Here is a 56,074-nt window from a genome sequence, read left to right on the forward strand (position 1 = left end):
GAGAGAATCATTGATCAGCTGCCTCCTGCAAACCAGGCATGTGCCCTGACCAGAAATCAAACTATGACCTCCTGGTTCATAGGTTGGCACATAACCACTGAGCTACACCGGCTGGGCCCATTTGGATATAACATCATTCGAGGGCCATACGAAATTATCAATGTCTGCTATATTTGATCAAATATTTAATTAACTCACCCCTAATGCCTTGGGAGGGCCAAAACAAATGATTTCACGGGCCTTATATGGCCCATAGGCCAGATGTTCCCATCCCTGCTATAGAGAACCTTCGCTCTTGCCCTCCTTTCTTAAAATACCTCTCCCAATTTAGAACCCCTCAGAACTTGCTTTTTTTGGCCATCACATGTATGCAAAACCTCACTCCAGCCCTAACCAGTTTGACTCAGTGGCAAGAGCGTCGGCCTGTGGACTGAAGGGTCCCAGGTTCGATTTGGTCAAGGGCATGTACCTTGGTTGCGGGCACATACCCAGTAGGGAGTGTGCAGGAGGCAGCTGATCAATGTTTCTCTCCCATCGATGTTTCTAACTCTCTATCCCTCTCTCTCCATCTCTGTAAAAAAATCAATAAAATATCTTAAAAAAAGAAAACCTCACTCCAGCAAGTAAAGGCCATTTTCTCCTTTTACTTGCAGTTGAACATCCAATATAATAAAGAGCTATTATGCAAATAGTCGTCACGCCCTCCTGTCCCAGGGCCGGGGGACCTGAGGCTGTGCCCCCCGCCCAGTGGGGCTTGAAAGGGGACCTGAGGCTGCACCCCCACACCTCTGCGCTGGGCTGGGGGACCTGAGGCCGCTCGCCCCCCTCCCCCGCCACCGCCAGGTGGGACTTGAAAGGAGACCTGATGCTGCACCCCCTGACAGGTGGGGTTTAACAGGGGACCTGAGGCTGCGCCCCACCCTGCAGGGCTTGACAGGGTTGGGGCCAGCCGGGTCTGGGTCTTGCGCAATTTCAAGGCGCACGGGTAGGTGGGGACTTGACTCTGGGTCCTAAGGCGTGCCCCAGACTCTGACAGGAGGGAGATTTTCATATACATTCTACTAATTTTCTTTCATCTCTTGACACTTCTATTATAGAGAAAAGGCAAATAGCAATATTAAAATATTTCCTCTAATTCCCTTTTAATGTGCACTGTGCACAGGGCCACTAGTCTATAATAATAAAAGTGTAATATGCTAATTAGACCAGACGGCCGAACAGCAGAACGACTGTCTGGATGACCTTCCAGACAAAGCCGGGGCTGCAAGGGCTGAGCCCCTTGCAATAATTTCGTGCATCGGGCCTCTAGCTTTTCATAAAGCTTCTTTCCAAGAGCAACCTAAAGTGCTTTGCACGTTCTCTGGCTGACCCTCCACTTCCAGTACCCAGAAAAATGGGTAATTTGCCAGTGAATTTATACAAAGTAATGGTTCCCAATATCTGAGTATAAATAATTTAACATCAAAAATGTCTTATTTCTCATTGAAGTTTTACTTTCAGAGAACATAATACAGCAGAACTTTTCAACGAATTTAAATTTAATAGTTTCAATAGTATATACTTGTTAAATGGTAGTATTTTTTCCCATTAAAAAATTAATAATGTATTTAGTTTAATATATTCAAAACAGCATTTTAATGTGTAGTCAATATTAAAATGATAAATGAGATATATTATTTGTCCATATAAAATCTTTGAAATCCCATATGCATTTGATAGCTACAGCACTTCTCCATTTAGACTAGCCCTAATTCATGTGTTCAATAGCTGCATGTAGCTAGTGGCTGTCATATCAGACCATGGAGGTATAGATTTTGCTTGGTACTTTGGTAGATTCTTCAATCTTTTTTTTTCTTTAATCTTTATAGTAACCCTGTGGCCCCTGGGTATCTGCATTCATAAGTGAGAACTTTTGCTATATAGCATCTTACCTATTCACTTGTTAAAATATAACATAGAAATACCTGTTTTTGACCAAAGGCACTTTAAAATCTTTAGAATATTGACTTTCTGAACTTGTGAATATTCAAAGGTCAGATAATTCAGTTTTATTTATACCCATTTTGAAGAAGAAATGAGCTTGAGTATTTCTGTTCTGTATCCTCTTAAGATGGAATGGGACATTTGTCTGTTAAGCTTATATCAATGCATTATAAGTAGAACAATGCACAATATCAGGCTAACCAAATTATAGAAAGTATCATTGCAGAGATGCCAGAAAAATGAAGCTTTAAGCTTTGGCTGAACCCTATTCAGTTTCTCTAAAGTGAAAGTCAACACTTCTGGTTTCAAGTGATTGTTTTTTCCATTCTTTTTACTCAAGAAGACATTTATTGAATATCCTTTTTAATGTGTTGAACTAAACTCTGGAGTAGACGCAGTAAATAAGCAATACCCATCCTCAAAGTGCCTTCTAATTAATAGGAGGAGATAAATGGAATGATCTCTATCCAGAATTATTTTCCTACTTTGTTTAGCCATTACTGACTTTACATTTTGAACAGCCCTCCAGAAAGCCTTCACTAACCCATTAAGTTTGTCTTGGAAAAATACCCCTCCTAAATGCCTTTCTAGAAATCTTATAACACTATAACTTATATACAATTATCCTTATAATTACTTCATTATCTGTCTGTTATATGGACTGTGAGCTCCATGAGAGTAGGACCATGTTTATTTTGTTCTCTCCTGTAACCCACCATCTGGCACAAAGTTGGTACTCAGTGTTTATTGAATGAATAAATTGAAAATTAAAAATATCTGTACAATATAGAACTCTGGAATGGAACCAACAAAATAAAATGTAATGGGTAATCAGTACGTCTTGCATTTAGGTTAAAAAATGTTATATGGGAGAAACCAAGATGGCGGCATAGGTAAGCACCTAAACTGCTGCCTCTCACAACAATTTCAAAACTACAACTAAAAGAACAGACATCATTCAGAACCACAGGAAGGCTGGCTGAGTGGAAATTCTACAACTAGAAGGAAAGAGGAAAGCTCACGGAGAATCAGAGGAGCGGCAAAGGGCTAAGGTACAGAGGCGCACGCAGAGAGAAAGGGCGACTGAGTGCCTGGCTGACTTTCTCTGGCGGGAGGGGGAAGGAAGCCCCCGACTTCACTGAACTCCAGTTCCGACTGCACTGAAACCCAGTTCTGGGCGAAACCCCGTGGACCCAGGCTCATACAGGGGGAGTCTGGACTGTCAGAGAGAAAGGCACACGGAGACTCCGAGACCCGGGGGAGCCGCAGCAGGTCTAGAGGCGCGCATGCGCATGCGCACGCGAGTGCTCACAGAGAAAGCTGAATGTGGAGGTTGCCGCAGGCATTCCCTAGCGGAAGGGAGTCGGAAGCTCCTGACTGCACTGAACCCTAGTTCCGACTGCACTGAACCCCAGTTCTGGGCGAGCCCCTGGGGACCCATGCTCTTAAAGAGGGAATCTGGACTGTCAGGCAGAAACTCAGGGGAGTCACAGAAGGCAGAGGTCTGGAGGTGCGCGCGCAAGGGCAGGGCTGACAGGAAGCCAAGACTGTCTGCTCCGCCCTGAGACTCCGCCCCATCCAAGCTGAGCACAGAGGCTTTTGCAATTTTGCAAGTCTAATCCTATAAGGCTGTCTCCAGCACTGAACTTCTCCCAGCATAGACACAGCTGATCCTCATAGCCAACTGGCCTGGAGGTCTATTCCTCCCAGTGATACCAACAACAATCAAGACTTAACTACAACAAGGCTGTACACACAGTCCACAAAGGAGTGCACCAAGAGTGTCCACCTCAGGTAACTGGGAGGCCGACCCACTGGGCCCTATAGGACACCTAGCACACAAAGCTACCCTACCAACTCAGGGAAGCAGCGAAAATGTGGAGGCAAAGAAACAGATCACAGACAAAAGAAATGGAGGAAAACAAATGACTGGATATAGAATTCAAAACCACGGTTATAAGGCTTTTCAAGAATATCCTAGAAAAGGCCGATAAATTTAGCGAGACCCTCGAGGATATGAAAAAGGACCAACTAGAAATTAAACATACACTGACTGAAATAAAAAATATTATACAGAGACCCAACAGCAGACTAGAGGAACGCAAGAATCAAGTCAAAGATTTGAAAAACAAAGAAGCAAAAAACACTCAACCGGAAAAGCAAAAAGAAAAAAGAATCCAAAAAGTTGAAGATAGTGTAAGAAGCCTCTGGGACAACTTCAAGCGTACCAACATCAGAATTATGGGGGTGCCAGAAGAAGACAGAGAGCAAGATACTAAAAACCTATTTGAGGAAATAATTACTGAAAACTTCCCCTACCTGGTGAAAGAAATAGACTTACAAGTCCAGGAAGTACACAGGACCCCAAACAAGAGGAATCCAAAGAGGACCACACCAAGACACATCATAATTAAAATGCCAAGAGCAAAAGACAAAGAGAGAATATTAAAAGCAGCAAGAGAAAAACAGTTAATTACCTACAAGGGAGCACCCATACGATTGTCAGCTGATTTCTCAACAGAAACTATGCAGGCCAGAAGGGAGTGGCAAGAAATATTCAAAGTGATGAATAGCAAGAACCTACAACCAAGATTACTCTACCCAGCAAAGCTATCATTCAGAATTGAAGGTCAGATAAAGAGCTTCACAGATAAGAAAAAGCTAAAGGAGTTCATCACCACCAAACCAGTATTATATGAAATGCTGAAAGGTGTTCTTTAAGAAGAGGAAGAAGAAAAAAGTAAAGATAAAAATTATGAACAACAAATACATATCTATCAACAAGTGAACCTAAAAATCAAGTGAATTAAAAATCTGAGGAACAAAATAAACTGGTGAATATAATACAATTAGGGGCATAGAAAGGGAGTGGACTGATAATTCTCAGGGGGAAAGGGTATGGGGGGTGCAGGAAGAGACTGGACAAAAATCGTACACCTTTGGATGAGGACAGTGGTGGGGAGTTAAGGGCAGAGAGTGCGGTGGGAACTGGGTGGAGGGGAGCTATGCGGGGGGGAGGGAGGAGAAATAATTGTAATAATCTGAACAATAAAGATTTATTAAATTTAAAAAAATATGTTATATGCGTACAAGATAATAGCAACATGATACTCAACAAATAATTTTTAAGCCTATATTATCAAGCACTTTTCGAGGCACTGATGGTAGATAGCTGTGGACAAGAGCACAAAATCCTCTCATGGAGCTTATATTCTAATGAATGAAGATAGCCAATAAAGTAAACATAAATAAGACATCAGTATTTTATAGATAAGCATTGTGAAGAAAATAAGGAGTGATGTGATCTGGTGGGAGGGCTGTGGTACTTTATGCATTTTTTTTGTTAACCCTCACCTGAGGATATTTTTTTCTCCCTTGATTTTTAGAGTGGAAGGGAGGGAGAGAGAGAAACATCCATGTGAGAGACCCACCAATTAGTTGCCTCCGGCAGACATCCCAACCCTGGCCAGGGATCGAGCCTGCAACTGAGGGACATGCCCTTGACTAGAATCAAACCTGAGACCCTTCAGTCCACCAGCCAACGGTCTAACCATGGAGCTGTGCTATTTTAGATTGACTGGATGTGAAAAAGGTTTAGTTAAGTGCAAGCACAGTGTAAGCAGACCATCATTATAAAGGTTGGTACACTAATAGAAACATTGGATCTAGGTCAAAGGAGACAGAAGACCCCTTTACTCTCCTATTCAGGCCCAATGTTATGTGGAGTGTAGGGTACTTTAAAAGGAATGTTGATGAACTGTAAAGAGGTCAGAGGAATGTGAAAGGATTAGTTAGCCCTCACCCCATTATAACAATTTTCTTCCTCTAATTTGCTGTCACTATCACCTAGTTAAAAACCTGGAAGTGCTTCCTGGACTCTCACATTTACCTCAATAACCATATCCCTCCTGACTGATCCAACCTGGACCTCTCTCCACCTCCACTCCACACTGACAGCACCTTAGTGCCTCTTCTTTTCTTAGACTATAAATTGCCTCTTAACTGGTCTTCCTGCCTCCAGTCTTTGTCTTCCACATTGTCATCAGAGTTCTTTGTAAAATATAACTTGGATCTTATGTAAGATGACCATATTGTTTATTGTCTGAGTTGGGCACTTGAGCAGAAGGCTCTATTATGCTGGGGCAAGGGGAAAGGTATAAATTGGGACTTTCCCAGCAACTAGGGACATATAGTCTTACTAATCATATAGTTTCTTTATAATCTCCAATAATTTTCCATTGCCCACAGGAAAAGCCAAACTATAAAACTATATCTGAGGCCCTGTCTCTTTCTTCTACCCCACATGCACCCTGTCCTCCAGCCAGGTAACCTTTCTGTCAGCCCCAACACATCCTGCTCTGTGAAGAGATCTGGAGCCAGATTGCTGGGTTTGACTCCCAGCTCCCCTTACTGTATAACATTGAGCAGGTTACTTAACCTCTCTGTATCTCAGTTCCTTCTGTAGAATGGGAATAATAGGATTAAGGGGGATGACACATTAAAAAAAAACACCAAAAAAACCTTAGGATGGTGCTAGGAACACAACACTCTATAAATGTCAGCTGTTATCTCTCTGATGCAGATCATATTACCAACTTTACAGATCAAAAAATAAGCTTGGCGGTGTGAAGTTGCCAAGGTCACATAACTGATGGAACATGTTTATCCACGGTATTGCAATTCTCTTAGTAGCCTGAGGCCAGGGAGATCCCCCACCCCCAAACACAATGACACCTAGTTCTCAAAGCATGTTGCATGAGTTCAGATGGTCAAAGACAAAAGAATGCTAAATATGAAAAAAGGATAAGTGTCAGGAGAATTGGCTCAACAAGTTTTTGGAGTTGTGTATGAGGGAGGGACCTAGGCTGGTCCTGGGAGAAATGTGGACCCACTGACGCTTAAGATGACAGGAGACAAATATGTCCGCTTACTACGGTATCTCTCGGGCGTTTTGCAACTTTGGAAGGGACCGCTTCCCCCAATCACTGCCCCAGAGATAGGCCAGGCGCCAAGATGAGCCTGGACGAACTCCGGACTTCGAAGCTGTCTTGGGACCTGGCCAGGGGTCGGGGAAGTAGTCTACAGACCCGTCGGTGATCCCCTCGCTCCTGCCGGAGCCCGACGGTTCCACGCGGTCCCTACCACGCGCCGGCCCACCCCGGCGCGAGGCCTCACCTTCCCCGCCAGCGGGGCGGAAGGAAAGCCCTGGCCCCAGACTTATGCAGTGGGCCAACGAGGGCGGAGGAAACCCCGCCGGGCCGGAAGAACCCACAACTGCTTCCGGGTCAGGAGGCAGGGGCCACCATGGAACCTCGCGGGGTGGCGGGGCTTACGGAGCCGCGGGCTGCCTTTTGAAGCGACAAAAGCGCCGCGCGGCCAGCGCCCCTGGTGACACGCAGGCCGGTCCCTTGGCCGCCGCCATGTCGGTGCTGGGAGAGTACGAGCGACACTGCGATTCCATCAACTCGGACTTTGGGAGCGAGTCCGGGGGTGGCGGGGACTCGGGCCCGGGGCCCAGCGCCGGTCCGGGGCCGCGAGCGGGCGGCGCGGCAGAGCAGGAGGAGCTGCACTACATCCCCATCCGCGTCCTGGGCCGCGGCGCCTTCGGGGAGGCCACGCTGTACCGCCGCACCGAGGTAGCGGCCCGGCTCCCCGCGCCCGGCGCCGGGTCCTCGCTTGGCGCTGGGCGCCCGCAGGGTTGTCTCGGGTCCTCCCCCTCGCTGCCAGTCACCGCACTTTCCTGACTGGTCGTTTCTGTTTAACCCGGGGAACGGAGCAAGTCATTGAACCTTCTGGTAGCCTTAGTTTTCCCATCTATAAAATGGGGTTAGTCATAACTACCTTTAGAATAAACTTTAAAGGTTATTTTGAGGATTAAGCGACGATGCTTTACAAAGTGTAAAATTAAAGTGATATGTGAATGTGAGGTGTTGTCAAAACTTCACTTCCTCTCATGGTGTATAGCTCTCCAAGGTCAGGGTGGGGAGGATCGGCAGAGCTTCAAAATTCCCATGGCAAAGGCAGCTCCGATATCTTTGCCTTTATCTGTAAGTTCCGAGGTGAACACTCAATTGGAGATTTTTCTTGAAGATCGTTGGGAGGTCGTGGTGTTTTGGTTTCTTCATCCGTGTTTATCCAGCAGCTTTATGCCTGGGTAATACTTTTTTGTTATACTCTAAGCCAGTAAGTCTTAACTTTGGGGGGCACAAGGACTCCTTTGAGAATCTAATGTGAACATAATCGCCCCATCCACATTTGCACCCCTACATATTCTTTGAAGAGATCCGTGGATCACTGACCCTTAAATTCACAATGTGTATTAAACTAAAACCCCGAAGTGGTGACTCCACTTACAAAAACTAACCATAAACTGATTTTAATAAAACCTCAAAACTTAAGCTTTAGAATAGGTAAGCATTTAATGAGTACTTGCTGGTTACTGAAGCTGATTCATCCATCAGTGATCCATCTGTAGTGTGTGTACCAAGCTAACCTAGTTTTAAGGCTGAAAGATGCGGGAGAGAGGTGGTTGCGGGAGAGTATCTTTACGTGTTCTTTTTTATCCTAATTCACATTAATGTATGATGTTAAGTTACTGTTAGTATTCTAGTTTCTTTTATTTAAGATATGTTTTTGATTCAGGGAGAGGGAGATAGAAACACCAATGACGAGAATCATTGATCGGCTGCCTCCTGCACGCCCCCTACTGGGGATGGAGCCCCAAGGGGGCATGTGCCCTGACAAGAATCCTACCTTGACCTTCCTGGCTCATAGGTGAATGCTCAACCACTGAACCACATCAGCCAGGCAGTATTCTGTTTTCTTATTTGTACTTATAATAGGAGAAAGAGGACATGAGCATTAGTGTACCTATTTATAGTTAAAGAAACGAAAAAGTATTTAAATGACTTGCTCACTTAAATTAGAAGTAAATCTTTGGCTGAACAAAGTTCTGTACCTCTTTCCCCGTGCCTTTCCATTATTATCATGTTGAACTTAATTACTGACATTGTTTTAAGTTAAATTTGATTACACTTTCCAAAAACTATGTAACATTATCCATATCACCAACTATTTATTAGATCTGTGTATTTACAAAAATTTAATTAGAAGCAGCTCTTTCCTTCAAGAAGCTTCTATTTCAATGGAAAGACAAGTTAGTAAACAAATAACATTTAAGTTGTATGTATATATGAAAAGAATGGACAAATCATTTCAGTGTATGACCTCTGAAAATTAAGGGAATGGTTGCATTGAGTACATGTACAGCAGAAGGTTCATTAGGACCTTCCCAAAAAGGTTTAATGGCCAAGCAGAGCCATGTTAAAGTCTGGGGAGGGTTGTTTAGGCAGAGTTGTTCCTAGGCTGGGGAGCAGTGTCAGGAAAGAATTAGAGATATTATAAAAGAGAGGATATTGGGAGCTGCAGGTAAGTTTTCATGAATAAAGAAAAACATGTAATACATAAAAGTGACAGGAGATAGAGTTGCAAAATGGGCAGCATGAGTAAAATGAACTCAAAGGGCTTAGCTATGACTTCTTCTTAATCCAGAAAGGGTAAACAAAAATCACTAGAGAAATCTAAATTGATAATATTAGAGGCAAGTTTAATTTCCATTTTACAAGAAACTGGTCACCCATAGATAACTACTCTCCAGTTCTCTATTTTTCCAATATTCTAGCCCTACTACAATGCTCATCATAACTAACAGTCTGTCATAATGTCACTCAGTCACTCAAAAGAATCTTTGAGATTACTTCATCCCATATTTTTACATGGAATTGACATGATGCAAATTAAGTGTAGCAATAAGATCCTGCAGCAAATTATGATGCTCAATTGTATGCGGAATCTTGAAAGTCTGTTCATGATTTTTTGTTTAAAGGAAAAAATAGAAGCAGTCAGTCTCTTCCCATCTAGGAAGGTTTTTTTTTCTAGGTTTACAGATCCATGTGTGGATTCATTTGCTACCAGGCAAGAGGAAAACACTATAACTCTGTTGCTGTGTTGTAGGATGATTCATTGGTTGTGTGGAAGGAAGTTGATTTGACCCGACTGTCGGAGAAGGAACGACGGGATGCCTTGAATGAGATTGTTATTCTGGCACTGCTGCAGCATGACAACATTATTGCCTACTACAATCATTTCATGGACAATACCACCCTGCTGATTGAGCTGGAATATTGTAATGGTAAGGTAGAATTCAGTGGGACTTCCTTTAGCAAGACAGTCTGTTCATACTTACCTTGAAGTGGATTAAAAAAGAAAAGACAAATACAGTGATAAGAAGTTTAAATGGATTTCTTGAGTGTAGAGAATTAGTTCAGGCCCTGGAGAGTTTTGAAGAGATGCACAAAATAAAGAGAGGGATTTTTCCCTGCATTCTCAAATTCTGCCTTGTGATTATAGTTTCATCTTCAAATTACGTATTCAGTTGGATTTTACATTCATTTTTCAAGGGTTTTTTTTCCCATGAAATGACATGAGTTAGGCATTAGAGACATACTGTGGCTTGATAAAATATTTAATGAAATCTTTTTTAAAAATATTTCTTTATTGATTTCAGAGAGGAAGGGGGAGGGAAAGAGAGATAGAAACATCAAGGATGAGAGAGAATCATTGATTGGCTGCCTCCTGCAGGTCCCCTACTGGGGATCAAGCCCACAACCTAGGCATGTGCCGCTGACCAGAATCGAACCTGGGACCCTTCAGTCCGCAGGCTGACGCTCTAGCCACTGAGCCAAACCAGCTAGGGCATAATGAAATCTTATAAGTGATACTGATTTATATTGACTTCAGTGAAAGCTATCCTATTAAAAAGTGGTCCAAAGGTCATAACTGAATGAAAATGATAATATAGTAAAGGATGGCCTATTATCTGGTCTCTGATTTCTTGGGACCATTTTGCTTGTAATATAGCAGTACGGTCTAGTTGTTAAGAAAATAGACCCTAAACCCACATCCCACGCTTCATGACTTTAGCTCTGTAACCTTGCACAAGAAAATTAACTTTTCTGTGTCTCAGCTTATAAGTTTGTTGATAACAGTTCATAACATACATCCTAGGGTTATTGTATTAAATGACTGTGTAAAGACCCTAGCATTGTACTTGGTATATAGCAAATGTTTGATACATACTGTACTAAGTATTATCCTTCTTATTACGTAAGAGAATCTCCTCAGTCCTTTTTTGAGCTGCATGCTATAGTGGTCTCACCATATTCTTCATTCTAAATCTCTAAGAGAAAGCTCCTAGATTCTAACTTTCTTGTCTAGACTCTTGTATATCATAGTTGTCCTGGTTCTGATCAACCCTACATGCACAAGATTATAATAGAGATTTCTGAAGTAGCAGAAGCCTCAAGTAGTTAACTTCCTTTGTGGTTAGGAGATCTAGAACAAATGGTACCTTTATTGAAACTTCTAGTTACTAAATTACAGGGGGATGGGAGGGGGGAGAAAGTTGTGAAACTTAGCCAAGGCTAAAGTGTAAGTTATAGTTGCAAGTAGCAAGTAAAATGACCCATGATCATTTATAGTCTGTACTAGAGGCCCAATGCACGAAATTCATGCAAGGGGCTCGGCTCTTGCAGCCCCAGCTGCCTCGCGGCCCCACCCACTGGTTGTTCTGGAAAGTCGTTCTGGAAGGTCATTCTGCCGTCCAGTCTAATTACCATATTAGCTCTTTATTATATAGGATTACTTGATAAAGGAAAGGGAGAAGCAAATTCAGACTTATTCTGCAGTAATGAGTTAGTAAAGGGAGTAATGATTAGAAACAGTCTAGGGAAACGATTTTCAATCTTTTTTATCTCATGGCACAAGTAAATTAATTACAGAATTCTGTAGCACATCAAAAAAATATATTTTTTTGCAGATCTGACCCCAAAAAAAGTATAATTTTGATTTACACACACCAGATACTATTGTGTTGGTTGTTGTCATTTTTTTTATTTGACAACCTGAGGGAAAAGAGGTTAGTGACCTGACTAAATAGTCAGGTATTGCATGTTTTAAAAGTTCTTGCAGCACACCAGTGTGCTTCTGTGGCACGTCAGTGTACCACTTGCACACTGGTTGAAAATTGCTGGTCTAAGGTGTTCCCTAAACTTCGGGAAATATTTTCAGTGGAAAGAAAAAGAAGTTTATATATACCTGTAAATACAAAACATTTTATCACTGGTGCTCTAATAGTCACACTGAGAGAGATGTTATAAAAATGTTGCAGATTCTTTTAAAAGATGTTCTAGAAAAGAAAATCTGATTTTGAAGACATTCAATATATTTTCACTAATTGGGGTACTATAGAAATGGTTTTTACTCTTTTCAAAATGTCTTACTTCCTGTTTTTGTATTGAGCCTCTTCCATTAGGGAGGGGAATCTCTGAAGAATATTTTTGATACAGTACTTGAAAGATGGAAAAGTCAAGAGGGAAGAAGGGATTTCCTTTGGAGAGGAAGCAGAATGCTTCATTTGTGTTAACTGTTAAAATCCTAGTAGATAAAGGAGCCAAGCTTTAATCTCTATTAAGTAATTCAAACCTGTCTCTTGTTTAATTGCAGGAGGGAACCTGTATGACAAAATCCTTCGTCAGAAGGACAAGTTGTTTGAGGAAGAGGTAATTCATATTTCTGTGGTAGGAAGCTAGAATTGTAATTTGTTGTATTCTGGTTTTGTATTAACTCTTCCAACAATGAAGAGGTTTGTTTTTTTCCCTTTTGTTCACACTTCTTCCAGGCTCTGGTTGATATTCATGAGAAAGGAAACCTCTAACAAGGAAGCTGTCTATAGCTGCTTCCTAAATGGTTTACCACATCATGACTCTCTATGGGCTTTCTTTTCCGGTTCTGTTACTGCATACTGGTATGCCCAGTTTTCTATACCTTTGCATTCTTCCCAGATTTCTTTCCACAAGTTTGCTTCACCATACTATACTTTATAATGACATTGGAACTATTTTATGATGACCTGCTTTTTCTTTTTACCCCTACCACTTTCCTTTGCCTGTTCAACCTACAAGCAAGAGAGGTCAAGTAATGTTGAATCGTAACTTCTGGTTGCAGCTTTTTTCATTTTATTTGTTTGAGAAAGAGTATTTAAATTGGATTTTTGTTTGTTTCCAGTCCAAATATAATTTATTTTTTCTCTGCAGATGGTAATGTGGTACCTGTTTCAGATTGTTTCAGCAGTGAGCTGTATCCATAAAGCTGGAATCCTTCATAGGTAATGAGTGAAAGAATATGGGATTGATCCCTCCCCACCAATCCAACTCCTACCTTAGGTACCTCCCATCAGTACTAATATTTTCCTGATTAAGCAGGCAGGGCTTTTACATCTATATATTTTTAAATTTTTATTTATTGATTTTAGAGGGATAGGGGGGAGAGAGAGAGAGAGAAAGACATCGATTTGTTATTCCACTTATTTATGCTTTCATTGGTTGATTCTTGTATGTGCCCTGACCAGGAATCGAACCCTCAACCTTGATGTTTCAGGATGACGCTTTAACCAACTGAGCTACCCAGCCAGGTCACATTGATATATTTTAGAAAGGAAAGTGAATAACAATGGTGTTATATTTTCTTCCTGAAATTAAACCATGTTTGTGATGTAAGAAGAATTTCCTTAATAGCTAAGTACTGCTCAGTCATTTTTTAAGAGAGATTTTAGAGTTCATTTCATTAATTCATCAGTAAAGCCTAGAAGCCACTATGAGAAGTGGTATTAGATTGGTTGGAATTCACGTAAATGTTTTCTCTGAACAATAATTGGCCATTGTTTTTAATTCTACAATTCTTTTAATTTGAATAAAAAGCCTATTTATTTTGTATAATTAATTATACACTTGTACTAGACCTTTGGGTGGAGGAACAGTTTTCTGTTCATTTCTAGCTATAGGAGAGAGCCATTATGAACAGTGCCACATCATTATATCCTGTTTTTTTAAATTTATCTTTATTGTCAAAAGTCATTATATCCTCCTTGAATCATTAACCATTGCCAGAGATTAGTGTGTCTACACCAGTATTTCTTTTTCATTGGTTTATTAATTGTTGACTTACGTTTCTTGATAGCTATTGAATGACTACTGTTGCATATTATTTTCTTTTCAAAAGTTACAAAGAATATTGTTCTGGTTTTTTCCATTTTTTCAGTAAAGGAAGCTAGAGTATAAACCAGGCACAGTTTGTTTAACATGTGGTCAATTCATCTTTAGAAAAATAGCCAGTGATTTTATTACGTGATCTACACAGCCTGATCAAGTTGCTGCGGGGATAGGCAGCCTCTTCTCTTGCCTTAACAGATTTGAAACTTTGACACCAACCAAGTGTTAAGATTGCCTTGATACTACTTCATTCAAAGCATACATGGTAATTGAAGAAGTAGTATACCTTATAGGAATTATAATTACCTGGGACAGGTAATTATTTTTTTGTTTTACCCTCTTAGCTTTTCTTATTGGCTTTAGTGTTATGGGAGACATGCCTGTGCCATGAAGCCCTGGAGGATGAAGTTTAATTTTCTACTTCACTCTCCCAAGTCCCCTTTTCAGTTTGAAAGTGATGACCGTTGTTTGGATTCATAGCAGTCTGAGCAATGGTGACACATTCATTTTCTCTAATCCTGGGTGTGGTAGATGAGATGAAAACAATTGACTATATGGCCTTGCTATCCAGCATCTTTCTTTTTTTTTTTTTTTCTTCAGAGATATAAAGACATTAAATATTTTTCTGACCAAGGCAAACCTGATAAAACTTGGAGATTATGGCCTAGCAAAGAAACTTAATTCTGAATATTCCATGGCTGAGACGGTAAGTGTATGTTGCCCTTGTCTTATTTTTTTCCTTTTCCTTTCTAGAACCATGAGATACAACTCTTCCCCCTAAATCTTGCATCCTTTTCTCAATACTTTTGCAGATTCTCCATACTTTTAAAACAAATCTACAGGAGTCTTTTTCCGGGGCTCACTAACAGGCATTTACATGCTCAGGTGTTCTTTCAAGAGTCATTGTCTGCTTTGTGTGTATGACCTCAAATCCCTTTCTGACACTTACTAGAGACTTTTCTAAAAAGCCATAAAATACTTTACCGTTTTTCCAGCCTAAGATCTTAATAGATTTCACTTTATCTCTTAACATTTGAGCTTATGATGTTGCACATCTCTTTTTGTGTTTCCTTTAAAATTTTCTGGTTCAGAAGCCATGTATTACAAATAAAGGCTGATGCCCAGAGAACAATTTGATCTTTAATATTGTACATAGTCTAAACTGCAGGGTTCCCTTCTCACCTGATCCTAAGAAAGACCATTCATTAATAAAGCATAGACATAAGTTGACCTTTAAGGACAGTGATCTCATCCTTTAAGGAATTATAAAACCCAATTATTACTCTACTGGTTTCACAATGCTCTGTCCTAAAAAGAACTTGAAAATGTAAATTTAATAAAAATTAATTTTGTTCTGATGATATTTTTTGATAATGTTGCAATATGCCTGCAAGCAATATAGAGACATTCAAGGATACTGATAGCCAGGGTTGAGATTCTCTGCTTCAGGGATTCAGTCTGCTTTATGGTGGTGCCATATGGAGCTTCTGGAAGCAATCATGTCTTAAGTAGATTTTTTTGCAGCAAGAATAATCTGATAAAACCAAGATTTGATTTTTCTTAGCCAGTTAATGCAAAGAAGGAATGATAAGAACATTATAAATGCTGTGTAAGCCATCTGAAAATTTCTTTGCTTTGCTGATTAAAGATGGGGCACTCATTGTCTCTCATCTTGGGAAAGACATGACCTTCAGGACATTTTTATTTCCAAATTCATTCTTGAATTCAAGAAATCTTTTTCAAATTTAAAAGAAATTCACTAACTATATTAGTATTACAAATGTCAAATTGAGCCATTTAAAAAACTTCATTGCTATGCATTTCAGTTACAACTTTTAACCCTTTATTCATTTACCTTCTCCCCACTGCCAGCTTCCTCCCTGCTTGTGAGCTTTTACTAATTATGTCTTTATCTGTATGTCTTTTTTTTTTTTTTTTAATATATTTTATTGATATTTCATAGAAAGGAAGGGAGAGGGATAGAAAGCTAGAAACATCGATGAGAAACATCGATCAGCTGCCTCCTGCACACCTCCCACTGAGGATGTGCCCGCAGCCAAGGTACATGCCCTTGACCGGAATCGAACCCGGGACCTTTCAGTCCGCAGGCCGACGCTCTATCCATTGAGCCAAACCAGTTTCGGCTGTATGTCTTTATCTGTATGAAATCTTAGTGGGCCTTGAATGCCTACAAGCCTCTATGATCCAGAAATCACAGAGCTGTTGTGGCTCCCAAAGTACCACAGTGCCTTTACCACAGAGATTATCCTATCTAATAAAGAGGGAATATGCTAATTGACTGCCCCGCCCTAAAAGATGGCGGCACCCACAGCCAATAAGGAGGGAATATGCTAATTGACTGTCCCACCCTCAAAGATGACGGCACCCACAGTCAATAAGGAGAGAATATGCTAATTGACTGCCCCACCCTAAAAGATGGCAGTGCTCACAGCCAATAAGGAGGGAATATGCTAATTGACTGCCCCGCCCTCGAAGATGGCAGCGCCCACAGCCAATAAGGAGGGAATATGCTAATTGTTGACCCGCCCTCAAATATGGCAGCGCCCAGTCCTCTCAGCCCCACGGGGTAGCAGGCACATGGCAACTCCACACACCTGCCTCCGGAGTCCCCTAGTCCCCTCAGCCCCACAACTGCCCAGGGCCAGCCCGAAGTGCAGGCAAGCCTCAGATGGCAGCTGCGCAGCTGCCCAGCTGCCCAGGTACACCCGAGGCTCTGGTAACCAGTGCCAGCTGAGGCTTGCGCTGCCGGCAGTGGCAGCAGCAGAGGTGTGATGGGGCGTCACCTTCCCCTGATCGCCGGGTTGCCTCCCGCCCCTGAGGGCTCCTGGACTGAGAGGGGGCAGGCTGGGCTGAGGGACCACCCCCCCTCCAGTGCATGAATTTTCATGCACTGGGCCTCTAGTTCCTTTATAATTGACTTTATAAGAGAATAAGATTTCTCCCCATAGTGACATCATCTCACAAAAACCATAATGGGATATGCTGATGAATGTTTTATGGTTGTTATCACTAGTTCCTAGGAAATTTAATTTAGTTGTTGAAATATTAATATGGTTAACCCAGAAAATAAATTATTATTTGATTGTTTTCTTTGTTGTTCAGCTTGTCGGAACTCCATATTACATGTCTCCAGAGCTCTGCCAAGGAGTAAAATACAATTTCAAGTCTGATATCTGGGCAGTAGGCTGTGTCATCTTTGAACTGCTTACGCTAAAGAGAACATTTGATGCTACAGTAAGTTGATGTATTATCTCCACATTGTCCTTGTAAATGGTACCACTTGATTGAGATAATCAACTTCATTTATCCCTGAGCTTTTTTTGTTAATCCTCAACCAAGGATATTCTTCCGTTGATTTTTTTTTTTTTTTTTTTTTAGGGAGAGTGGAAGGGAGGGGAGGAAACAGAGCAAGAGAAACATCGGTGTGAGAGAGCCACATCGATTGGTTGCCTCCCACCTGCCCCCCGACGTGGGGCCAGGGATTGAGCCTGCAACCAAGGTACATGCCCTTGACCAGAATCAAGCCCTTGACCCTTCAGTCTGCAGGCTGACACTCTGTCAATTGAGCCAAACTGGTTAGGGCTGAGCTTCTGATTTCTAGAACAGAAATCAACTGTAGGCAAAAATAACAACTAGTATCCTGGCACTGGCTTAGTAGTGTATTGTTAGAATACTGTAGACCAGATTTATCTCCAATTTGAATTCCCCATTGACTAATCATCAAATAGTTCGAGCACTGTGCTTGAATTTGTTAACTATAATTTTAAAACTGGCTCTAGGATCGACTGTGTGATTCTACAGTTTAGATAAGCCATTTTATTTCTTATGCTTCAGCTACATCATTTTTTAAAAAAGCTAAGGCAAATTATATAATACTCATTAAAGTGTTTTGATCTTTTATATGAAAAATTTACTCACTCTTATTAAAGATTGTTATCGTCTTATGGATAACAAATCTCTTTAAATTTCTTTTCCTTTTCTTTTTAAGTAAAGCCCATTGTAAAATAGTGCTTCTCAAATGTTAATACACATGAGAACATAGGAAATCAGCTGGGCATCGTGTTAAAATGCAGACTGTTTGAGTAAGTCTGGGACAGGGCTGATAGCTTCCAGATGATACTGATGCTATTTGTCTATGGACCACAATTTGAGTAACAAAAGTGAGTTCACATCCAATCACTTTTACAAACCAGGTGTGAGAACTTAGACAAATCATTTCATCTCTTTAATCCTCTATTTTATTATCTATAACAAATAAAAAATATATATTCCTCTCACAGAAATGCTCTGATTAGTATATATGAAAAATGCAAGTGTTAGTTGATGCAAATTCATTGACTTTTCATGAGACCTTTTTATTTTTCTAAATTCTGAAGCTTATTCTGGTGTATCATCTAATTCTCCTAAATATTATAGTGGAAGGAAAATGAGTTTTGGAGTCAAGTAGACTTTGTTTGGAATTATGGCTTCATTTTTTGCTATCTGTAGTCTTGGGAAAGTTACATGTCTGAATCGGTAAGGATAATAACCTCCTTCTGTAGTGTTTGCAAGGGTTAAAAAAGATCAAATACATAACATGCCTACCTAGTACATACTGGTCTCTATAAATGTGGTGATGATATTATAATAGTAATATTATAATTATCAGCTTATTATTATCATTCACTACCTTGTCTGTTGGAGCATACTATTACCTGTATACCATTATTAGGACATATAAATTAGGAGGCAAATTAATTGGCAAAAGAATTTAAAGCCAAGAAGCATAGCTAGCCTTGCTTACCTTTTTGAGGGGATTCAGTTGAAGGGTCAGATTATAATACAGAGTGAATATTAATGCTATTGGCCACATAGTCATATCTCCATGTTGGGCAGTTGGCTTCATTCCATTTGATAGCAGTAGTGCATCCTTAACCGTTTCTTGTTGATGCATAGCAATAGTTATAAAAATAAGTCAGACCTAATGCAAAACTATTGCCACTCCTTTAAATAATAGCACAGACATCTCAGAGTCCCTAATGGTATTTTATAATGCCATCTTTATAAAACCAAGAACAATGCAATTGTCATTTTCTTATAGAATCCACTCAACTTGTGTGTGAAGATTGTACAAGGAATCCGGGCCATGGAAGTTGATTCTAGTCAGTACTCTTTGGAACTGATCCAAATGGTCCATGCATGCCTTGACCAGGTAAGTGTGACTTACATAGTGATTTCAGTTTAGTGTTTTTCCTCCCAGCTTTAAGTGTTTGAGGTATGACATAGGTGAACCTGCACAAAACCACATCTTCTTTCCCAGGTAGGACGTATTTGTAGATAGACCCAGAAGGATAGGCATGGGAAATTACTGATAGTTGTGTGCTTCAGCCAACAAATTCGTATTTTGTTCTGCTTTGTTCTTTATTATTTTGTGAAATTGTGCTCCTCCTTTTTTTTTTTTAAAGGGATTTCCTTATGCTTTTCTTTTTTTAAATCCTCACCTGAGGATATGTTTTGGGGAGAGAGAGAGAGAGAGAGAGAGAGAGAGAGAGAGAGAAACATCAATGTGAGAGAAGAACATTGATCAGTTGCTTCTTGTACGTGCCCCAACCAGGGATCGAACCCACAACCTTTTGGTGTATGGGACAATGCTCTAACCAAATGAGCAACCTGGCCAAGGTAGTGCTCCATTTTTTATGATCAAGATTTTTGTAACTTGATTTTATAAAAGTATAGTCAGAGGTAGAGTTCCTAATGTACAGAATATATATAGTTCTAGTATCTCACAGTTTGTCTTTCAGTGTTGCTCTGGGTCAGTATTATTCCAAGTATTGTTCATGAACCACAGACATGGTTGGGAGCATTTACAAGCAAATTATGAAGATTCATGGGCCCCAACCCAGACCAACTGGATCAGAATCTCTATGGATAAAGCCCAGAAATCTTTATTTGTAACAAGCACTCCACAAGATTCTTTTTTTTTTTTTTAAATATATTTTATTGCTTTTTTACAGAGAGGAAGGGAGAGGGATAGAGAGTTAGAAACATCGATGAGAGAGAAACATCGATCAGCTGCCTCCTGCACACCTCCTACTGGGGATGTGCCCGCAACCAAGGTACATGCCCTTGACTGGAATCGAACCTGGGACCTTTCAGTCTACAAGCCGACGCTCTATCCACTGAGCCAAACCAGTTAGGGCACTCCACAAGATTCTTATGTTCTATATATATTGAAATTTAATTGAGGAAGTTGCATTTTCACTCATGTGCCAGGGTTGATGTTAATGAGATAAACATGAAGCATGGAGTGTGACAGAGGAAATTATGTTTTTTAAAACCAAAGGATAATATACTGTGGTCTTTGAATAATTAACCAATAGCCTTCTAAAAGGAAATAAAAAGCCTCTTTAAGATCCCATTTTGCCCATTCCCTTTATATTAAAACTAGCTCCATTGGTATTTTTTAGGATCCTGAGCAGAGACCCACTGCAGATGAACTGCTAGATCGCCCCCTTCTCAGGAAACGTAGGAGGTAAAGTACAAAAAAGTCACTCTGTTGTCTTTCCGTAGGTGGTTGACTGTTAGCGATCTGATCAAAGTACCACAAAGAGGGTGGTGTTTCCTGACTTAGCCGCTCTGGTGCTATTTTTTACCAACATCTCTGCCTTTATTATTTGGGGGTAGCTCCTGACTTTTACCTCCTTAGCCTGTGCTATTTTCTTCTAAATTTATACTGATGAGACCCTAAGACCTCCCACCCCCATCTATGAGTTTTAATCTAGAGTTAGGCATTAGAATTTTAGTAGTTAAGGGAAGACATCCTTAGGTTTGTATCTGAGTTCTGTCATTATATTTGTCAAGTTATTTAACATCTCTGTTCCTTAGTTTTCTCCTCCATTCAGTGAGGTAGGGTGAGGATTAAAAGAAGGCCTGGCAGAAGGTGCTCAATAATTGTTGGATAGGAGCGTGGATTTGGACCAGACCCTTTTTTTTTAAAGTACATTCCCTTAGATAGTAGGTTAGAGTTGGAGGATACCTTTTGCCCATTTCCTAAAGTCAAGCTTGATTGATTCCTAACAGGTTGTTTGCTGAGATTTATTCTATTAGAGGGCTCTAGAGGTAGGAAAGAGGGCTTTTATCCCTCACCTACTACAGGAGGCTTCAAACCCTTACTTAAAGGAAGAGGTGTTCTTTATCCTTCTTAAATGTTGTCGTCTGTATTTTATCCTATTATACTATTTTGCCTCACTACCCTTTTTTCTCCCCTACCAGTTCTTTGTTTCTATATCTTCCCAATATTCAAGCATTTACCATGCTCTTTTTCAAGCTTACCCTTTAGATACATTAAGTATATACCTAATTCCACAATCTCTTCTGTTTGGTCAGTACCTTTATTCTGTTAGGTCATTTAATTAATCTTTTCTGCTTCTTTTCCAAAACAGTGTTTTAGTGCCTAGAATTATGTGTGATACTCCAGGTGCAGCAGTGTGACCTTACATTTATGTTCTGTGTATATTCAGGCAATGTCACTCTTAGGGGCTGATTAACATTTAAATTTTTATCTGATTTATTTCTCAATAGTATAATCACTATTTTAATCTCTTATTTAAATAGTTCTATTTATAATTTTTAATTGCAATTTTTATTGAGATAATTGTAGATTTACATACATATATTCTATAAAACTTTGTACTTTGATGGAAAAATGTAAGACAAAGGGCTTTCCAGATGAAGCACACACACAGAAAGTTGTGGGAAGTATTCAGGAAACCCTAAGTCCTATTTGGCTAGATTAGTGGTGGTTATAGTCACAGGGTTCTCAAGAGCAACATTTCAGAAGCTTTCAAAAAATATTGATGCCTAAGACCATCCCAGGAATTCAGCTATAATCAATTTAGGCAGAATGAGAACCCTGGGCTAAAACATGGGCAGTAAATAGAGGGAAGGATGGCTGGAAAGGTAGGTAAAAAATTTTGAGTGCCAGACAAAGGAATTTGTGCTTAATTCAAGATATAGTACAGAAATATTGGATGTGTATGAGAGGACAGTTCATCTGATGAGAGGCAACCTAAGAGTTGCTTAACAATAATAATGTCAGTGTTACATCAGTATAGGGTTGGGTAAAATGGATTGGAACTGTGGTGAGACCAATTAGAAAGTGCTGTCATACTCCAGGTGGGAAGTAAGGATGTCTAGAACTAAGGTGGTGAGACTGGAACAGGGGTGAGTATAGAGGACATCGTATAGGTAGAATCTATAGAACTTGTTGATTAGAAGAATGGGGTTGGCAGTTTTAGAAATAGGAAAGTCAGAAAGAAAAGTTGTATGGGAGAAAGATAATGAGCTGAGATTTAGAGATGTTGAATTTGGGGAGTCAGTGGGCAGACTAGATGGAGATGTTGGCAGGTACTTAAAAATGTGCATCAGAGGTCTCAAGGTTCTCTGTTCCAGCCTGGGACATTTCTCAGAGATAGAAAACAAATGACCCCAAACTGCTGGCCCCCTTGTATTTAATGAATTGTCTAAAGCCAGGCCTATATAACTGAGTTGTATAGGGATTCTTTCCTAAAAGTACTGTAATGTTATAGGACACATACAGTTTATAGAGTATTAAATCTGTGAAATATATTAAAGAGACACTGGTGCAACATAGGGTTATATTATTTTGCTCATGTATCTTTGCCTTTCTTTTGGTAGAGAGATGGAAGAAAAAGTCACACTGCTTAATGCACCTACAAAGAGACCAAGGTAAATGTTCAAGAGACTCTTGAAAAGTAATATATCTTAAATTATCACCAGGGTGTCTTTCTTTGTTGGGTCTGTGCATTGTTTGATCCCGGTAATTAGCCTTTGGCCTCCTTTCAGAAGCCAACATCTGCTTAAATGTCAGATAGTCATTTCTGAGAAAAGGAAAGCTATAATTTCACCCTCATGCTAAAGTGGACATCATTACCATGATGAATGTTGAAAAGTTGAAAAGTGTAGGTGTTTTGGATCAGACTGGAATCTGATCTGGCTGAGCTGTGATGAAGCCCTGAGGCAGGAATTGCAAAGCCTGCAATGATTGAAGGTTAAAATAGGTTGTCAAGAAAGAACATACTTTCTCATACCATAATTTGCAGTTCTTCTCAGGGATCAGACTGGAAGCATTTTTCTACAATACAGTTTTTATGTTAAATGTGTCTTTGTTCTGGGGGTTGTTGGCAGGTCAAGTACTGTGACTGAAGCACCCATTGCTGTGGTAACATCACGAACCAGTGAAGTCTATGTTTGGGGTGGTGGAAAATCCACTCCCCAAAAACTGGATGTCATCAAGAGTGGCTGTAGTGCTCGGCAGGTGTGTGCAGGGAACACCCACTTTGCTGTGGTCACAGTGGAGAAGGAACTGTACACCTGGGTGGTAAGTGAAAGCTAAGTACTTTAGAACAGTGATGTAAGCATAATTGTTTACCAGACCCAGATGTCTAAGTTGAACATGTGCTGCAGGAGTAGCAGCATGGGCTGATGGAATATAAAGAACATTGATTTTGTCTTTTTAGAATTCACTGATGTATGTCCAAAGCCTAGTACATATTAGGTCTCTTGTAAATTTTTTTTTTAAATGAATGAGAGAGAGAGAGAGAGAGAGAGAGAGAGAGAGAGAGAGAATGAATGAATTAAAAGAGCCAGAGGTTTGGCCCGGCGGCATGAGCCATGAGGTCACAGTTCGATTCCTGGTTAGGGAACATGTCTGGGTTGCAGGCTCAATCCCCAGTGTGGGGTGTGCAGGAGGTAGCCAATCAATGATTCTCTCATCGTTGATGTTTCTATCTCTCCATCTCCCTTCCTCTCTGAATTTTTTTTAAAGAGCTCTAGGTTTGGACTTAGGAAACTGGACTCTCGTTTAAGAAAGTCACTTAATTACCCTGTTCTATTACAATGAGATTCAGAGCAACTAATATCTGTGAAATAGCTTTGTAAACAAAGGAAGCAGTGTGCCATGGCAGGAAAATTCCAAGACTTCCATCAGTGATTGAAGATGGCTAGGTATATCTAGAGTAGGGTTTTCCTTTGTTCCCCTCTAGATTCCATCCTATCTCTCACCTTCTTGAACAGATCGCCTGTATTGCTATTTCTTTATCTCCCACTTGTTCTTCATTCACCAACAATGCAACTTTCATCTCTGTCATTTGATTGAAACTACTCTTAACAGAGTGACCTATAAATTGTGAAAATAAAACAGGTGCTTTTTATAAGCAAGTCCTTATGTTGCTTGATCTCCCGGCAGTATGTGATACAGTTGAAGCTGACCACTCTCTTCTTGAAGCTTTGTCTTCCCTTGGCTCCCATGAGAGCATGTTCCCTTAGCTTTCCTCCTGTTTCTTCAGCTGTGCCTTCTCAGGCTTGTTTTAGACTGCTTTTCCTTTACCTGATCTTGTCTTAGGCCCTTGGTTTTCCCTCTCCCTCCTCTTCCTGAGGGAGGTCATTTTTTTCTAGTAATTTTTTGTAGGCTTTAGGAGGACAGGCTTTAAGTGGGTGAAATAGTAGAGAAACTCAACTGTTGATTGATAGGAAGAAAGAATGAATGATATGGCATCTATTGTAGTGTGGTAACTTGTTATTTCATAAAACACTATCCCTGAAAGAACTAGCCCCTGTGTGTGTTGCCAAAAGTAGAGTGAAATTAGTGCCTTAAAAAACATTTATATGAAGACTTGCCCTGGCTTGTGTGGCTCAGTTGGTTGGGCGGCAAAAGGTTGCCAGTTCAATTCTCTATCACGGTACATGCCTGGGTTGCAGGCACAATCCCTGGTAGGGAGCATGCAGGAGGCAGCTGATCAATGTTTCACTCTCACACTGCTTTTTTTCTCTCTCCCTCTCCCTTTCTCTCTAAAAATATAAAAATAAAAAATTTATATAAGAATTTAGAGTTATTGAATGAAAAGTATTACTTATCTCTATTAAAATATTGGAAAGTCATTTATGACTATTCTCTGTGCTGTATAGCAGCCTCTTTGATGTAGCCAAATTCTTTAGAACTCTATATATTTCAGGGAAACTGTGACCAAAATTTGTAAAACTTCTAGTGAGAATATCCAAGAGGATGTACTCCCGTAGAAAGTAAATTAGACTATATAAAAGAATTTTTTATCATCACCCATAATTCTATATAATAAAACCCTAATATGCAAATCGACTGAACGACTGGTCGCTATGATGCGCACTGGCCACCAGGGGGCAAGGGGGCAGACGCTAAATGCAGGAGCTGCCCCTGGTGGTCAGTGCGCTCCCACAAGGGGAGCACCACTCAGCCAGAAGCCGGACTCCTGTCTCCATGGCAGTGCTAAGGACCCCTCAGGGGATGTCCGACTTCCGGCTTAGGCCCGCTCCCGCTCCTCTTAGGCCCATGGGGAGACATCCCCTGAGGGGTCCCAGACTGCAAGAGGGTGCAGGCTGGGCTGAGGGACACCCCACTGCCCTCCCAGTGCATGAATGTCATGCACCGGGCCTCTAGTTAAATTTATAGTTCACCTTAGAATTAAAAGAAAAAGGCAAAATTGGAATTGTGTCCTTTTAAGACCTGGTGGATATCAATTTGGATACTTATAAGTCTTTACCTGCTGGCAGGGGTTTTTTACTACCTATGATTAAAAGGTTTAATCTTATAAATAAATAAATAACAGTTTAATCTCCTTATCCATTTTTTTTTCATTTCTAAATTTCCAGTTGATATTTTTCCTGTTGTTTTTCTTTAAAAAAGTTATATTGAAGATTAGCTTTTTGGCATGAAAAGTTAAAACTTCACAAGACCTCTTTATTTCACAGAACATGCAAGGGGGCACTAAACTCCATGGTCAGCTGGGCCATGGAGACAAAGCCTCCTACCGACAGCCCAAGCATGTGGAAAAGTTGCAAGGCAAAGCTATTCATCAGGTGTCATGTGGTGATGATTTCACTGTCTGTGTGACAGGTAAGCCATCAGCAGAAAGCACCCAAGTGTATTTAATGTGGAGTATTATACTGTGCAGTTTTAGTTGGGATTTTATAACAAAAGACAGTATTCACAGAACCAAAGACAGTGAGCAGATATACACATTAATAACAATATGCTCAATTTGCTGTAATATTAGGGGGGTGATGAGCAAGGAGAATGCAGGTGGGTAACAGAGAAGAGGTGGGATATGGAATGTCCCAGGTATGGAGAAAAATAACTTCACCACCTAGTCACGTGTGGATAACACTAAATCAAGAATTAAAAGCTAAAATTAAATTTTGGTCTTGTCAGTACTCCCTTTATGATTCGTTAGTACTTCTCTTTTTCTCTATAAAATAGAGATGACTCCAAGAAAAAATGTAAGCCTTTAACATGAGGATACAACCACTTTTTAAAACTGTTATTGTAACCGTACAAGTGATCCTATAAATACAAACAACTTTAGACTTGCACAGCCTAGCCTTCAGATTTCTCTGATGTAATCATCTCATGTGAGCTCATTGGCTGGGGTAGTCCTCATTTCAGTCCTGCCCAGCTTTCTGATTGGACAAAATAAGTCATTCTTTTGATGGGTTGTGCTTTCCTTTCTTTTACAGATGAGGGTCAGCTCTATGCCTTTGGATCTGATTATTATGGCTGCATGGGGGTGGACAAGGTTGCTGGCCCCGAAGTACTAGAGCCCAGGCAACTGAAATTCTTCCTGAACAATCCAGTGGAGCAGGTCTCCTGTGGAGATAATCATGTGGTGGTTTTGACACGAAACAAAGAAGTTTATTCTTGGGGCTGTGGTGAATATGGTAGGTGTAGCCCTGTCTCTGTCCACTTATTCCCAGGCACACAACCTGCTTTCAGGCTTGTGTGCATCTAAACACATCTTGTAGCCTCTACTTGAGAAGTGTTAATTCAGTAAAGGAAAATCTTATGGAATATTTTCATTGGGAAGAGGCCCTCATTTTTTTAAAAATAATTCTTTATTGTTGAAAGTATTATATATGTCCTCTTCCCCCCCCCCATTGACCCCTCCAGTCCTCCCCGCCCCAGGCCCTCACCACCCCCTTGTCTGTGTCCAAGGGAGGGGGCCCTCATTTTAATTATTTTCTTTCTTATGTGTGTCTCAGGACGACTGGGTTTGGATTCAGAAGAGGATTATTATACACCACAGAAGGTAAAATCAGAAGCAGCTGCTTCCTAAAGCCTATTTCGGTCACACAGACTGCAGGACTTTGCCTTCTTTCTCTGACTCCTCATGTCAAGGTGTTCATTTCTGAAATATTTCCTATCTAGGACACTGACAATCCAGGATTCCAGATTTAGCACTATGTGGTCTTGTCATCTGACTAAATCATAAAAAATTAACAAAGAGGATTCAGCTTCTGTAGACACTGAGGAGTCACATCTTACTCGGGATGAGAGCTAAAATTAGCTTGTACAGTGAAAAAGTCACATCGAGCTAAATACACCCTGGAAAATTCCTTGGAAAGATACTGGAAAACAACATACTGTCTTTTAGCCCAACACAGTCCTTCTCCCTCCTATTTCCCCAGTTGAACACCAGTTGAAATAGTTTTTGTATTTAGGGGTTACATTGTATAAAACATAGTATCTAATTCCTCCCATCACTGCAAGAGCTGGCACTTTTAAGAGCTGGCACAGGAGCTGAAACCAGCTGAGGGAAGGTCACCTCTCACACCCACCCTAGGGCACAGGCTTGCCCACTCGAAAAGGTTGGCTGTAATCCACTATCCCATTCACTGCATGTGTTTATTACACTTAAAAAATTAACATATATTTGGGGGGCCATTCTCAGTGGGATTATCGGTTGTTCCTCTTCTTCTGAAAAGGCTGTAGTCGGAACTTTGAGGTTTGAGTTTTCAGGTTTCAAAGATATCCGTCATGTGTCCCCCCCCACCACCCCTGTCTGGTTAGCTGCAGAGGGACGTGAGCATTCGCAAGTCCTGGCTGGTACCTCAGTAATCTATCTCCTCACTTATAACATGACCAGCCTGGGACCCCACAGGGCTACTCAGTTTCTTTTATAACTGTCCTGAGCCTTCTCTCTCAGAGGGCATCATCAGCAATGGGTGAAGCTGCTCCTTTCCCAACTTTTCTGAGAAGTTTTCCTAAGTAGGACTGTCTGCTTAGCTGACCTGGAACTGCCTTTTACTTTATTATGAAACCTGAGCTTCTTGTTGAAAACAGTAGCCTCTAAGCTGCTGTGCAGATCTGAAGAGCTGGCAATCTTTACTTCCCTATAGTCATTCTGTTAAATGTAGGACATTTTTTTGAAAGAATCTCAAGGGTTTTTTCCTAATACAAGTTACATTTGAGGGATTTTTTTTTTCCTTGCAGGTGGATGTTCCAAAGGCCTTGATTATTGTTGCTGTTCAATGTGGCTGTGATGGGACATTTCTGCTGACCCAGTCAGGCAAAGTGCTGGCCTGTGGACTCAATGAATTCAACAAACTGGGTCTGAATCAATGTATGTCTGGTATCATCAACCATGAAGTGAGTATCTCCGTTAGTGTCCTAGCCACATTGTCATAATCTCTTTGGGAATGCTATTATTGGTTAGTGACCATGGAATTTGACTTAGGAATAAAGTGAGGATCTCACAGACATGTTTGGCCAAAGAAGCCAGCCACAAAAGAGTACATACTATATAATTCCAATTATATGAAGTTTAAGAACAAGTAAATTAACTTATGATGGCAGAAGCTAAAATAGTGGTTACTTCTGGGAGGAGGGTAATGGGTATTAACAGAAGGGGTGGAAGAGGGATTATAAGGTGACAGGAATGGTCTATATCTTGATCAGGGTGATAGTTTTACATTTGTATGCATACAGGAAAACGTATTCAGCTGTGTAACATTTTATAGTTTGTTATACCTCAATAAATAAATTGATTACAAAGAATCAAGTGATGGAATTCAGGTTCTGTCTTATCACTGAAATAGGGATAAGAAAATTAACATTATGAAAAGAATCATATTTCCATGTGCCACATCTCTGGAGAGTGTGTAGATTTATTGCTCCCAAATCACTGATCCTGTACAGGCTTATTACATGTAATTACCATTTACCTCCTTCAAGGATGTCATGAAATTCACCACTGATGCTAAGTTTTGTCTCCTCTTTGTGTTAGTAAGATGAATTTTTATCATTTTTCTAAAGAATCAAAAATAAGAGACAAAAGTTTTCTGACTCAGTGGAAAAGATAAGAATTAATTTTTAAAGAGTCTCTGAAGTAGTGATTCTCAAATTCAGGGCAAGTCTAGGGAAGGTGTCTGTGTGGTTTGAAAGGCATATTCAAAATTACCATTACAGTAGTTCCCCTTTATCCACTGTTTTGCTTTCTGAGGTTTTAGTTACCCACAGTCAGCCACAGTCCAAAAACATTAAATGGAAAATTCCAGAAATAAGTAATTCATAAATTTTAAATTGCCCACTGTTCTGAGTAGCATGATGAAATTGTGCGTTTTCCCACAATTTGCCTGAAAAGCCTTTTGGTCATCGTGACAACATTTTTAACCTGTTACCCCTCCATTTTTTACCTCATGACTCTCCACTTTTGTTTTATCTTGTTTCAGGCATACCATGAAGTTCCCTACACAACCTCCTTTACATTGGCCAAACAGTTGTCCTTTTATAAGATCCGAACAATTGCCCCAGGCAAGACTCACACAGCTGCTATTGATGGTGAGTTGATTTACAATGTACACACAGGCCTTAGTAGCTCAGACTATCAAGTGTAAGCTTTTGTAAACAATATATACATTCTCCTGATTTTCCACTAGCACCCAGTATATTCTCATTAACAAATTAAGGTATTCAAGTAGATTGGTAATTATAAATGCATAATCAATACATGCCTTAATGAGAATGTCACACTTAAAATGCAGACAACTACCATCTGTAAATTTTATAAGGTAGTACCCATTTTCTATATTTTAAATACAATATTAGAGAGAAAATAGAATATTGAGTCACTTCCTATCTCTAATTGGCCATAGTTCTATATACCTCCTAGGTCCAGGATCGTGTGGCTAGCTTTGTATTTGTGTATGTACTCTTAACAACCAGAAGCTAGTCTGTGGAACTCTGTATTGGTTGCTTTTTCCCTCTGTTCCATTGACCCATTTGTGCCTGGTTATTTATTTTTGCTTCTCTCTCAGAGCGAGGCCGGCTGCTGACCTTTGGCTGCAACAAGTGTGGACAGCTGGGTGTTGGGAATTATAAAAAGCGTCTAGGAATCAACCTGTTGGGGGGACCCCTCGGTGGGAAGCAAGTGATCAGGGTCTCCTGCGGTGATGAGTTTACCATTGCTGCCACTGATGGTGAGTCTGGACGTAGCCTTCCAAGCTTTTTGGACCGATGGCAACGTTTCAATTCTTGGTTGGGAAAGAGGTGAACTAGTTATTTGTGAAGCTGGATCATATGTTAACCTTTTAATTTGTGTTGAATTAGTGGCCAGTTGTTGTGCATGTGGAGCGTCATTAAGTTTTCATGTGTTCAACATAGTGATTGTTTTAAAAGATCAGATTTCTAGATAATGTCAGGTTAATATTCTAAGTCCCTGCTTCTTTTACTTTAACAAATTTGATAAAATGTTTTAAGAATTATTAAATAGTTATATATACTTTGTCCAGCACCATATGGGTTTCAATAAATGTTGGCTAGGGCAGTGGTCTGCAAACTCATTAGTCAACAGAGCCAAATATCAACAGTACAACGATTGAAATTTCTTTTGAGAGCCAAATTTTTTAAACTTAAACTTCTTCTAACGCTGCTTCTTCAAAATAGACTCACCCAGGCCGTGGTATTTTGTGGAAGAGCCACACTCAAGGGGCCAAAGAGCCGCATGTGGCTCGCGAGCCGCAGTTTGCCAACCACTGGGCTAGGGGACTGGAGAAGAGAACAACATAATTTGACCTTATTCCTTGACATTGGGGTCAGCTGCCACTGCAGTGATGTCTTGAAGGACTGTATACTGTGTCTCTCAGTTTTCTGAACTGGTCTCACTGAATTTTCTTCCTTCCTCTCATAGCTGTTTCATATTCTTGCTGTTATCACCACTTCTCTTTTGTACTGCCACTTCTGCTAGTCTTCATTTCCTTCCCTTTTTCTTCTGCTTTCTTTTTCTTCTCTTTTTTCTGACTTCCTGTAATAGTACCTTTTGAACTTTTTTAATTTTTGTAGCTACTTCATTCTTGAGACTGGTAAATAAGTCACATTGCATCTTTTTGTTTTTTTCACTCATTTCAGCTTTTTTTTTTTTTTTTTTTTTGGTGTTGTTCATGCCCTGAGATGTCTTTGTTTTCTTCTAGTCTACCTGGTGTATATACATAAAGGATCCAGGGAAAGTGTCAGATTAGTTATCTGTTATCACCATATTAAGTGAACCAGCTATCAGAGTGGCATATGAACCTTCTCTGCTTGTCCTAAAACAAGGGATTTTAGGAAGCAAACTGTTTAGTCAGACTAGGTAAGTGGAAATGTTATCTAGAAAGACAGGGTCAAGATGTCTCTAAGGATTAAATTTAATGCAGCAAGTGCACAGGGCCTCAATGTTTCTTCAGTAGATCTGTGTACTTCATGAGTTAAACTTCAGAATGAGGGAATAAATTGGATTCTGTGGCTAGGCATATTACCTCTAGACCAACGTTCCTGTGCTCTTCTAAAATGTACTGATTGCCTCATTCACACAGCAAACAAATTCAGTGCCTGCTATGCTCCAGGTCCTCTTTTAGGCTCTGAGAATAGAGAAGTGTGTCTCAGGAAGGCCCTGTCCTTAAGGAACTCACATTCTACGAGGGTAGGAGAGATACCCATATAAACAGAGTAGTTCAGGCAGGTAGGTCAGGTGCCATGGCAGTATCAAACTCCTAAGCCCTGGAGTGCCTGGGGCTCAGTCCTTCTGTCTCTCCACTGTCTTCCTTTACTCTCTAAGTGAGCTCATTATCTTAAATCCCCCCTATATGCCGATAGCTTTATATGAACACCCCTTATCTCCACACTCAACAGCCTCTCGACTTAGATGTCTGAAGATAAGAGGGCTCTATAGCCTAGTTTTCCTGGGTCAGTCCTGATTCATGCCTATAGTCCTGGCTTAATCATTATTCACACCCCCTTTTAATTCAAAACTGTCCTTATTTGGATAAGAAGTTACAAGCATCTCAAACAAACTTACTATATTCAAAATCAAACTTCTTATTTTCTGTACAAACCTGTTTCACCTACAGCCTTCCTGTCTCAGTAAATGGCAGCTCCACCCTACACCCCATATCTCATCCATCAGCAAACCTACTAATTATCTTCTGATTATGTCCAACCACTTCTCAGCAGCTTCACTACAACTGGTCTCCCTGCTTCCATCCTTGGTCCCTTATAGTTGTTTCTTCTCATGGTAGCCTGAGTGATTTTTTTCAAATACCTACTATTCAGAAGTTCTAATAGTTTCCTATCTTGATCAATAAAAATTAAAGTCATTACAATGGCCTGCATAGGTCCTACATGACCAGGACCCCAGCCATCTCCTGATCTCTTCTCTGACTACCGTCCCCTCTTACTTTGCTCCAGCTGCAGGGTCTTTCTTGTTCCTTGTTTGAGGTGCTCACGTTACCTACAGGACCTTTGCACTTACTGTTTCCTCTGCCTGGAAAGCTCTTCCCCTAGATAGCCATATGGCTCTCTCTTCCTTCAATCAGGTCTTTGCCAAGGATCAACAAGTATTTCTCTGACTATTCTATCCTATATAATAAAAGGCTAATATGCAAATCGACCGAACAGTGGAACAACTGGTCGCTATGATACGCACTGACTACCAGGGGGCAGATGCTTAATGCAGGAGCTGCCCCCTGGTGGTCAGTATGCCAGAAGCCAGGCTCACGGTTGGCAAGCTCAGCAGCGGTGGCAGGAGCCTCTAAGGATGTTTGACTGATGGCTTAGGCCCGCTCCTTGTCAGTTGGACATCCCCCAAGGGCTCCCAGACTGTGAGAGAGCGTAAGCAGGGCTGAGGGACCCCCCTTCCAAGTGCACGAATTGCATGCACTGGGCCTCTAGTCTAGTGGTCGGCAAACTCATTAGTCAACAGAGCGGCAAACCGCAGCTCATGAGCCGCAGTTTGCCTACCACTGCTCTAGTCTATATATATAAAAGCCTAAACGACCATCTGACCAGTAGGTCTGATGCACAATGACCACCAGGGGGCAGATGCTCCGACGGTAGCTATGACATGCACTGACCAGCAGGGGGGCAGACAACGCAGGAGCTGCCGAGCTGCAGTGATTTGGCAGCTGACACACCCGGAACCAGAGAGGAGGGAGCCTGATTCCGGGGTGCATCACCCAAGAACCGCCCTCTCACAATCTGGAACCCCTTGGGGGATGTTGGAGAGCCAGTTTCAGCCCAATCCCCGCAGGCCAGGCCAAGGGACCCCACTGGTGCATGAACCCGTGCACCAGGCCTTTAGTCTAAAGCAGTGGTTGGCAAACTGCGGCTCACGAGCCGCTCGCGAGCCGCGGTTTGCCGCTCTGTTGACTAATGAGTTTGCCGACCACTGGTCTAAAGTAGTAATACCTCCCTTTTTTATTTCCACTACTTTTCTATTTATCAGTCTTCCCCCACTAGTATGTCACTTCCAGAGGGCAGCGACTGTTTTGTTCACTGTTCACTGCTCTGTCCCCAGCACCTCAAGCAGTGCCTTTCATGAAGTAGATGCCCGGTAAATATTTGAATGAATGATCAAAAAAAGTTGTTGAATGAGTAGAATGAATAAATGACTGGATGGCAGTATGTAAGAATGGTAGTCATTTTCACCTGGGGAATATAGGAATTGTTTAGGCTTGTCTAGGGGAGTAAACAGCTTTCCCTTGTTTTGTACATAGTGGGGAAACTTTCTAGCTCTAGGGCATAAAGATGGGAAACCCAGAGTTGGGAAGCCAGAATTCTAGTAAACTATCTGCTGTTTAATGTGTGTTTTTTTCTAGATAATCACATCTTTGCCTGGGGCAATGGTGGTAATGGTCGCCTGGCAATGACCCCTACAGAGAGACCTCATGGCTCTGATATCTGTACTTCCTGGCCTCGGCCTATTTTTGGATCTCTGCATCATGTCCCAGATTTATCTTGCCGTGGCTGGCACACCATTCTCATTGTTGGTAAGGGTTTCACATGTGGGGGTTGAGGTGGCTTTGACAGAGGATAGACCTGCACCTAAGATACTGGTGGCTTCATTCTTAGAAACGGAAGTGTCCTAAAGAAAAGAGGCTACTTCTATAAGTCTTACAATGTCAATGATGCCATGCTAGTGGTAGAAACAGAACATTGTCACTTCCTGAGCTTTATCATTTGTCACCTCTTGACTATTTTAAAAATAAATTTTTTTATTGCTTTCAGAGAGGAAGGGAGAGAGAGAGAAGCATCAATGATGAGAGAGAATCATAGATCAGCCGCCTCCTATACACCCCCCACTGGGGATAGAGCCCGCAACTGTGCATGTGCCCTGACCGAAAATTGAACCATGACCTCCTGGTTCATAGGTTGACACTCAACCTCTGAGCCACACCAGCTGGGCATTTTTTAACATAACTTTGTTCTCTGCCTCCCTTGCCATTGAATTTGTTACTTCTAGTTCTCTACTAATGCATTTGTTGTGTGTTGATGCTGTTGTGAGAAACATTTAGTACACCTTTAAAAAGAAACTAAATCATAACTGCTTTCTGCAGAAAGAGTACTTTGTTATGAACTAAATTATATAAAGGCCTGCTGTGAAATCTATAAGTTCATTCTTTTAGATCAGTGGTTCACTACTTGGGCTGCACATTAAGAGTCTCCTGAGGAGCTTTTAGAAATCCCTGTCCAATTAAACCGAATCTCTAAAGCTTCCCAGATGATTCCAAAGAACAGTTAAGGAGAATTGCTACTTTATCTAGTGAATATAGTTAGAGTAGCTAGTGGTGCTTTGTTTATATTATTAATATCTAAAACAGTAATTAATTTTAGTTTATCTGGAGTGAGGGATAGCATTTATCTCCTAGATCAACTCCCTATCCTAGTCCTCCTCACTTTTTTCCTGCCTATAGCTGTATATAATGCTTAACTACTGAATTTTTCTCCTCAGAGAAAGTATTGAATTCTAAGACCATCCGTTCCAATAGCAGTGGCTTATCCATTGGAACTGGTAAGTAGCAATATTTTAGGTACCAGTAGTTTTGTGAGGTGTGAAACTTTGGGTTGGAATCCATACAGTCTCTCCTAAAAAAGGAAATGATCTTTTGGAAATGGGAATACAGTGATCAAGAGGGAGGATCATATTTTGGTGGGTTTCACAGTAAGTTATGACTTTTACATTGTGGTCAGAGGAAGAGTTCATCTTTGCCCCCACACATATGGAAGTAATTATGTGGCTTGCCCAATATTGTAATGTGACTTATGTATTGTCTTTTTCCTGACGATGCTTAGGGGCTACATATTCTGTCTACCCTGTATTTCCATGGTATTTCTAGGGGTATTCTACTCTATAGAAATAGTTCTTCAAAACAGGCCCTCAAAATTAAAAGTTGGCTAGACTTCCAGATGGTTAGGAAAACTAGCTTAAAGCTCTCTGGTCGTTTTCCTTTGGCTTCTTTGTTCTTAGTGCTGTGTTATTTGGGATCATGCCAGGAAACTGCATCTGTGTTTCTTTTTGGTTTTCCATTTGCTAGAGTACCTGTAGTCTTTGATGTCTCAGAACCTGGGTTCTGATATTTTGTGGAATCAAACAGATAAAAACCCAGAATAAAAGCAGATTACTCCTCCAAAAAGAAGTAGTTGAAAATCTGATCTAGAGTTGTTGAACTTTAGTTTACAGACATACGCACACACATTATACCTCTTATTAGACTCCTTTAGTAATTCATTACTCAGCATCTATTTGTGCATATTACTACCTGTCACAAATGATAAAATATCTTTTTGCAAAACACAGCTGTTCTATTGGAGCTTTGTTTTGCTGGAACAGTATTTAAAGGAAAAACATAAGATTAAAAGCACATGTCCATTGGCTAGAAAATGTAAACTACATAATGGCAGGGATTTTTGTCTTTTTTTTTTTTCCCAGAGAGGAAGAGAGAGAAACATCAATGATGAGAGAGAATCATTGATCAGCTGCCTTCTACATGCCCCCTACTAGGGATCGAGCCGCAATCCGGGCATGTGCCCTTGACCAGAATCAAACCTGGGACCCTTCAGTCCCCAGGCCGACGCTCTATTCCCTGAGCTAAACCGGCTAGGGCATTTTTCTCTATTTTTATTCATTAATTGTATCCACATTGCCTAGAAGAATGCCTGGCAAATGGCAAATGCCCAGTAAATAGTTGTTAGTTGAATGTGTTGTGATCATCCAATAGCATGTTATATAAGAGTGAAAATTAACATCTACAAATATTTCCATAATGTAAAATGTAAAAAGCAAGTTACAGCAGACTACATGTCTTATATAAAGTTCAAAACCCAGCAAAATAAATAACATACTGCTTAAGGATACATACATATGTCATAAAGTTGTTTTTCAAAGAAGAAATGATAAATACAAAATTTAAAAGTGCTTACATCTGGGTAGGAGGCGAGAGAAGGAAGGACTTCACAAAGCAGGCCGAGTGATATAGGTAATGTTCTAGTTCTGCACTGGCCACCGCTCTTTCTGCAGCAGTAACTATGTTCTGTATGTGTGCTGGCCAGTGTAACAGCCACTAGCCACATGTGGCTATTGGGCCCTTGAAAAGTGGAGACTGACAGAGGAACTGAATATTTAATTCTGTTTAAATACCCATATTACTTGGCTACCATATTGTAAAGTATAATTCTAGTTCTTCAAGTGGTAGATTCATGTGTGTTTTATTAGGCATCAAAACTTATAATTTAAAAATCATCTTATGTATATCTCAGATATAACGTAATTTTTAAAAACAATTTAAAACAAAAAGCAAGCTTCAGAATTATTTTGGCATCTATAGTTCTACTAGTTTAATAGGACTGCACTGGTCAGTATAGTTGTAGTCATAAACAGTCCTTTACATTTAACTTTAGAATAGACCATGCAAATTATCTTTTTTTAGCTTTAGCAAAATTTACTTTTTCAATTATACTTTTCTTTGGCCCATAGTAAAATTCAGTTTCATTTCTTGAGTATATATCAGCTAGTCTTCATTAAGGTAACTTGGAATATGCTTCATGATATAAAAGAACCAGCCGTCATATTTTTTAAATTCTTACAAATAGTTATCAAAGAATTTAATGACTGTAATGGTTGAAGACTTCTTCATTCAGATGTTTCCCCAGAAAGGGAGCTGGTGGTGAGTTTATCTGGCAACTTTAAGTGGTTTTTGGTTCAAATGTGAAAGAGCTTTGTATATAAGATGAACCTTTGTGGAGGATGCTGGAGTCTGGATGTATCTTTTAAAGTGTGGACGCTAGATTTGATGAGCTGTGCTTGGGGTGATTGTTCAGTTATGGTTTAGAACACTGATCATCTGCTATGAACATAGGGATAAGCAAGTTTGGAAAGAAGTAAATTATCATTATGAAGATACTGATATACAATACCTTGTGTAAAAACTAAAAAATTTAGTCCCAAATACCTGACTTACACTGTTGCTATTCTACTTCATGCAACTCTAGTAACCTCTTCCTAAGTCAGTGGGGCTATAAGGTGGTAAATCTTTCTTGCTGCATAGCAAAGTTGTCTATTTCTGTGCTGTGTATCTGTCAGTGGTTCAGAGCTCTAGCCCGGGAGGAGGAGGCGGCGGCGGTGGGGGAGAAGAGGAGGACAGTCAGCAGGAATCTGAAACTCCCGATCCAAGTGGAGGCTTCCGAGGAACAATGGAAGCAGACCGAGGAATGGAAGGTTTAGTCAGTCCCACGGAGGCCATGGGGATCAGTAGTGGGGCCAGCAGCTCCTGTCCTGGCTGGCTTCGAAAGGTAATTCCTTTGGTAGAGGTACCTTAAATAAAATATCAGATCCTTTGCAGGGACTGAAAAGGAGTTGTCAGAATCTTTCAGTTTCCCATGTCCTGTTGGAGTGTTTTGTAGCAGGCACCTGGGTTTCTCATTTCTACCTGAAACAGAATCACCAAATCTTGAATCCTTTTTTCTTCCTGACAAGAACAGATGCAAAATGTTCTCATACCTGTATTACTTAAATGAATGTAAATTAATACAGGTAGTTTTTGTAATCCATGTGCAAAGATTAAGCTTATGATTTTGTACTGTGGTTTGGGGCAATTGGAATGCTTACAATAGAGAAATGGATTATGAATGTTTAAGTGCAGACAGTAAAAATGTTAGAGTAAATTTATTTATATGGAAAGTTGGTTATAGCATATGGCTATGCATAAGAGGATAGAATAACACCTATGCAGTATGATCCCATTCTTTTAGCAAATATGTAATGCATAGAAGAATGTCTACTGTGAAGACTATATTAATTATTTTAACAGCGGTTATCTATGAGTGATGGAATTGCTGGTGATTTTTATCATCCCCCTTTGCCCATCTGTATTTTCTCATTTTCTATAGTGAACATTTATAGTTTGTGAAATTTTAAAATTTTTTTTACCAAAAAGATTAAATCTATATATTTACAGCTCCCTTATAATAACTTGATAACCAAACTTGATAGCTGTACAAGGAGTCTAAATGGAGGAAAGCAGTACACTGTACTATCTGAAGCATCAGCCTCAGCCTTTAGAAGCCTGGCAATTGGCCTCGCTAACATCACCTTAGAGCTTCCCAAGTCACTGACTCGCCTACGTAGAATAAGTGTGCTGGGGAAGCATGTCAGCACTCCAGACTCTGTTCTTGAAGTTAAATTCCTGTCACTGGAACTCCTTTGAGGAAGGGCTGACAGGTTGTGGACAGGTAGGGAAAGCTATGTCATAACCACAAGTGTCCTGACCCACTAGAGGGTGCTGATGTCACAACAGAGTGAAAGCTTATAGCAAGAAGGAAATTTGAGGTAAATGGCTCAAACAGAACTGATGAGATTCTCTCTCTTTACATAGGAGCTGGAAAATGCAGAATTCATCCCCATGCCTGACAGCCCGTCTCCCCTAAGTGCAGTTTTTCCAGAATCTGAGAAAGATACCCTGCCCTATGAAGAGCTGCAAGGACTCAAAGTGGCCTCTGAGGCGCCTTCAGAACCCGAGCCCCCAGTAGATGCCTGGGTAACTGAGTTTTTGCCTTTCAATCTCAACGAGATACAGTTGCTGCAAGCTCTGCCCAGTTCTCTTGGTTTCATTGTCTCCTCCTCTAGTTTCTTTGGTCTCCAGCTGCTCTGTATCAATTCATTATGCTGTCTATTTGGTAGTGCTTAAAGCCTCTACTACAGGGTAAACTGAATTGTCTTGGAAAAATATTCACTCTTTCACATTGCTGACAGGCAAACACTTTTCTATAGCAGAAAACTATCTTTTTTTTCTTTCTGCCTCAAAAGTACCAACATTGAAATTACACAATTCAAATCCAGTTTTTCACAATATTGGTAGGGTGGGTTGGAGGCTTTAAATACAAGGTGGGGCAAAAGTAGATTTATACTTGTGAGTACGTGAAGCACAGAGTATGTTCTTGTGTTATTTAGTAATTATTGTATTATTTTCCATACAAACAACTGTAAGCCTATTTTTGCCCAACCCTGTATAAGTAAGAAATAATGCTTAGGTCCAACGCATGTCATGTATACCTAACCTTGATAGAAATCAAATTGTTGTAAATACCTAAATAAAACTGTAAACCAGGGGTCATCAAACATTTTGGGCCAAATTATTTAAAGCTTTGTGGCCATATAGTCTCTTTAGCAGCTGTGCCACTCTGACATTAGCAGCCATAGATAATACATAATGAATGAGTATGCTTGTATGCCAATAAAACTTTACAAAAACAGGCAGTAGTCCTGATTTGGCCTATGGACTGTCTTATGCTAAATCTTACTATAAACAGTGTACTATAGAAGAAGGGGAAAAAGTTCAGACTAGCAAAATTGAAAAGCTCCCCAGAAGAGGTAATGCAACCTTTGAAACTTTAAGGTAAACCTTTAAATTCCTCTGTTAGTTGTTTTAGGAATCCTGTTTACTGAACACCTCTCACATCTCTTCTAAAGTGTGATCCGCTACATTTCATGCATATTGACCCTTTGGATCACAGTTTCCTCAGTGATTGGAAAGACTTGTTCCAAAGTAAATTATGCTTCCCCACCTCAGCATTTTGTTTATTTTTAATCCTCACCCAAGGATATTTTAGAAAAAGAGAGAAACATCGGTGTGAAAGAGAAATATAGATTGGTTGCCTCCCGTATTCACCCTGACTAGAGATCGAACCCACAACCTGAGTATGTGCCCTGAACGGGAATCAAAACAGCACCCTTTTCTGTATGGCACGATGCTCCAACCGAGCCACACTGACCAGTGCCCCATTTCAGCATTTTAAATGGGAAGATATCAGTACACTTTAAAACGTTTTCACAAAGTCTTCCAAAATAGATGGTTTTTTACCTTAGCATAATGGAGACTGAGGCAGAGTTCTCTTGCCCTATTATGTTAGGGCCAGGTGCTCTTGTAATCCTGGCTATTTTCTGTTTCTCTTGCATGGACTTCATGAGTATGTGTTTTATTATATATTTTTTAAAATATCTTTTTATTGATTTCAGAGAGAGAAAGAGAGAGGGAGAGAGAGAGAGAAAAACATCAATGATGAGAATCATTGGTCAGCTGCTTCTTTCACACCCCCCTCTGGTTATTGAGCCTGAAACCCAGGCATGTGCCCCAGCAGGAATCGAACCGTGACCTCCAGGTTCATGGGTTGACCACTGAACCACACCAGCCAGGCCTTATCTTATTATTTTAAAAGTAAAATCTGGTAGCACTTAGAGGAAATTTCGATTGGGGAACTGTGGCATCCAGGCAGAACCTACTGTGACCTCTCTCTCTCCACTCTTTAGCCACCTCGGCTGAATCCTACAGGAACATGTGCTGGGAAGGGAACACGGTTGATTCCTCCTACCTGTGCCTGCAGCACCCTGCAGGTAGAGGTTGAGAGATTGCAGGGTCTGGTGTTAAAGTGTCTGGCTGAACAACAGAAGCTCCAGCAAGAAAACCTCCAGATTTTTACCCAACTACAGAAGCTGAACAAGAAGTTGGAAGGAGGGCAACAGGTGAAAGCATTAAAAGAATAATTCAATTTCAGATTCTGTTTTTGAAGAATCACAGAAACAAAATTCCAAGGACCAACATATACTTACTCTTTTGTAAACGCTTACCTTTTAATGATGTAACTTTTTGAACTAACTCCAGAAGCCCTGGGCCTGGTTCAAGCACCTGGATTGAATGCTTTTTTATCACCTAACTTCCAATGTTTTTTGTTAGTCTTTGTTTTTTCTTTTCCTTCTTATTATGAAAATTTTAAATATGACAGTTCAATGAACACCCATATATCCACCATCTAGATTCAACTAGTTAACATGTTGCCATATTAGTTTCGTGTGTTTGTGTGTGTTTAGAATATGTGTGGGTATATATCTGTGTGTATTTAAAGTGTATTTATGTTTATTTTGATAAATCATTTTCAAGTAAATTATAAAAGTTACGACATAGCCTAAATTCTTTCTTACACGTATCCAAGAATAAAGACATTCATTCTGGATAATCACAATACCATTGTCACACTTAACAAAATTAACACTAATAAGCTCAGTTCTTATCCAGTATCCAGTTGATACTCAGATTTTCCCAGTTTTCCCACAGAAATGTCCTTAACTGTTTTTATCAGACCAGAATCCAGTCAAAAATCCCACATCACATTGTTATGTCTCTTGTTTCTCTTAATCTAGAGAATTCCCTTCACCACCATCACTTTTCCCCCCCATGGCATGACTTGAAGAACAGGGTCAGTTGTTTAACAGAATGCCCCACATTTCTGGATTTGTCTTGTTTTCTTGGGGCATTGCTTAACTTGTTCTTTTGTCATCCTGTCATTTCTGTAAACTGGAAGTTAGATGCAAGGCTCAGTTAAATTTAAGTTAAACATTTTTTTTAAATCCTCACCCAAGGATATGCTTACTGATTTTAGAGAGGAAATGAGAAACATTGAGTGTGAGAGAAAACATTCATTGGTTGCCTCCTCAAACCCATAACTTTTCAGTATGCAAGACGATGGGGATGCTTCAACCAACTGAGCCACACCAACCAGAGCTTAACTTAAACATTTTTAATAAAAATCCCTCACAGGTAATGCTACATGCATTGTTTTTAATGAGCCATAGTACAGCACGAAGTAGGATAGGGAAATTGGTTCAATCCTTGGCTTTGCCATTTAACAACGTTTTGTGTTTGGACAAATTACTTTGTTTTAATAAGCCCTGGTTTCTCACCTAAAAAAAAGAAAATAATACCACCTACTTTGTATAGTTGTTTTGAGGATTAAATGAAATAATGTCTATGAAAAATACTTTGGAAAGTAATGCTTGCTAGAGGTAAGCACGGGGGATTGGCATCTATAACCGACTGGAGGGTTGTTTGCCTAGGGCTCAGTTTTTAAACTGAGAGTTCTGAATCCCAGAAAATCCTGCTGTCTGCAACAAACCAGGACAGTTTGCCCTCCTACCTGCAGCAAATGCAAAAGGTAGACTTTACCTAAGGTAGTATTGTGAACTTCTCACAATACTCTGGCCACAAATCCCTAGAGTTTGACATTGAAAATCTAGTCCTGAACTGCCATGATAGGTAGCAGTAGTGTTAATGTGGAACTGTGTTTTATCTGGACAGATGGGGATGCATTCCAAAGGAACTCAGACGGCAAAGGAAGAGATGGAAATGGATCCAAAGCCTGACTTAGATTCAGATTCCTGGTGCCTCCTGGGAACAGATTCCTGTCGACCCAGCCTCTAGTCTCCTGAGCCTGTACAGCCTCCAGGAAACTGGGATCCAAAGAACTTCACAGCACACTTACTGAATGCAGAGCGCGCTTACCTGGCTTTGTTCACTTGCAGACAAGGAGCGCAAGGCGGAGGCTCTGAAGCACTTTCCACACACACTTGGAGAGTGGCATTGCCTATTAGATAGGATCTAGGAGTGGTTTTGTTTTGGAGAATGGAAGGGCCCCATGGCCCTGGCTTGGTCCTCAGTGACTGCCATAGCAACAGCAGCTCTGTACCTCATCTGGTGATCCCACCTTTGAAGAGGAGACACAATGCTCACCTTAATTTTGCTGGTAGCAGCTTATATCCCATTTATCATTTTCACCATTAATTGGAAGCTGCCTTGGGAATTCAACACCAGGCATTGCACCTCTGGGTGGAGGAGGGAAAAGTGTGAAGCTGGAGTGGGCTGGAACCAGGTGGGGCCCTCCCAGGGTCCTCTGTAGAGAAGTGAAGTGCTCTGAGCCCTCTCAGGAGTTCTATGTCCAGGAAAGACTGGTGCAGTCAGTCTCTAGGGCCAGTTTTCAGAAAGTTCAGTTACATCGTGCAGCTCAATGCTTTAGGAGGAAAAATGGGCTTCAATTGCTTTTCCTCTGAGGTTGGTTGAAATTTCTTCGGTGAGGAGTAAAGAAGGGCAGGTCCCTCCTCATCACACAGCTGGAGTGTCCAGCTGTGACCAGTGCAGGGTGGGCTTTCCTAGCTTTGGAAGATGCCTTTGAGAGATGAGGTGGATTAGAGAGAATTGAACCAGTCGGGCAGTAGGAATGGCCTTAGAGAAAACCAGGAGGGAGAGGAAGTCCTTTAGCTGCCTCTGCTTGCATGTTTGAGAGGGCCTGCAGTGACTGAGTCTTCTGCCCAGGCGGCCTCTCATGCCTCTGCCTTCATGGCTTTTACAATTCTGATCTTGACATCAGCAGCCCCATCCACTCCCTTTCTATATGTCTAGTCAGTATTTTCCCCCCCTTTGGTGTTTATGACGCCATATCAGTGAATCTGTATCATCTTTCCTACTTGAGTGGCCCAAAGCCAGCGCCCAAACCTGGTAGACCCTGAAGCCTAACAGAACAGGTAGAACCTGCCAAGTGAACGGAATTTGGCTGAGCTCCCTTCTCATCCCGTAGTCATGTCCTTATACTGGTAGACTGGAGCAAGCTGGCTTTCCCAAAGAAAGTGTCCTAGAGCGTTTGATGATTTTACTTAAGGGTGTGAGCTTGGTATCTCCACCTAGCCTTGTGCAAGGTTCACGGAGCTGCCTTGAAGAGTTTCACATCCTACCTTCCTAGAAACAGCTCCATTCAGTTTTATTTCCTTTTCCCTAAACCAAAACATAAATGTTTGATGTCTTTAATATTTTGGAAGGATCTGTGCAATGGAAATGTTGTCATTTCCCTGAAACTGATGATGTAAAGGCTGATGTTCCGGGAAAACCCCATAGCTGGGGATGGGCGACTCTGTCCAATGGGATCTTCTTTGGTTTGATGTTCCCATTGTTTTCTCAATTCTGGGAAGCCTAGTACAATGGTACTAATGTAATCACTGAAGCCTTTTCTTAAAAATAAGGGAAGGGGCCAACCCTGGATTAAGCTACAAATTCTAGGGACTTGGGGGTTTCCTATACACCCTAATAATGGGTTTTGGTTCATCATGTAAATGCAACTTCGATTTTTTTAAAGGACTGACTGGCCTTTCACATTCTTGTGTCCCTCATGCTTACCATCTCAGCAGGCCTGAGAGGCGGGTCAGTTTGGGTGTTAATCATGAGTGTTGCTTCTGCTATGGATCTGAGGAACATGGGACGTTGCTGAGACTGGGGGATGGAAGTGAGCACTGAAGGGAGGGTGAGACCCCCTGTCCTTGTTCCGGAGGGGAGTTACTCTCTAGCAGTGGAATGCTGTGGTCATTTTCTCTAGCATGTTCCCTTGGGAAACCTAGGTTTGCTGTGAATCTGGCTGCGAATCTAAATTCTGTGCCTTAGAAACAATTTGCACTTTCCCAAATTGTGCCTGGGACAGCTGTATTATTTTCCCCACCAAGCAGCTATGCAAACAGAAACCAGTTCAAAGGTAGCAGCCTTGCTTGTGAGGTAGCAGAAATGTCTTTGAATGGTTTTCTGTAATTCTCTACTTTTCTTCTCTATACAGTGCTGGGTGTTTTAAGTTTTCCGTAGTATTGCTTTTGAGTTACAGTATAACCTGAGTTATTCCTCTGCTCTGACATTGTTGCTGAAGAACTAGCTTATTGTTGGCCAGATGTTTGAAAGGTTGAGGGTGGAGTGGTTTGGCATTTCTATTTTAAATAAACATTTAAACTCTCAATCAGTGCTATGCCTTAGTAAGTTTGTGCATGGACCTTGTCACTGGGGATAAAACACTCAGATTCCAGGCCTTCGTGAATCTTAATTCAGTGGTCTGTAACAAACAATGCAAGGGACATTTGCACAGAAATAATCTTTGCCTCTTTCCAATTTCTTTTTCTTGCTAACAGAATCATTTCTGCTGCTACAGCTCCCCCCCCCAAAAAAAAAACACAAAAACTTATGAAATATAATGCTTAAAGTGCAGAGGGAGAATAAAATAAGCCATTAGAAGAGGAAGGATCACTTCTTGTACTTGCCTCCCTGAACACAGTGGGCTTTTTCAAGAGATAATGCCAGTTTATGTTTATAAAACTGGTTTCCCTCAAAGAGGGTGAACTGTATTTTGGTTGTGCTGGCATAGCACAGCCAAGTTACAACTTCTCTTGGCTGAGCATTTCCCTAGAGTGTAAAGCAAAAGCAGCCTTAAACTCTCATTTCATTTGGTTTGCCATGTATTTGGAAACATTCATAATAGACCACTCTGGAGCAAAGATGTAAATAATTTCTTCCAAAAAAGTATCCCTGGGTCTATAAAGAAGTATTATTCATGATAGCGTCAGGGCAGAGTGGGCTGTAGTCAGGGCTACAAAATATGTTCCTTCATGCTGCAAAGCCAAAAATCATTTATTGCTTCGATAACTAACTATGGAAATAAACATACTGATCACTAAACCTCATAGAATCATAACATTAGGGAGAAAAACACTGTATCACATCTCAGCTACCTCCTGTGCAGTTGTGAAGAGTGACAAGTTGATGACAAAAAGAAAATGCTGGCCAAAAGGTGCTGTGCTGCCTTAAATACACCACTGTTAAGCACTATGTTAGCATGTCTGCCCACAGTGAGTTACTATGAGATTTTTCCCACTGCTTAGCCTTTTGAACTTTATAACACATGCACTAAAGGTTCTTGGATGAAGTAGTATAATACATAGACTAACAAGCAGCATTTATTTCTCCACGCATCATCCTCTGCTACCCAGGAAGAGACTTAGAAAAAGGTTTCCAACCTCTTCCCTAAGATCAGATCAGGCTAAATTTAAAAGACTGCTATAATCAAGGCCTAAGCATGTTGCGATTGAAGGGAACGTTAAGACATTGATTATTGTTTTATTTCTCTGGCAACATAGTGAATGACCGCTTCCTGTGTCTCTAGAAAGCACGCTGCCCCCTACACACACACATTTATTCTCCCCGGAGGGCCCTGATCTGTGACCTTAATAACATTTATTAAAGCACGCTGCCCCCTACACACATTTATTCTCCCCGGAGGGCCCTGATCTGTGACCATGCAGGGATCCCCAGCCCAGTGCCTGTGGGGCCAGGCAGATAAGGCATATAAGTAGGGCTGTGGTGATCTGAATGCTCTCCCCTCTCAAGGAGCAACTGGTTCTGAACTTCATTCAATTAGTGTTATGCAGGGTGGCTGGCCTGGTGTTTCCAGAACTTCCAGTTATGTAAGAGATGCTCCACATCCCAGTTTTTAAATGCCAGGTTATATTTTTAGTGCTGTGCCAGCCAAATAAACTGTGGGGCAAAGCAGGCCACAGGCCACCACTTAGGAATGTTGGCCACAGCTCATTTTTGCCATCTATTGTTTTTACCATCAAGTATGAAACAAAGTGGACCTCATTAAACTTGCCTGGGGAATGTCTATGCTGGATTAAATACCCAGTGTGTATGTGAGGCTTCTTTAAGTGGCCAACTGAAAGCCCTGTTATGTGATACTTTTTTCTTTGCAACAGTTAAAAGCATAAAACAAGTCAATATATGCTGTTTTTAAAATACGTAAATTTTTTTTCAGCCTAGTGTCCTATAGCTTCACAGCTAGAGTCTTAAACTCACATTTCAAAGGGGATTGATCTGTTAGCCCAGCCACTCAGCAGAAGCTGCAGTGGAAATGAAACAGGAGTGGGTGGCCATCTGTCGTTGAGTAAAACACGGGTTTGTGGTGTGCCTAGTCCTCTTTGCCCAGGTCAGGTTGGGTGACTTTTTTCCAGTATTTTAAACTAATAATTTGAGTAAATGCTCTCAGGACAATGACCCTACTGGTATTATTTCAGGTCTGTTATACTAGCTGATACTACCCTGTCAGATATACCTCATCACTGCTCCCACTTGGCAAGCTGAGGACTCATTATTTAATTTTAAATCCCACAAACCCATTTATTGAGGGTCTAATTATAAAGGTTACTTGCTCTAGGCATGATTATGCACAGAAAAAATGAAAAAGATCTGGTACCCTTTCCTTCAAAGTTTGCTTTCTAAAAAAGAAGTTACCTGTGGTATAGTCAGCGAGGACATGTACATAGCAATGTACAGCTTGCTTTGATGATACATTTTGCTGCTTCATTTGAAATGCCATCCATCCAACTTACCAACCTGATATGAAACCAGAGTGCTAGCAATAGCTGAAACTGAAGTTTCTTCCCCTTCTCTGACATTAGAAAAGAACAACTACAGAGACATATAGTGTGTTTTCCCCCATCCCTACCTGTGATGTAGATGAAGGTGAGGTTCCCTTTATGACACAGTACACCATAGGGAGGATTTAGGATGTATTGGCACTCTAACCTTACATACTTTGTATTGGTTTTTAGCCAGAACCATGCACCAGGGAGGTCCAGGATAGACTTCCATTTGCCTTACAATGAAATCATATTATTTTTTTATGAGATATCATCTGGGTGACCTTGATCCTCTGACACCAACTCATCCGAATGAGCCAACTTCTCGCAAGAACAAGAAGAGTTAACAGGATCCACAGACAGATGCAGGCACTTAGCTTGCACAAACCACAAGCCAGCTTGTGAGAAGACAGCTTTAATGCAGGCTGCTCTCCACTCTTAACTGTCTTCACCCACCAGTTCTTAGGGCAATAACGTAAGGCACACCAGCCTGAGGTGGTAATTCAGTGGGAGGCTGAGGCTTCCTTCTGCCTCCTGCTGCTTAGCAGTGGGTTTCTCCTCCCTGGTTTCAGCTCTGCAGGTAGATCTGGGAGATGTAAAAATTCTAGTTCTTCCTGCTTTGCATCAAATCATTCTATTCCGACTTATTGCTCAAGCGAAGCAGAGCTTTCTGGAACTATTGAGGAGGTGTCCACTGTTGTCTGCTCAACTGGAATGCTTCCTTGGAGGCAGAGGACGGTTCTTGATGGTCTTACACTTGGGAATGTGCCGCTCAGCCACCTTGGGAGCAAAGTGACGGCTACAGTGAGGACACTGAATATAATCTGGATTTTCTGCAGGCAGGATGGGAGGCAAGTCTGAGGGGTTTCCACCTTTGGCAATTACCCGCTGGACCTCTCGAGCCTGGCGGAGGGTGCGGATGAAAGATTCATGCTTCTGTCTCCAGTTGCTCTTCCGTGGAGCTTCAGCCTATAAATAGAAGGCAGACCAATTATTCAACCTGGCATTTATTTCATCTCCTGAGTCTCCACTAGAATGATGGTAAGGAAACAGGGTGTTAATCCTGACTTGCCTGCATGGAGGCATTTATACGGAGGGCCTACAAAGGGGGATGAGTACCGAGAAGCAAGCCATGATCCCCAGCAGAGACCTGGAGAGCCTCAGGGCTGGAAAGTGCCAGGACCCCAGGGCTGCTATCCCACCCTGCACATCCACACCCTCACAGGAGAACAGGAGTCTATTCTCCGGAGAAATTGAACCCAACAGGTGTCAGATTCACGAAATCCAGGCACGGGGAAAAGGGTTAATCTTGTGGCTGAAAATAGGGAGCAAGTACAAGTGTACATGATGAACTGCAGAACTGTCAGCCTCCTTCCCTCACTTGCTCCCAGGGTGCTAAACGCACAGCACCTTCTTAGGAGACTGAAGGGTTCTCTGGATGCGCCAAGCAGGCAAGAGAAAAGCCATCAGACGCTGGCTCTGGGAGACAGCAATTAAAAGGCTCACTATTTGATAACCCTAATATAAAGGTCCTTACTCAACAAGCCCAATTAAGCTTCAATATGAATAGAGAGCCAAGTATCCTATCTAATAAAGAGGGAATATGCTAATTGACCATCACTCCATCACAAAGATGGCTGCACCAACAGCTGAAGCCAAGTTCCCATAAGGAGCCTTAACGAGCAATCAGCAGGAATCTGAGGCTATGCCCTCCCCCGCCCCCATAGGGCTTGACAGGGGACCTCAGGCTGCATCCCCCATCTGGCAGGGCTTGACAGGGGACCTCAGGCCACGCCCCCCGTCCTGGCGCCAGGCCAGGGGACCTGAGGCTATGTTCCCTGCCTGACGGGGCTTGACAAGGGTGGGACTAGCCAGGTCTGGATCTATCCCAATGAGCAGGGGGGCTGGCCGGGTCTGGGTCTCATGCGATTTTGAGGCGCATGTGGGTGGGCGGGGACTTGATTCTGGGTCCCATGGTGTGCCCCAGACTCTGACAAGAGGAAGGTATTCATATACATTTTACTAATTTTCTTTCATCTCTGACACTTCTATTATAGAGAAAGGGCAAATAGCAATATTAAACTATTTCCTCTAATTAATCCCCTTTTAATGTGCACGAATTTTGTGCACTGGGTCACTAGTTACCAGATATTTGAGTAAGCTCGAACATGAGAGAGACCAAAACAAGTATACAAGCAAACACACACACACTCAGGAAGCAGTTACAAAGCAGGTACCAGGAAAACATTTTTTAAATGAAAAACCATAGTATCAACAAAGGAGTATTAGAAGAAATTATGTCCATAAAACAAGAAGAATATATACACTATGAATAAGGAACAAAGAACCAGAAAGGCCTGGCAGGTATGGCTCAGATGGTTGAGCATCATCCCATACACCAAGAGGTCACCTGTTCGATTCCTGGTCAGGGATCAATCCCCAGTAGGGGGCATGCAGGTAGCAGCCAATCAATGTTTCTCTCTCATCAATGTTTCTGTCTCTCTCCCTCTCCCTTCCACTCTATCTAAAAATCAATAAAAATGTTTTAGAAAGAACTATTATGAATTAAAACTGGTAGCTGAAAATAGAAATGTTGCAAAAGAATGTCAAGAAGATTATGCAGAATGGGAAAGAAAGATCAAGATGGAAAGTAGAAAATATAATATTAAAAAATTAGAAACTCAATCCAGGAAGTCCAACATCTGGCCAATAAGCATTCAAAACACACACACACACACACACACACACACACACACACACACAACAAAGAAGGCAAGAGGAGGAAATTATTAAAGAAATAATACAATAAACATTCCTCGAGTTAAATGTCACTACTCTTGAGATTGAAATAGCCTACCAAGTATCCAACATAATCATTATAAGATCAGAATTTCAGAATTTAAAAATCCTGTAAGATTTTAGAAAAAAAAAGAAAAAACAAAAACAGAATGGTTTCCTATAATGGAGCAAAAATCAAAATGGCATCAGATTTCTCAACAGTAACATTGGATGCTAAACACTAGTGGGAAAATGCCTCAAAAATCTGAACAGAAACTCATTTTCCACCAAGAATTCTATACCTGGCCAAATCATCAATCAAATTGTAAGGCTATGACATAGATATTTTCATTCATTCCAAGACAATAAAAAATATGTCTCCCATGCATCTTTCTTAGTAAGCTTCCACAAGGCAAGGAGTATAGCAAGAAGAAGGAACACACGGATACTGGAAACAGGGGACCCAACGCAGCGGAGAAGCAAAGAGAAGTCCCAAGACAACAGGTCTGCACCAAGTGTGGAAATAACCAGTGCAGACTAGAGCAGGAGGAAAAAGAGTGGTCAGAGGAAGGTTTCCAGAATTTAAAAAATCAAACTGATAGATTGTGAGAGGTGTTTGAACAATTACAAAAACTTTAGCAGGTGTCTGACATCAGATGAATCATTAAAAAAAAATTTATAGGATAAGGTACATTTGAAAACATGAGTCAATTATTAACTCCAGGTGCATGTGGGCAGGACAGAATTTGTTCACTCATCAGTGAACAAAATATATGTGGTTATTATAATGTAAAAGCTGACCACTGGTTTAACACAAAATTGTAATTCCACTACAATGGCAGTACACATGGTTATAAAAATGTATTCAAATATTTGGACTAAAATAAAACCAATCTTAAAAAGAAGGCAAGTGATGCAACATCATTAATGATGAATACTAGGAAGAGGTGTTATCAAAGAAAAAGGAAGGCTCCATCAGGAAAGTCTTATTGAAATAGACAAGAAGGCAAGAGAATCCGTGTTGGAGGTGGTGTCCAGGAACTGAATTAGAGAAAAGTTTGTCACCATATGATACTTATATTCTTTGTTGTTTTGACATTTTATTCAATTAGCACAATCACAAAGTACCAAAATGTGGCCTCTGTGCTCAAATGCTTATGGTCCAGTAGAGAGACAAGAGGTATGAGTATACTGAAAATTATGTGAATATTAAACGATATAAGAAAAATCACCTGTTCTTCTGAATACACTAGAAGAATGAGAGGGAGACACAAACTACTCAGCTTCTAAGGGCACAAACTTTGGGAATAAGACAGCATATTCCAAGGAGGGGAGTGCATCTCAATGAGATCCTTTCTGCCTTGTTGTCCTCAATGCAACATATTCCCCCAAACTAGTTTCCACAAAGCAAGGGTATCTGATCTCAGACACCCAAATTTTTTTTTCTTTTACACCAAGCAACCTACAGGGCTGCTGCTTCAGACACCCAAATCTTTTGCTTCACTGCTACTGTATTTAGGAATTTAAGAAACACAAGATTCTTTTACATTCTGGCCAGAAATAAACCACTATAGTAGTGCCCTGGCAGATAGTTCAGTTGGTTAGAGCATTGTCTCTATACACCAAGATTGCAGGTTTGATCTCGGGTCAGGACACATACAAGAATCAACCAATGAATGCATAAATAAGTGGAACAACAAATCGATGTTTCTCTCTCTCCCTCTCTCTCTCTTACTCTTCCTCCCTTTAACCCTTCCTCTTTCTAAAAAAAATAATAATTAAAAAAAATGAAAACAGAATGACTCTCACATGTTGCTAGAATATTAAAGCTGGATGAGGCTTTCAGATCATGTGATGCATAGCCCTAACTGGCTTGGTTCAGTCGAGCATTGGCCTGTGGACTCAAGGGTCCCAGTTTCGATTCCAGTCAAGGGCATGTACCTTGGTGGCAAGCACAACCACAGTAGGAGGTGTGCAGGAGGCAGCTGATCGATGTTTCTCTCTCATTGATGTTTCTAACTCTATCCCTCTCCCTTCCTCTCTATAAAAAATCAATAAAATATATTAAAAAAATAAAGTGATGCATACCACATTCACTTTATCCCCCTATTAATATTTTTCTTTAAATTCATGATTCTTAGAAATCAAGGGCATAATATATTGTAATTTTTAACAAACACTAAAACTACTAAAGTAAAAAAATGTTTGACAGCATGCCACACTTTGAGAAACACTCATTTACAAAATAAGTGGCATAACCTTGACAGGGTGGTAGTTATTCACGGGGCAATCCCCTCCAGATCTAATGGTCCAAATGTGCCAATGAAGTTCCCCTAAGCTTATCATGGAAATGTTAATTTTGTTTCATGTATTTTACTTAGAAGGTATATAAAAACTGAGCTAATCTTGAAAAAGTAGATGTGGTTACAGGAGTAGTAACAGTGTCTAATCTCGGAAGGTGGCAAAGTATATTGCAAAGTGAAAGAAATTCTCTCAAGGTAGTGAAATGCAGAATAGTTTTTTTCTTTTAAATGTTCTAAAAGTAAATGTTTATCACTTTTATAATAAAAGAGTGATAAATTATATGAAAGTGATAAATTTCCTCTAGATATCCTGGGGCGAGGATTAACCACAACAAATGACGAGATTTTGGAGTCATTCCAACCCAGTTTTATATTCTGACTCTGCCACTTAAAGCTGTGATCTCAAGCAAGTTGACCTCTCTGAGACTTGATTTTTGAATTGATAAGAGATCATGAAATCCTCACGTTTGTGGTAAGGGTGGTATGAAACTCCTGTTCTCAGTAATAACCAATAAATGTTAACTTTCATTTTCTCCCTTTATAACAATTAAATTTTTTCATAAAAAACAAACAAACACCATAAGAGGATATACCAGGCCCTTACAATGATCCCCACTCAAGGTCAAATCCATAAGGTCCTTGTTACCTTGACTGAGGTTGATCCCTTCCAGTTCAAGTACTGCTCTAGTTCTGTGCCCTTGGCCCGGGCCCTGGAGGAGTCAAACACTTTCCTCTTGGAACCCTGCATCCTGCTGCAGACGTTGGAGTGTCTCTCCAGCCTGAGCAAGAGGAAATTGCGTCCACAGTGGCTGCATTTGCCCAGTTCTGGCTCTTCAGTGGAACAGCTGGAACCTGAGGAGTGTGGTGCCCTAGACAAGTTAGAATTGCTGGTGGACCCTGGCAAAGCACTGCCTGGCGCTTCTGTAGGCTGAGAAAACTTCTCCTTCACCTGCCCTGAGGCTTGGTCTCGGATTTTGTCATTGTTTGCCACTAGTCTTCCCCTTCTGAGCTTCTGTATCCCATAACCAGAGAACTGGAATGGACTACAATTTTCTTGAGACCGTCCCCAAGTTCCATCCTCTCCACTGAAGACCTCCTTAGAGCCATACTCTGGGGAGAAGACAGGTCTGTAAGTGGTGTTGCTATTACCTTTAAGTCTCCTCCTGGGGAGTGTCAGTCTCTGTAACTCTCTTTTTTCATTTTCCTCAGCCTGTTCTTTTTCCTTCTGGATCCTTCTGAGTTCTTCTTCTGTCTTCTTCAGCTTTTCCCGTAGAAGCGTCTCTTTTCTTCGGATTTCCTCCTCTAAATTCTCCCCTGCAGCTTCTAGTCTTTGGATCTGCATCCACTCAGTCCGGTTGGGGTTTGCCATGGTCCTCTCCTCCTGCCTGGCAACAACAGTACCAACCACAGATGAACTGGCCCAGTTCCTCAAACCAAAGCCGCTGTATGAAAACTCCCTTGGCTCAGGGGGTCTTGAAGAGACGTTTTGGTCCCCATCCATGCCAGTCTCACCTGTACTATGAGACTTCCTGTGGAACACAGGTTTCAGTGGGTATGCCCGATCCACTCCAACTCGCTTCTTTGTAAAGGGAATGAACTCATGGTTATTTGCTTTGGGATACCGGGACTGAGGGCCTGATGAGTAAAACAAATCCTTTGCTTGGCTCTGGAGATGGCTTTTTGGATCTTGCTGGCTGAGTCCAGCACGGTGGGGATAGAAGTAGCTCCCAGCTTTCTCACAGGTGTTCCGTTTGGAGTGAGTGTAGAGATGATTCAGCGTCAGCTCTTTGTTGCTCAAAAGCTTCTCCTGGGAATTATTCCTCAGGTGCCCCACTGAGGACAGCTGGGGAGAGTCACCTTTTTCATAAGGGTCTTGCTTACTTGAGTGGAGCCCGGAAGTTTTCGTTTTATTATACGGGAGCATCACACCCACAGGCAGAGGTGGTGCCAAGTGGAGATCAGCCATTCAGGGTCTGGATTGAAGCCTAGACGAGATTTAAACCAGATACAGGTGAGCAGTTTTTTCTGAGGTTCACCTTGGTCATGAAAGCAAACTGTTTCTACATTTGTCCTTCCCACGTTTTCCTTTAAGCATTTTAGGGACAGTGGTGCTGGGTCTGCTAGAGCTTTCCTTCAGTAAGCATTAGGTGAGGGTTTATTTTGTCCTGTGAATGCTTATTTGCTCCTGGAGACAGAAAAACGAATGTGATACAGGTGTTCCTGCCACCTACCTTTCCCCTATCCCAGTACCAGCCTCTGCTGTACACAGGGATGCTCCTGGCATACACAGTGTACTCCATAAGGGTGCAAAGAGCTACTGGAAAGAGCTATTGGATTGGAAGTCAGGTTTTAGTTCTGTAACACAGGACAAGCCACTTCCCCTTGCTGGCTCCCATTTTTCCACCATAAACTGAGGAGCTGGCTCAGTTACATGACTGTAATTTAGGGACCTTAAGACTACAAGTCCAGCCCCATCATTTTACAGGTGAGAAAACTGCGGCCCGGAGGTGACTGGCACACAGAGCTCTCAGGGCTTCCCTCCTGCTGGGTCCGTGTGCTCAACTCCAAGGAGCAGGGCAGCCGCACGGGGCCTGCAGCAGGTGCCTGGCTGTCAAACCCTCACCCAGGGAGTCCCAGCGGCGCAGCGACGGGAGGTTAGTAACCTGAAAAGGGGGAGGGGGGGCATCTGACCCGACCGCCGCGGTTTTTAGGTCCGGAACACGGAAGTCACATTCTGTCCTGGAGGGTCAACCGGGGCGTCCCCATTGGGGACTCCGCTTTGGAGACAAGCCTTCATTTTGTCCACTGGGCCCTCGGGAGGGCGAGGTGCTGATCCCATGTCTCCCCGCCCTTCCGCGTACCTGAGGCTCTCAGAGACAACGCCAGCTCAGGGAAAATCCCAGGACCAAACCCCTCCACTCACCGCCCGCCGCGCTCTCAGCTGGCCCCTGTTATGCCCGTTGCCTGGAGACGCGAGCGCGTGCGCGCGCAGCCCCGCCTCTGGCCGCGAACGTCGTGGGGTGGGGTTTGGGGGGGGGCGGCACGCACAGGCACAGTCAGAACACGATGGGGCGTGGCCCGGGGAGGGCTGCGGTCGGTTTGACTGTCCCTTGACCCCGTGTCCCGCCAACTCTGCTGCTTCGTGCCCTTGGGGAACAGGGGAGAGGATGGGAGAGGCTTTTCTGGGGCTTCGTCAAAAAACTTGTATTTGTCTGAGAGCAGT

General features: G+C 41.4%; 2 protein-coding genes across 4 annotated transcripts; one reads left to right on the forward strand and one right to left on the reverse strand.

Annotated features, from left to right (window-relative positions):
• The first annotated feature begins 7,271 nt into the window (after positions 1-7,271).
• On the forward strand, positions 7,272-45,513 carry NEK9 (NIMA related kinase 9). The gene is made up of 22 exons (XM_080657813.1): positions 7,272-7,619; positions 9,997-10,174; positions 12,547-12,602; positions 13,137-13,207; positions 14,691-14,796; positions 17,214-17,345; positions 19,192-19,302; positions 20,558-20,622; positions 22,788-22,838; positions 23,298-23,490; positions 25,896-26,040; positions 26,661-26,861; positions 27,183-27,229; positions 28,414-28,569; positions 29,652-29,760; positions 30,237-30,398; positions 34,050-34,220; positions 35,183-35,242; positions 37,811-38,019; positions 39,102-39,263; positions 41,033-41,245; positions 42,855-45,513. Exons 1-22 carry the CDS (start codon positions 7,404-7,406, stop codon positions 42,975-42,977), a joined length of 2,937 nt encoding a protein of 978 aa, XP_080513939.1. The 5' UTR covers positions 7,272-7,403; the 3' UTR covers positions 42,978-45,513.
• Positions 45,514-47,905: 2,392 nt separating this feature from the next.
• On the reverse strand, positions 47,906-55,853 carry ZC2HC1C (zinc finger C2HC-type containing 1C). 3 transcript variants are annotated; one of them, XM_080672393.1, is made up of 3 exons: positions 55,775-55,853; positions 53,498-54,836; positions 47,906-48,739 (listed from the first exon to the last, which is right to left on the reverse strand). In XM_080672393.1, exons 2-3 carry the CDS (start codon positions 54,815-54,817, stop codon positions 48,476-48,478), a joined length of 1,584 nt encoding a protein of 527 aa, XP_080528519.1. In that variant the 5' UTR covers positions 54,818-54,836; positions 55,775-55,853; the 3' UTR covers positions 47,906-48,475. The 3 variants fall into 3 exon arrangements, with proteins under 3 accessions (XP_080528519.1, XP_080528518.1, XP_080528520.1); XM_080672392.1 differs by having other exon boundaries at positions 55,713-55,810; XM_080672394.1 differs by having other exon boundaries at positions 47,908-48,739; positions 54,001-54,836.
• Between the last annotated feature and the right edge of the window lie 221 nt (positions 55,854-56,074).

The sequence above is a fragment of the Plecotus auritus genome (genome assembly GCF_963455305.1).
Source record: "Plecotus auritus genome assembly, chromosome: 1".
Lineage (NCBI taxonomy): Eukaryota > Metazoa > Chordata > Mammalia > Chiroptera > Vespertilionidae > Plecotus > Plecotus auritus.

What these genes read in the sequence shown, in the direction of transcription:
- NEK9 (XM_080657813.1), top strand. Translation starts at nt 7,404, where the DNA reads ATGTCGGTGCTGGGAGAGTACGAGCGACACTGCGATTCCATCAACTCG. An exon ending in CTTCTCAGGAAACGTAGGAG is followed by an intron (nt 20,623 to 22,787) that starts GTAAAGTACAAA and finishes TTCTTTTGGTAG; the next exon opens with AGAGATGGAAGAAAAAGTCA. An exon ending in AGCCCCCAGTAGATGCCTGG is followed by an intron (nt 39,264 to 41,032) that starts GTAACTGAGTTT and finishes TCCACTCTTTAG; the next exon opens with CCACCTCGGCTGAATCCTAC.
- ZC2HC1C (XM_080672393.1), bottom strand. Translation starts at nt 54,817, where the DNA reads ATGGCTGATCTCCACTTGGCACCACCTCTGCCTGTGGGTGTGATGCTC. An exon ending in AGGGATCAACCTCAGTCAAG is followed by an intron (nt 48,740 to 53,497) that starts GTAACAAGGACC and finishes TTCTATTTATAG; the next exon opens with GCTGAAGCTCCACGGAAGAG.